At 40.4% G+C, this 72089-nt stretch overlaps 3 protein-coding genes across 6 annotated transcripts in view; 2 read left to right on the top strand and 1 right to left on the bottom strand.

Annotated features, from left to right (window-relative positions):
* gpd1l (glycerol-3-phosphate dehydrogenase 1 like) overlaps window positions 1-8404 on the bottom strand; it is a 12186-nt gene extending 3782 nt beyond the window's left edge. The window contains exons 1-4 of one of the 3 annotated variants that reach the window (XM_026373130.1): window positions 8279-8404; window positions 7384-7481; window positions 6879-7019; window positions 1385-1523 (exon numbers count right to left, since the gene is read on the bottom strand). In XM_026373130.1, the coding sequence (XP_026228915.1) occupies window positions 1385-1523; window positions 6879-7019; window positions 7384-7401 (298 nt within the window). In that variant the 5' untranslated portion in view covers window positions 7402-7481; window positions 8279-8404. Of the gene's footprint in view, window positions 1-1384; window positions 1524-6878; window positions 7020-7303; window positions 7516-8278 lie in introns of all 3 variants that reach the window. The other 2 variants (XM_026373127.1, XM_026373129.1) reach the window with 2 other exon arrangements.
* Window positions 8405-26474: 18070 nt separating this feature from the next.
* Window positions 26475-62096, top strand: osbpl10b (oxysterol binding protein-like 10b; the record flags this gene model as incomplete). The annotated part of the gene is made up of 8 exons (XM_026370868.1): window positions 26475-26676; window positions 28061-28188; window positions 41032-41199; window positions 45741-46257; window positions 59335-59521; window positions 60329-60511; window positions 61108-61261; window positions 61967-62096. Coding segments are annotated over 8 exons (1584 nt in total), but the record flags the coding sequence as incomplete, so codon positions are not given.
* Window positions 62097-63023: 927 nt separating this feature from the next.
* Window positions 63024-70524, top strand: ggctb (gamma-glutamylcyclotransferase b). 2 transcript variants are annotated; one of them, XM_026372316.1, is made up of 6 exons: window positions 63024-63040; window positions 65572-65646; window positions 66084-66208; window positions 66287-66432; window positions 66546-66678; window positions 69712-70524. In XM_026372316.1, the coding sequence occupies exons 3-6, from the start codon at window positions 66098-66100 to the stop codon at window positions 69874-69876; spliced, it is 555 nt and encodes a 184-aa protein (XP_026228101.1). In that variant the 5' UTR covers window positions 63024-63040; window positions 65572-65646; window positions 66084-66097; the 3' UTR covers window positions 69877-70524. The 2 variants fall into 2 exon arrangements, with proteins under 2 accessions (XP_026228101.1, XP_026228100.1); XM_026372315.1 differs by having other exon boundaries at window positions 66081-66208.
* Window positions 70525-72089: the final 1565 nt, after the last annotated feature.

The following is a 72089-nucleotide window of genomic DNA, read 5'->3' as shown; positions in this document are numbered from 1 at the left end:
ACGATGCCACAGTGAATGCGTGTTGTAATCAAAGCTAAAGGCAACAAAATATTAGAGTGTGTGACTTTCTTCTTGGACAGGCAGTGTATATGGAAAGAGCTGAAACATGCAGTCTGGAGAAGGCACCTGAAACAGCTGGAGCAGTTTGCTTATGAGGATAGGGCCAAAATACCTGTTGACGGGTAGAGAAATATCATTGAGAGTTACAGAAATCGTTTCATTGCAGTCATTGCCTCAAAATGTTGTACAACAATACATTAAGGATTCCATCATTTTTGTCCAGGCCAGTTTAGTTTGTTTTTGTTTTTTTTTCTAAAACTTAAGGTAAACCACAAATCAAAGGAATGTCTGATTTTCATTAGATAATTTTTAGTCTATTTTAATTTATTATTACTTTTGTCAGTATCAAGTTACTTCAGAGACCTTTGTGGGTTTTTGTCCACCGTGTAATTTTACAAAAGTAAAGGCTTCACACTGTATATCAGCACAAAAAGCATAAAGTTAAAGAAACTCTAACTAGACCTGTGACTAAAACTGTGAAATAAAAGAATTTTAAGACCACCAGGTCTTGTATCAATGAATGGATGACAATAAATCAACCTTGCAAAAAATCTGAAAAAACTTACGCAGTCTCATTGTAATATTTATGAATTAACAACCTTTTAGTCTTTTCAACCTTCATCAGTCATCTTGGGAAGTCATTATATTGTTTCAGCTGCACTTCCCTCCAAAAGTCTTGGGACACTGAGGCCAATTCCTTTATTTTCGCTTTAGACTGAAAGCATTTTTTTGACATCAAAAGATGAATATGAGACAAAAAAATCAACATTTCAGTTTTCATTTCCAGGTATTTACGTCTGGATCCAATACACAACTTAAAAGATAGCACCTTTTGTTTGAACCCACCCATTTCTCATAAACTTAAACTAGATTAAAGTGAATAAGACTTAATATTTTGTTGCAAATCCTTTACTCGCGATAACTGCATCAAGCCTGCAACCCATTGCCATCACCAAACTTTTGCATTCTTCTTTTGTGATGCTTTTCCAGGCTTTCACTGCAGCCTCTTTCCGTTGTTGTTTGTTTTGGGTGGTTACTCCCTTCAGTCTTCTCTTTAGCTGATAAATGCATGCACTGTTGGGTTTAGGCCTGGAGACTGACTTGGCCAGTCTAAACTTCTTTGTTGTTATGGCAGTGTATTTGGGTCATTTTGGACTATTATTTTTCTGGTTATAAAAGCTGAAATTATTTGTCTCTTTTGTCTCATATTTATCAACCAAACGTTTTCAGTCTACAGGAAAAATAAAGGAACTGGTCTCACTGTTCCAATACTTTTCAAGAGGAGTGTTTGCCAATGTGTACTGGTATACTAACTCCATCTTACCAATAGTGGTTTCACAAAACTTCTCAGCTGCCACTTCGTTGGCAATGTTTGCTCCCATGAGGACGCTGACATCAATTCCCATCTTCTCTCGTATGATGTGAGAGATGAGCTTCAGGCCATCAGGACCCACATCTATTCCCTGACGGAAACAAAAAAAGTAGGAAATGTGGGACACAAACAGGAATAATGGAGATGGTAGATGTGTGAAGTACATAAAGGACCAACAGACCAACAGAACTCAGCTGGCTATAAGTGCAGGAATGAGAAGGACATGAAGTGTATCGATATCAGTGTACAAGTGGTTGGCTTATGTTAAAGCTTCACTTTCCTGAGTAGGATATATAAGTACATACTGGCGCAAAACTGCTCACAAGTGAAGAGGAAATTTCAAAATGTAAATGAAATAAAAAGGATAGCCTTTTAACTAACAATGCAGAAGATGAGAATGTGTGGTATAAGTCAGAAAATGTACTGTATTTTGCTGTAACATAACTAAAATTTTTAAAAAGTACATAGTAAATAAAAGTAAACGAAATTCAATTCAATTCAGTTTTATTTGTATAGCGCCAATTCACAACAGAAGTCATCTCAAGGCACTTTACAGTGTAAGGTTCAAGACCTTAAAGAGTAAAATTATACAAAAAATATGTGGAGAGGAAAAACTCCCTTTAGAGGAAGAAACCTCCAGCAGAACCAGGCTCATAGTGGGCGGTTATCTGCCTCGACCGGTTGGGGTGACTGGAAAGAGGAGAGAAAAAAGAACGGCAGGCAACAAAAACAACAACAAGCAACAAGAACTTTGGGCAGGTTAACTGGATTCTGGAGATATACAGCTCAAGGCCGAGGATAACTGCAGAAAAGTACAGAGAGAAGACAATGTTTTGCATATCACCTTATACGTCATATTAATCTGTGAAGTTTGATGCTGGCAACATGGAGAACCAATTTCACAACTAATTAGTTTAAATGCAAATATGTCAGTATGATTGGATATCACTACAATTACTGCACCACGGTTATACTGTATGTTTTAGCCATCAGTCAAATTGCAGTTTACATGCTATCTGTCGAGCCTTGTGTTCTAATCAATTCATTCATGAGTTCAAGTGGATGAAGCGTTTAAAAAAACCCAGGTGGTTCTGATATATTGTGCTTATGAGGATGGGACATACATGAGGTCACTGACTTTTGCCTTATTTGTAAATTCCTGGGAAATCTGTCCCAGATATGCAGGGGTTTCCAGAAGCTGGAAAAACACAGTAACCAACACACAAGTCACTCCTATCATGAAGGTATGTTGCAGACTTTTATTTTACATAAAATAAGTAAAGGAGTCTGCTGTGGGGTACCCTGTTAAAAAACTTTTTGTGAATGTTAGATTATTTTTAGAGGGCTACAGCTCTATATATAAATGAAAATAAAAAAATGGAAAGATTGAAGCTTATAAACATGGTGATATAAATCTGGTTGTAATATAACTGCATTTAGATGCTAGTCATTTTACTAGATGTTCTATTTATTCTGACTATTTTTTATTATTACCTAAAATTCAATTGTTTCAGACTTTTTTATCCCCAATTAAAATTCCATTTTATTTGGATAGCACCAAATCACAACAGAAGTCATCTCAAGACACTTTACAGCAGGGGTCACTAACAGGCGGACCGCGGTCCGGATCCGGACCCAGAAACTGTCCCATACGGACCCGGAGCTACAGACGATACCGAACGGTTTGATTCCAAATCTAGAGGGACACCTTAATTATAACCGCCGCAGCTATTGTGATCGTTACGGTAGTTATTAAGTGGACGCGAGAACGCATTGGCCAATTGAATGCGAGTTAAGCCATCCCACGTGACTTCACTTAGCCAATCGATTCTGTGGATCGTAGGCAGTAAAATTAGAGACTCAACAGTAGATGAGAGAAAGTTGGAGGTTGGAAAGAATTAATAAACAGAGATGATGATAACAGAGAGACAGAGGAGAGGGACAGACGACAGAGAGGGAGAGATACAGACGACAGAGAGGAGAGAGATACAGAGACAGAGAGGAGAGATACAGACGACAGAGAGGGAGAGAGACAGACGACAGAGAGGAGAGAGAGACAGACGACAGAGAGGAGAGATACAGACGACAGAGAGGAGAGAGACAGACGACAGAGAGGGAGAGATACAGACGACAGAGAGGAGAGATACAGACGACAGAGAGGGAGAGATACAGACGACAGAGAGGGAGAGATACAGACGACAGAGAGGAGAGATACAGACGACAGAGAGGAGAGAGATACAGACGACAGAGAGGAGAGATACAGACGACAGAGAGGAGAGAGATACAGAGGAGAAAGTTGATAAAAGGACGGTGAGACTGAAAAAGGAAGAGATAAATATAAAAATGTCCAAAAAGAAAAAAGTGCACAGTAAAGAGTTTTTAATCCACAATAAACAGACTCCTTTCTATTCATATTACCACTGGGAGCACTAAACCAGTGTGTCTGATATGTTCAGAAACTGCAGTTCTTATTAAAAGTGCCAATGTCAAACTGCATTATGAGACAAAACACAAAGGTTTTGAACACACATGCCCACTAAAATCTGAAGTGTGATCACAGAGAGTTGCTAGTCTCAGAGCCCAGTATGAGCAGTCCACCAGGATCTTGAGCCACATGCTCAGTTTGATGTTACATATAAATTTCTACTGAATTAATTTGATTTGTCAGTCAAGTATTGATTACATGCAGGCTACTTAATAATATATCACAGTATATAGTTAAACATTATAATCTTCTGGACCTTTGCTTCCAAAAATATTGCGTAACCGGACCTCTTTAAATTTTAGTTGAATACCCCTGCTTTACAGTGTAAGGTTTAAGACCTTACAAAATTTTATTTTACAATTACTGTATACAGAATTATATAGAAAATCCAACAACCCCACTTGAGCAAGCACTAGGCGACAGTGGAGAGGGAAGAAACCTCCAGCAGAACCAGGCTCAGGGTGGGCGGCCATCTGCCTCGACCGGTTGGAGTAAGTAGAAAGAGAAGAGAGAAAAAAACAGTCGGCAACAAAACAAGCAGCAAAAACACTGGGCTGGTCGGTAGGACCAGTAACAGCATCTGGACATATACAGCTCGCATACCTGCAGAGGAGTACACAGAGAGGGAGACAGAGAGGAGGAAGTACAACTACAGGAGAAAACCGACAACGTGAACATGCAATGGTGGCATATAAGTGAAGAGAGGATCAAGGGAAGTCCCCCATTAGACTAATCTATAGCAGCATAATTAAGAAGGTTCAGAGTCACCTGAACTGGCTCTATAGTTAGAGCCACCTTCATCAAAAAAAAGAGTAAGTTTTAAGTTGTAGTTTTAAGCTTGGCCTAAATTTAGAGAGGATGTCTGCCTCCTGGACCTTAGCTGGGAGCTGGTTCCACAGGAGAGGAGCTTGATAGCGAAAGTCCCTGCCTCCCATTCTAAATTTGGAAACTTTAGGAACCACAAGTAGACCTTCATGCACTATGAAAACAAAGTGTTCTTCGTCTTTAAGATAAGATTTTGCTTGAATATTAAGTGCTTTATATGTGAGAAGTATTTTACTCTATTCTGGATTTTACATCAAGCCAATGGAGAGAAGCTAATGTAGGAGAAATATGATCTTTCATGCTACTTCCAGTTAGAACTCTGGCTGCAGCATTTTGGATTAACTGGAGGCAATTTAAGAAGTTATTGGGACATCCTATTATTACTATAATTAATAACTATAGTTACAATAGTTCAGTTTAGAAATAATAAATGCATGGACTAGTTTTTCAGCATGACTTTGAGACAGGATGCTCCTAATTTTACCAATATTCCTTATATGGAAGTAAGCAGTTCTAGAGATTTTGTTTATGTTTGATGTAAAAAAAAGATATTCTGGTCAAAGATAACTCCAAGATTCCTCATAGTAATACTTGTCACTTAAGGTAAGAATATGATTAGACATCATGTCTCTGAGGTTTTTAGGACCAAACAAAATAACCTCTATCTTGTCTGAATTTAGGAGGACATCCAGGCCGTTATGTCTTTTAAGAATGCTTGAAGTTTAATTAATCGATTAGTTTCTTCTGGTTTTATAGATAAATATAGATGTGTATCTTATGCATAACAATGACAATTTAAAAAGACTAATTTATGAAACAGGTTTGAGACAGACTGTTTTGAATAGTGGTACCTACAGTACATTTATGTTGGTGCACCCTTTACTGCACTTACAAGCATGTAAGTTATGATTGAGTTTCTTTATTTATTGACAAGACATAAACAAAAACCTAATCTGGCTGCTGAATGAGATGTAGATCATCCAAATTCAAATTCCATTCTAAGTTTTATATTGATAGAGAGTGCTTTTATTCTGAAGGATTTGTTTCATTCACAACTGTGAGTCTGATGACAGCTGTGGCCTAGTCTGCTGCTGATTTTCCATTCAGCGTTGGTGTCTCAGTACCAGTGCTGCAAAACTGAAAGCCTAATATCATATAAATCCTGCCTCCATAATGACCCTATGCACAGCTTTTCATCAGCTTTTTTACATGGCTAGAGCTGAGGATTTATTTCCTCCAACATGAACACACATTGTACAAACACACAGTATCTCTTGAGCTTGTGTGTGGTTGGATGAGTATCACAACAGCTTTCATCTGGGCTGCAGTGGTAATGCAGATAACAGCCTAACAAGCCCTGGAGTGGAGCACACACAGCCTGTTTAGCTAGAGAGGAATTATATGTTATATAAATATCAGATATCAGCAGATTTACAGACACAACCATAAACCACAGTGTGATAAAAACCAGCACAATAGTTAAATACACAAGATGATGTCAAATGTTCTTTTTATGGCTGTAAAAGAGGGGCAGCAATATTAATATCAATTGTTGCAGAAACTTCAAGATCCTGAAAAAGGTACCTGCTTGTTTTCCAACTATCTCTGCATTTCCTGCTTCTGATTGGCTGAACACACCTGATCCATGTAATCAGCAGAGGGTAGGGCAGAAATAGTTGGAAAACAAGCAGGGCTGAGGCTCTTGAGGACCAGGGTTGGCCACCCCTGACTTAGAAGATAGCACCTTTTGTTCATGTTATTAAAGTTATTGGAACATATGACTGACAAGTGTGTTTTGTTGCCCAGGCGTGTCAGAAGGTGTGAAAGACACACGGCCACAGAGAGGATTTACACATTCAAACGGATCCGTGCAAAAGCTTGTTTAAAAAACAATGCTTAGGCCTTTCAAATGGAGACTGATCGAGATTGTCTAACAAAAATAAGAAACTCTTTTCGTCTCTTCTTTATTCGTCTTGCTGTGCTGAACGTAGAACTCGTCATAGTTTTCCTTATAACATTTTCTTAATCATCGTTACAATTTAGTTAATAAATAAACATTCATAAACAAATATTTATAGTCAGAATTTTTGTTGGCATAATGAACACTGTTTAGTGAGTGGGAAAAGGCCTTTTCACCTTAATGAGTGTGATTCCTCGAGCGTTGGTGGAGACACAGCCCAACATCTCATCACAGAGTTTCCTGATGAACTGGTGAGGGACCACAAACACTAGCAGGTCAGCTCCCTCTGCAGCATCACATAGCTGCGAGACAGCCACCTGTGAAGAAAACTAAAGTTAAATAACTAGAGTAATGTGGACTTTTAGTACCCAAGTGAGAGCTAATAGACACCAATTTATGCATTGGCTATATGTAGTGAAAAAGTGACTTTTTAACTAAAGTCACTTTATGGAACAGTCAAAAAATGTTTCAATATAATTTTGTTAACTATATTAAATGTAGTTTGATATCTTCATGTGGACTCACCAAAACAGTTATCTAGCACAATTTCATAGCTCTGCAGAATACAAAAGACGAGAACTGTATGCCTCCCATCTCTTACCACATTCTCTGGAAGTTTGTATCCAGGCAGGTATTTGATGTTTTCATGCTCTGTGTTGATGATGTCAGTGAGCTTCCTACCATTAATGTTTTCTTCATACACCCACATCTTCACTGTGGTGGCAAAGCGCTGCAGTGACCGGGCATTATTTCCAATAATCTTTGCAATGGCTGAACCCCTGCAACCAAAGCAAAGGTCAGGAGGTCAGCTGGCTTCAATCAGACACACAATGAGTACACTGAAAACTTACAGCACTCAACACACTGCACTACAGAGCAGCATGTCATATCAGGAACGAATTAGCAACAGATTGGTGTATTATTGATATGAAATAAAGATGGATGACAGGGACAGTAAGTTTAAACCAACCATCCACAGTGTAAATGTGTATTTCATAAAATGTGCCATTATATTTTAGTTAGGTGGATCTGTTGGATTAGGCTGAGTCGGCCTAATCCAACAGTCCTCTAAGGATATGTAAATCCTTTTTTTATGCAGACGTTCACTTTTGCTCAGTTGATGTCACACACATGTTGATGTCAACTGTTTAATTATTGTAGAAGCTATTGTGTAAATTTGGGCTGCTGCTGCTAAACACCACCACAATATGCAAAAATGGTTCTTCCCAAAAACGTTGCACCTTCCAGTTTTTCTTCAAGGCTCATGGCACAGGGTTAAGCCCCTGTTGTAAATTAATCCTGGAGACTCCCTTGGCTCAAACCCACCCTCTGCTGGCACGCAATAAGGGAAGGTACATAATTAATTGCTGGTCTTTTCCTGTAGCTACAGTTACAGTCTAAGTGTAGTTACGTAACACTTCGTTATCATCCCACCAGAGAATAGACCACATCATGTTTGTAACTGTAAAGCAATGAAACACAGTCCGTGTATTCACCCATGTAACACACGAAACATGTTGCTGCAGGGGATCATGTCCTCCATCATCATCATCATCATTCCAGTCTGTGAGCTTACCAGTTTCCGGAGCCGACTATGCACACTTTGAGTGGAGCGGCCATCGATAGTGTGCTGTCGGACTCTTCTCTATAGAGACCGCAGGGACGCTTCACCGAGCAAAACCTATAGCTGGGTGTCTTCTTCTGATGACGTCACACAATGTGTCGCGCAGACTCGATGAGGGAATTGTATTGTTTGAACATATTGACGCAACCGCAGCTTCCAGGTTATATAATTGGGTGACTTGATGAATTATTCGTTATACTAAGCAATTATATTCAATATGTAATGTGTAAAGATATGTGGAACACTTTGGAACACACCTTGAACAGGCATTATACTTAAACGCAATAGATTTGATTGGTTTGTTATATTTTAAACGCGCGCGCGCACACACACACACACACACGAGAAGAAAAATAAATAAATAAATAGTTGAGTTACGGACCTGATGACTGATCCACCTTACGAACCCGTGTGGCCATTCAGTCCATTAACTTGTGTCTGTTTCTAAGAACTTCATTATGCAGTTCAACATTTAATCTACAACTTTACAGACCATGTTATGAGACAGCACCAGTGTTCCAATATTTTAAAGCCAGCAAGTCTGGGAACTGGGAAAAGATAAAGCTAAAATAAACTATATAAAAATATATTTTTTTGGTTTATTTTTGGTTTAAATGTTGGCAGATGATTTGCTGTGGTGGCTCCTGAAAGTGAACAGCCGAATGGAAAAGAAGAAGGTGTGTTTATTTTTAGCAAATCTGTGATGTCTCGATTATACTGGAATTACAATCGGCGTGCGTCCCGGATTTAGGCCTGTAATGTTTTCTCGGGTTTAACGATATAATTGATTCCCTGACTGATGGGGAGTATCCCCGGCCGGTGCGTGACCAAACCGGGATTCCAAAATAAAACACGCAATAACGTCAGCGAGAGAGAGAGAGAGAGAGAGAGAGAGAGAGAGATGCAGTAAAACAGTTGGAATATCCCTCCAGTCGGTCATCAGAGTCAGAGCAGGCTGGAGTAAAGCTCCGCTTGTTTCCTGTAGCCTACCTCTCACCGCTGCATCAGTTTCCCGACGAACCTATATTTAATCTTCACCAGTCTCTGTCCTCTTGGTCCCTGTGCTGCTTTTTTATTTTACAGCTGAAAGGCGTCCTCACTGTATCGAGCACAAGCATGAATCGGCCATCCCGCCAGGAGAGCCCTGCTCGGAGCCCCTGCGGGAGGCAGGATCAGCGAGGCGGACAGTCGCACAACCTGGATGCAACGGAACCCCGAGTGGGGTCCTGGACCAGGAACAGCGTTGCAGGGACGCAATACACAACAGATCGCAGCAAGAGGCACCTGGAAGGAGTCCTGAAGAAATACACCAACATGCTCCAGGGCTGGCAGAGCAGGTAGGTCACTGGACTATTGAACACAGTTTTAGTATGTGTTATTCATTATGCCACAGTTCAAGTTAAATAACAGTTTCTTCTATTTGTGTATGGGAGGAGTAGTGTGGTATCCAGTACAGTATTTTGTCAGTTAGTATTTGATGGCAACATCCCACAAAAACCAAAGAGCTGTGATCTATTTGCTGTACAACCAGTCATCCATCTTCCCATTCACCCTACCACTCATTCAGCTTTAACCTGTAATGATGCCTCAGTGAGAGGAGATGTGGGGGTGGGAGTCCCAATAACACTGAATGAGTCATTTGGAATCAGGAAAGCCCTGCACTTTTTTTTTACAGCATCTCAATCCTCTCTTTGCCTGCCCATACGCTAGTTAACTCTTCAGATTCTCTCAATCTCCCTCTCTCTGCCCCAGTGGATCGATAGAAAAGCACCGAAACATGTAATGAGCTCCATGATCACGCTAGTAGAATGTGATAGATGTTGTAATAACAGTGTGACTACTATACCTACACTGTAGGCTTCTTTATTTTAATTGTAATTGTTTCTGTTGGTGCAAATGGTATATAGTCTGTATTCAAAGAGCTTTGCATTGTATTTAACATAAATATCCATAGAATTTAGATACTACAAATCAGTCTGTAAACAAAGAAGTCTTGAGTAGTCAATTTAGTTTTAGTTTTAGTTTAGTTTAGTTTTAATTTATCTGTGGAATGTAGGGTGGAGCTGGCTCGCAAATCTTTTAGTACCAATGGGTGTCCGGTCAGGACACAGAGGCTGGACCTAGTTTCAATCAACTTTACTGACAGTATTTTGTGATACATGGAGGCAATGACAAGGCTTAACACTCTTAAGCCATTGTTTTTGCTGTTGCTGAAGTGATTCATGAACCTACTGGTGCCTCTGCTAGAGGCTAGCTACTGGCACTACAGCTCTTTAAAGTTGAACAGCAAGATAGTGAGGGCTAGAAAGAAGGAATATCTGACCATACCAGTATTGTAACTGTAGTATGCAATTACCTATTCTACTGGGACAGCATATAAAGGCCCAAAATGCTGTCTGCTCAGATCGGATGCTCTGCCCAGGTGGTCCTGTGAAGAAGATACAGTAAGTGCAGGTACCGCAAGCACATTGAGAACCAGGACAGCTCCAATGGTGTCAGCAAAATGGACTTCTCCTGCAACTGTGGCTGGTGAGAAGAACCCTCATGTCTACCCTGGAACTGCATGACAGCAACATTAACACCTTTGATCAGCTGCTCCATCAGGTCTAAAGAAAAGACCATGTTGTTTGGATCCAAGGCTGGCAAGGGGTAGATCAGCATCTGCTCTGGACCCGAGACTAGGGTGGTCTCCTATATCAGTGTTGAATTAATAAATGAATATTAAGGTCAAACACTGGGCTAGGAGCTAGAAAATGAACGGCTGGAGAGCAGTGTAGAAAACCGACAATCTGGCAAAGTAAAGGTGAACAGGGTGGTGCTTATAAATGGAGATAATGAGAGGTAAAAATAATCTAGGTGATAAGTGAAGTGGGATACAAAAATGTGGCAGGGAAAAAGAAGTTAACCAAAATAAGAGCAGGACAGGAAGTGGGGCCAGGCTCATGACACAAAAACCTTTTTTTGAGTGCAAATCATTTTTTAAAATATGCAATTAGCAAATGCACATTAATTTTCATTTACAGGTAATGTGTTGGAAGTGATATATATCCTAAGTGCATGCCGGTTACCTATGAGAAATGCAGACTGTTGGCTTTTACAGCAGCATTTTAAAGTGCAGGGTACATAGACAAATGCATCTTAGAATGTCAGTTTATTATCACTGTATGTTGTGGTAGCCTGTGGAACGTAGCTAGTTTATATTTACATTTAGTCATTTGGCAGATGCTTTTATCCAAAGTGACCTACAAGTGAGGTACAAGGCATTTAGAAAATCTAAGTCAAGGAGAAGACATTAAAGCAAAGTGCTATAAAAAGAAATATTTCAGTTTCATGACGTGCAAGTGCAAGATTTGAGACCACCAGGTGCCATTTATTGGCAGAGCACAGTGGGCAGGAGGGGTTGTAGACCTGGATGAGGGAGTTCAGATAGACAGGTGCTGTTAAGTTGACCAAACTGTAGGCAAGAGTCAGAGCTTTGAATCTGATGCTGAAGCTACAGGAAACCAGTGCAGAGATTGGCAGAGTTGAGTGATGTATCATTTTAGGCTGAAGGACACTTTGGCATGTGACATGGCAGCCAGGAATCGAACCTATCCTATGATTGGCAGACAACTGCACTACCTATTGAGCCACAGCCACCCTCAATCAATGGAGTTTAATAGTAAAATAAATGTAATGTTGTGTAAGTTATTGTCAACATCTACATGAATATTAAAGTCACCCACTATAATAACTTTATCTGTACTAAGAACCAAATCAGGTAGTAAGTCTGGAAATCCAGTTCCAGAAGAGGGACAGGGGGGACTTTTAAATCTTTTGTTTTGAATTTTCCAGTTTCAGAGAGGCTGCTACTCCTTCACCCTGACCTGTGCTTTCAGGAACATGTAATTAATATGACTTGAGAGGTTTGACTCATTCAGACATATTCATCCAGCTGCAGCCAGGTTTCAGTAAGACAAAATAAATCTATTTGATGGTCACTTATCAAATAATTTACTAACACGGATTTAGACAATAGATTTGATTGGTTTGTTTAATCTCTTATGCCCCAAAAACATCTTATATACTACAGATCACCTTATAAAAGCTTATCCTTGTGGTGCAATTTGGACAACAGAGGTTAACAACAACATGAATAACCCGACCAACAGTCTTTCTCTGCCCTCTAATATTCATTCATGTCAACTGCATAGATGTATAAATGAATATCCAGCATAGGTGTGAGCATCCCAACTTAATATCCAGTGCAACGGGCTTTCAAAAAAATAAAAAAATGAAACTGAACTGAACTGTGAATGCATCACAGGTGTCATTAATTAAATGACAAATAAAATCAGTGATGCAGCCTTTGTGTTTGCTGTCAGAACACTTTTAGCTCACTGTTATTCTTGCTCTCCCTCTTTTTCTCTGTTTCATACACTATGTACACTATGTACCAAATATAGCATCAGCACTGTGGCTCTGTCTGTAAATGTGCTGGCATTTCTGATTTAAAATTAATATTAACATTAAAGTAAACTATGGTGTGGCTGACAAAAAGTACCACTTCATTACTACTTTTTGCAAGAATAAAGAAATAATTAATCCCACTACTGAATGTAGTTCTTTCGAAGCTATCAAAAGTTCAGCACTTATACATTTCTTTGACCCCTGTCATGCCAGATGTCCTTGTCACTTTCCTTTACCCTGGTGTTCACACCTGCCCGAAGATTATGTGACCCCACCCCCCAGCCCAAGTAGTGTAGGAGGCATTACAAAAATAACATAGCGATGTACAACAGCTATTATTATTTATTTTTTATTATTATCCTCATCAGTTAGTTCAGTGTGTTAGTGTCTACTCTGATGCTGCTGCCCCAGCAAAGAAGCAACAACAACAACTGCAGCAAAGAATATTGCACTGACATCAACAGAAAAGTAAAAGAATTACAACATCTTGTTGCAAGGTCATAAGTTCCCCCAAGAAGTAGAGTTTGCAACAGATTATTTTTCTACCTGGTGCCAAAGTGTCAATTTACCTATCACTGTATGTTGATCTTGATACAGTGCTGTATAGAAGAATCAATTATGAGTGATTTTGGATGTTCCATATTCCACATTTTCTTGCTATTGTGGTTACTTTTACTTAAGAATAAACTAACCCTAAAAGTATTAAAATGACCTCTTTACTATTAAGAGTAAGAGCTACTAATAGAAATGGTGCACAGCACTGTGGTGATCTAGTTAGATAAATCAGGTTTATATGAATTCATGAGTGGTGGGTTTTAACTGATTTTAAAGATTTATTTCAGAATAAACCCTATTATCTGTGTGGATACAGAGAGAATGTCGAGGTATTCATCTGTGAACTTAAGTTCAAGAGAAAGCAGATGAAATAGCAAGACAATAACCCTCAACACCTAGGTCATTTACCAAAAGATAGTAAAATAGCAGAAGAAATTTAATGTTTTGGAATGGCTGACCTTAATCCTAAAAATGCTGTGGAAGACCCTGAAGGAGACACCTACCTGAAATGATTAGTTAAAGTTATTGCTGCAAAAGTGTGTCACCACAATATAGTGTAAAATTTAAATCTTATTTGTATAATTGAACTCTCTTAATCTAATAAGAAAAAAAGAACATTCGAAAAGTGGCAACAAGACTATTGCTAAAAAAGCAAAAACCACAGGACTGAACGACTACAGACCCGTTGCCCTGACTTCTGTGGTCATGAAGTCTTTTGAGCGTCTTGTCTTGTCCCACCTCAAGGACAGCCCCCCTGCTGGACCCCTTGCAGTTCGCCTACAGGGCCAATAGATCTGTAGACGATGCTGTAAACATGGCTCTCCACTTCCTCCTCCAGCACCTGGACTCCCCAGGATCCTATGCCAGCATACTGTTTGTGGACTTCAGCTCTGCCTTCAACACTATTGTTCCATCTCTGCTCCAAGACAAGCTCTCTCAGCTGAACGTGCCGGACTCACTGTGCAGGTGGATTACAGACTTCCTGACAGACAGACGGCAGTATGTGAGGCTGGGGAAGCATGTCTCGGACTCCGTAACACCCCGGTCACCTCTGTTAAGTCCTTCCGTTTCCTGGGCACCACGATCACCCAGGAGCTCAAGTGGGAGCAGAACATCAGCTCCCTCACCAAGAAGGCTCAGCAGAGGCTATACTTCTTGCGGCAGCTGTACAACCTCCCAAAGCAGATGTTGACCAACTTCTACACTGCCATCATCGAATCCATCCTCACTGTCATGGTTTCGGCCTGGCCCCGGCCAGCCTTGGTTTCACTCACCTCCTCCATCACAGTCTGGTTTGCTGCAGCCACTGCCAGGGACAAGGCCAGGCTGCAGAGAATCATATGCTCTGCCGAGAAGGAGATTGGCTGCAGCCTTCCATCACTCCGGGACCTGTACGTCTCCAGGACCCAGAGACGTGCATCCAGGATTGCAGCTGATCCCTCTCACCCCAGCCATGCACTATTTCAACCTCTCCCCTCTGGCAAGAGGCTCCGGTCCATCAGGACCAGGACCTCACGCCACAAGAACAGTTTCTTCCCTGCTGCTTTCAGCCTGCTGAACAGTTCCCCAATTCCCCCCAGATAACCTCTGCACAAATCCCCCCCTCCCAACCGACTGTGAATATGCGTATTTACGTTTGTTTGTTTTTCCTGCTATTTTATTCTATGTCTGCACCTAACATCAGGACAAATTCCTAGTGCTGTAAAATGCCCTTTATCGCACCTGGCAATAAAATGTTTCTGATTCTGATTCTGATTCTGATTTTAAGAGGCCTGGAGTCCAGTTTTCACTTCTCCAGCTGTGGGAATACATGTGTGCGCAATTGTTTTATCTGGGTCCAGTTTAAGGTTTTGCACAGTGTTGGCAAAAGTCAGTCAGAACGGAAGCTATCTGGATAGAAGGTGAAACATTAAAAGTTGCCACTGAACAGCTATTTTGGGATAACCATGACCTGGATGAGTGAGAATCTTCACAGACAACATTCTGAAAGGTTAATACACTTCTAAGCTCAAGGGTGAGTCAGTGCCTTAACACGTTGTGCGCTTACTTGTTAACATCACAACACAGGTCACATACACAAGACTCTAAAAGCTGGTGTATTTGCTGTGTGTTGTAATTTTGAAGGCTAATCAGGCAGTAGGGCTGTGCTTCCTCCTTAGAGGGGCTTACTGCATAAGGTTTGTTGCATTGGTTCAATCACTAACGCATCATGTCTTTAATACACTCTCTCTCTCTCTTCATCCATCCCTGCCTGAGTGGTTCTTGTTTATGCTTAGACATACTGTTCCATGACCATGATATTAAAAATTCCAAACAAGACATCACTTAGCCCTCAGGAGCTGCTATAACAGGTCCAGTGTGAGTGAAAAAGATTTGTCCGTAGTCTTATTGTGACGGAAAAAAAAGCTGACTAAGCAGTAAACTGTTTTTGTTTTTTGTACAAGCCCATAAGAAAAAGCATTGAGTATTGAATTCAAAAGGCACTGCAGTGATGAAATATCAACGGTCATCACAATCATTAGGAAGTAATCATGGGTGGTATTTTGTGGTATTAGAAAGTGTGTCAAATATCATGTGCCCTTACACTTGAGATGATGCCAGTACATGCTCAGCTTGATCACATGACACTTCAAATCAGATTTACTTTTTCTGTAATACTTAAAGTTTCTTTTATTCACTACAACCACTAACTACTGTTATAACTAGCAATTCATTCACAAATGTGAATAATATGTGTGTACTTACTTTAAAAGACAACTGTTTCTGTTGACAGATATAGAACCTTAGTTCAAATTCAGACTTTTCAAGCACACTCAAATTCCTTGTGTACAGTGAAGTGACTACCTTCAAAGCGACAAGACATGAAGGTGCACAATTATAAGAAAAGAGCCACAATAATTTTATCTTGTCGTTTTATCAGTTCTAATCTTTTCTCTATATTTCTCTCTTTTTTTACAGATACTTTGTGCTGGATCCAGAAGTTGGTCAGCTCAGGTATTATTTAAACGAACTCAGTAAAAGCCAGCGACCTCCCAGGGGCTCTCTGCCTCTCCTTGGGGCAGTGGTGGCTTCAGGTGATGAATTTCCCTACTTGTTTACTATTCGATCCAGTAGTGGAGAATCCTACAGACTCAGAGGTGAGATAAGAAAAAAGGATGTGCAATAAGAAACAGTGAATGTTTTGTTAGAGTCACAGTATTTAGAGTTTTTGAAATAGTTTAACCATTTCCTTAATGAAATACAGATAACATACTGTACATCGTAAGCAGCATAATGTAAATGTGGTATTTTCCTATACCACTCTAGACTTTTTTAAAAAGGGTTAGTCTTTGGATGTTGTAGTTTGCATAAATGAAGCTTTAAAATACTCCCTTCTAGCATAGTGTCATGTAAAAGCTAAAACTGATTTGATTTAGTCTCCATGCCCACATAAGGAACATAGTGGGGTTTTAATAGCAGCACTTTGAATTTTGCATAGTCAAACTACATTCAGTTCAGTTCAGTCGCAGTTTGGTCCGTTTAGTCAGTTTCTGTCTTTCGTTCATGGGTGAGAAGGACAACAGAAAGGTGCAGCGGAGAAAATCCTATTTATTTGTATAGCACCAAAACACAACAGATCATCTCAAGGCACAGTGTAAGGTTTAAGACCTTGCAGAGTATAATTGTATAGAAAAACCTGTAGAGAGGAAAAACTCCCTTTAGAGGAAGAAACCTCCAGCAGAACCAGGCTCATGGTGAGCGGCTATCTGCCTCGACCGGTTGGGGTGAGTCGAAAGAGAAGAGAGAAAAGAACAGCAGGCAACAAAAAAAAAAAAAAAAAAAAACAAGCAGTCCCATTCTACATTTGGAAACTCTAGGAACCACAAGTAGACCTGCATGCTGAGAACAAAATGTTTTGCTGGGAAAATATGGTTCTATGGAAGTCTTTAGGATATGGAGCTTGATGTGCTTTGTGAGGAGCAGTATTTTAAATTCTACTCTACTTTATTTTATAGGGAGCCAATGGAGAGAAGCTAACAGTCAGCTAGCAGTCAGAACTCTGACTGCAGCATTTTGGATTAACTTTTTAAGGAGCTATTGGGACATCCTATTAATAGTGATTTACAGTAGCCCAGTCTAGAAGTAACAAATTGGTTTGTCAGCATCACTTTGAGACAGGAAGCTCCCAATTTTAGCAATATTCCTCAGGTGGAAGAAGGCAGATCTTTTTACATGTCATCTAATATGAATGTAAAATGAAGGTTTTTAAGACTAGAAAGAATGATCCTTTGTCTTATAAGCAGGCTTGATCCTATTTATATATGGCGGCTTCTTTGCATGATTAAGCTCCATCATAACTTTCATATATTTTGAGATGGCACGATAACTGGAAATGTACTTTGTACCACTGATTACTTATGCTAACTGCCCCTATTCACAAGTTGGATTTATTAATCTGTTAACTTGGTTCACTGGCTGGGTTTTAACTTAGTTTAAAATAAACCTTAGAATCCTTTTGTGAACATCTAAACATTTACAGCTGCTTAACCTATCTAAACTCCTGGAGTTTTTGCACACTTTACTATATTTTACAGCTAATATGAATCAAGCTACAATAATTAGCCCATTGACAAAGTAAAAAAAGTATTTTTAGAAAGACTGTCCTGCTGTTCGCCTGTCACTACTCAAATGATGAAAGGATGAATGCATCCAAATATAGAGAGGGCTTTGAAGAAAACATGCATCACAGTCCATGCAAATTGCACATCCATATTAAACTAAAATGTATCTAGCAGTCTGCAAAAACCAGTGAGACCCGAGTACATTTTGAAGTGACAGAACGTGTGTAAGGATTCAGTTTTTAAGGACACAATTATAATGCCAATGTGAGATTGAGTGAAAAGAATGTCATGAGTGAAGACAGTAAGCTAACTAGGGAGCAGGGAAGTTCTGCCAATGTTGTCAAGATGGCACACAGTGGCAGGAAGCAGGGTATTAGAACATGTGGCAAGGTACAAGAAAGGTACAAGAAAACAAAGTAATAACAAAATCCGGGAGGGTACTAGAAATTCCATGAAGTAATGTGCAGTGAAAACTTGTAAAGTATTTACACAAAATTACTACCAAGAAAGAACAGGTAAAACCCTTACGGGCAGAGGTACAAAGTCCACAATCCAAGGGCTGCTCTAGGGAGACAGCAAATGTCCAGATACACAGGGTGGGCAAAACAACAATGATCAGGGGCAAGACAAGGACAAGGTCCAGGATAACATTACTTACAGAAAGTAACTGTTACATACATGGTTTCTGGTATCAACCTAACATCTGCATGTTTCTGAAATATAGCTGAAATTAACTTCTGAAAAAGAGGTATTTTGGGGAAGAATGCTGTTTGCATAATCAGGAACTACAGTGTCAAGAAGAATCAAAAATCAAGAAGCTATTTTATCATTCTACACTGTGCACAGACATACAGTGGACTGTGGACATATAATCATATTGTTTATTATGATTCATACACATGTTCATGTGTACATTTACTGTTCATGTAAACTTCCATAGTTTCTTTGCTTGTGTAAAGCTGCTTTGTGACAATGTCAATTGTAAAAAGCGCTATACAAATAAAATTGAATTGAATTGAATTGAATTGAATATAAATACAGTTGACTTACAGTGTATGATTCTATAGACACAGAATCTCTAAAAACAATTTCTATTTTTCACATTTACTGTTTAGTTTGACTTTAATGACACACAAGATAATTAATTTCTTTATTAGTTCTGTATGTTTAGTCTTAATGAAAGTATATAGTTTTCACCTGCATTGGATACTTTAAATATTTCCATCTGAATGGGACAGATCAAAATACTTTAGTCGATGAATGGTGTTCATTGTTCCTGCTCATTTGTGTTCATGGGAGCTGGACCCACAGTATTGAAGGTCAATTTTCACACGTGTTCACTTATAGAAGGGAAAGCAAAGTGTAACACACAACCCTGTTTGTGCTTGGAATTTCTCTTAAGTGTCAACAACAAAGAGGGGAACTGTGAGTGTTTAGGAGTGGGAATGTTGTTGTCAGCTACTCTGTAGCTCTGTAACTCTGCTCACAGTGTACAGAGACAGACCCCCAGGGTCTAAGTGTATTTTGGAGGAGCAAGATTGATGGCTTTAGAAAAAACTTCCATCATCTTTCAATCCTGTTACGCTCCACCCCAGAATGAACTAAGGTATGTGGAGACAGTAGCACATGACAACCACAATGAAGGAGAAAGTAAAGGCAGGTATAAAAGGCATGCAGTTTATACTTGCAGTCAATAAACAAAGAACAACTGAACAGAAAGGGATGGGGGAGGACAGGGCCAAGCAGTTGTGCCAAAACAAATAAACAAATAAACAAATAAAACTAAACACATCTGCTGTTCTCTTTGGCATAAAGCCAAACAAAACTAAACCAAAAAGCCTATCTGTCTACTCTACAACAGTCTGTCAAAACGATACAGGTGTGGCATCAACCGCGTAACCTAGTGAATATAACATTTCTTATCTATGTGATGCCCATGTAGAGGGTACCCCCAACTTACCTAAATCCTGCCTCCCACCACATACCACTTCAAAACAGGTTCAGAGCAAGAACTGGCCAGGGAACTGGCCCTTTTGTAGAGGTCCTTTGCCCCTTTTGTAGAATTATTCAAGCTTATATAAATAAATATATAAGTTTATATAAATAAACTTTAATTTAATTGAACTGATTGGTCGGCAACATTTAAAGACAGTCAATGGGTGTGGGTCAATCAGGTTCAAATAAGCCAATAAATGGGAGCTACACCTGGCAGTGAGGTCTAGAATCCCTCCTGCCCACTACGCTACCAACAAACGAGATCTAGAGGTCACCTCACCTCAAAATATCCTAGGCTAAGCTTTTCAGTTCAGTGGTTGCACAATGGTGGAACAAGCTTACAACCTTGCTTCTAATAAATCTAATCTCTGGAGATGTAGATTTTTGATTCTAAGAAATCAAAAATCTCTCATCTCATCTTCTAATGTGTTATACAGATATAGCACTCCCAAAACAAACAACCGAAAGAGGCTCCAGTGAAAGCTGGAAATAAAAGCTGAAATGTTCATCTTTTATATTTATCTTTTGATGTCAAACCTAAATGTTTTCAGTCTAAAGCAAAAAGAAAGGAATTGGCCTCACTGTTCCAAAACTTTTTAATATACAGTCAATGTATATTGTATGTGTCTAGTAAACTATATGATATTGCCAATTTTCTCATAAAAAACTTGGAAGAATGTGTGTCACAGCTCAGGACAGGCAGGGACTCAAGCGCATGTCTCAGCACTTAGACAAGACAAAACATGGTGACATGAGGACAGCATCATCCACACCAATGGGTTCCCTGTAAGCAAACAGCAGGGGATCCATTGGTTTTTTAACCTCAGGTCTTAGTAGACGCAGAATCATCCTCTCCAGTGCCTTCATAATGTGGGACGTGAGAGCCACTGGCTGGGAGCTGGGAGCCTCCCCAATTGTAGACTGAGGTTGAAGATCCTCCGTAGAGGCTCAAATAACTGAGCAGCACAGTCCTTAAGCAGCCTAGGACATACATCATCTGGGCCCACTGCCTTACCACAGCACAGCCTTTGTAACTGCAACCTGACCCCTGTTACTGTGACAGATGGTGGAGTGTACTAAGGTGATGGAGAGGGCATAGCTGCAGGGGTTGAGATGCACCCAGGAGTAGGAAGAGGAGTTGGAGTAGATGGAGGAGGAGACACTGAGGAGGAATAAGGGGTTGTAGGGGGACAGACTGCATTTGTAGCAGTATCGAACCTGTTGAAGAACTTGTTAAGTCTATTGACTCTGTCCACATCCCCCACTAGTGCCTGGTTGTTCCTTTTTTTGTAGGCAGTGAAGTTGTTAATTCCCCTCCACATGAGGGATAGGAGTTTTAATGGAATCAATTATAATGCCAGACACTAGTAATGCAAAAGGAAGGAATTTATTATAAAACGAGCGATGCAAGAAAAAACAGGCAACAACGACAATGGACACAGCGGGACACAAGATAGAAAATACAAGAACAAAGGCTTGGTAAAAAAAAAAAAACTGGGAAAGTAGCAACACAAAATCACAAAAAAGGCAAAAAGTCAAAAGTCAGCAAGACAAGAAATCAAAAACAGAACACTCACACAAAAATAACAAGTGACAAAAGAACACAGGGGACAGAGGCTGGGAGCAAGGCCAGATACTGGCTGGAGAACAGCATAAAAACTGACAATCTGGTGTAGTGTGAGGGAAGCTTATGAAGGGAGAGTGGAGAGCAGGTGAAACAGGTCTAGTGATTAGAGTGTGTAAGTTGAGGGAGGACACAGGGGAAGCCGATCTAGTGATTGGGAGATAAACAGAAGGCAGGAAAACTGGTTCAGAGCCAGGAAGGGATCATGACACTCCACACTTCTCTGATTGGATTCTGTTGTAAGTTTCTCTATTTTATTTTGTAGTGCTCCATAGCCAGCTTCAACTTCCTCGTTGGATCATGTTGGACATGTTGGACATGTTTAAGTCTTTCTTTGTCTCTTTTTTTTTAAATGCCTCCTTTTTCAAGTATGGAATATTGGATGACATTGGAAAAACATGATCACAATGATGTCAGTTTGCATTAATTCATTGCATGTTTGTGTCATTTGGTGAAATATGTTGAGAATTAGGAAAAATAGAACAGCAGCCTTCTTTTACAACAGTAAACAGAGTGACAGTAACTGGTATATAGATGTGAAGGTTATTTCCTGACTCAATTGCAGTTGTCTCGCAGCAGAAAAAACTTTACATTCATACTGTGCATGTTCTGTTCGTGTTAGCTCTGGATGCCAAAGAGCAGGAGTTATGGATGACTCAGCTCCAGCTATGTACCCGACGCCACTCTGACAGCAGCACCAAGGTACACACACACACACACACACGTACAATAAAGGTCAGCACCTCATGATTGTTTAAATTTGACAATGACTTGTGAGTTTCCATATCGATCCTCATAGAAATGTCTAGCCCAGCTGCTCATTACATAAAAATGTATCTTATTCTGTTTTTTAGCTTTGATCCTCTCACATAGCTGAACAAACAGCCAATCACTAGTGAAACCAGCCATATGTTGTGATGCTGTTTGTCATCTAACTACACCAAATTACCCAATTTCATCTTACTACTCAGTCCACACACACACACACGTAATGGCACACTTGATTATTAGAGTACACATTAAAGACTATATGTATATATGCGCATTGAGTGTTTGACCAGTGAAGCCCACACTATAAATACCAAATGTAATTCACAATTACAGTTTTTTTCTTTTTTATTGCTAACAAGCATTGGTCAAAACCGAAGTCACACTGTCAAACAGAAGTCCACATAGAGCAAACTGTGAATCACTTTTTATTGCTTATGGACAAAATGCATTTAGTGACCTCAGTTACCAAAATTCATTAACTTGTTTCTCAGTCAATATGTATTGCAAATGCCACCGCATGCCCTTTGGATGGCTGCTCATGAGAACATTTTGAATGGTATTGCCAACAACTTGGTCCTTTTTAGGATTTAGTTTTATTCATGGTAAGTGTTGGAGTTTAGCATGTTTCTGTCAGAACACCCTGGATAAATACAGATACAAACACTGTTCTACAAAGTCACAGATGAGATGCGAAGAAAACAAGGGGGTCTGGAAAAGCTGATGGGACTACATATGGAATAGACTTGATGAAACTTGATGATAAAACTCTGAAGAGATCTGAGTTGGTGACCTATTTATAGCTTATTAAACAGAGGCTTTGATGAATAAATCTTCTTCCTATTGGATGCAGAGATAACCAACAAAAACTGTCTTTTTAATGTAGAGAGATCATCAGGAAGCAGAGGCAGGAGCTTCATCATCTTAAGGGGGAAAATGGCAGGACTAATAATACACTTCCTGCATCACTGCTGAAAGTTTAGCAGTGGCTCACATATGATTTGTCAGCCTGACCATGGGCTCAGGGAGCAGTTCACCAGCCTGTCTGCTACTCCTGCTCCTGAAGATTTTAAAGTTTGTCTATTCCCAAAGCTGACTGAGCAACAACTTAGAAATGCAAAGAGAAAGAAAGAGGGGCCATGGCATTTTCATCTGCTGTTTAATAATAATAACAACAACAACAACAACAACAACAACAACAATAATAACAAATAACAAAATAAGATTTCTCTGAAATATGTTGCTAGAATAAAATTATTAAGCAGGGATATACAGGCTTATATGGCTTCTTTATTCAAAATGAAATGTTGTCCTGTAAAAGCTTAATGTTAACAAGCCCAACACAATAAAGAAAAAAAAACCTATCTTAGTAAGTTGGTAGTCCATCATGTGTTGCCAGAACAACTTCAAAGCAAGTCTCTGCAACTGTACTCTGAAAGGATGGAACACCATTCTCTCAAAAGATATTCTCTTAATTTGTGTTTTGATGATGGTGGTGCAGAGTGCTTTAGTGACTGCAAATGCAGTATTGTGTATTGTTCTCTTGTTGTATGCCACACTTGCCCACCTGTTGAGAATATGGTAAAGGATGATTCATCTATATCTCTGAAGATCAGTGCCCCATTTTTGTACCACTGAACTCTCAAATGTGCAAACATCTTTGTAATGAGGGGTGTATGCATTGCAGCCATATTGTAACATCCCTCTCTATGTAATTGTCCACATAAAGTACTGTTGTTACTGAAACATCCTGCACTTATTCCCTTACACCTAAGGAAGTGTTGCTCTTTGTTTTGCCTTATATGTCACAGTAATGCATTGGCATCACAGTCATTAAATGAACACAAATGTGTTAAGCACAATATCCAAGACATTGTTTCTATTCAAACACCAGCCAGTTAAACAGTGTCTGTGGCTGAAGTTCCCGCTGTCCATGATTTTTTTCAGAATCAGAATCAACTGGGCTTGCTCAACCTGCGTAAAATCCACCATAAAAGAGATTAACACATTATCTTAAGCTGCAAAGAAGGTCAATTACTGCTTTTTGTTTTTAAAATAATCACCAACATCAAATACGATTCAGACATAGACAGCTATCAACTATTTTCTCTTTTGCAAGCTGCTGGGAAATTCTAGAGGTGTCAGCTGTAGACCCACACTTACATCATCATTTTACATAGTAGTCTGAGCACTTGCATAGATTTCATTGGCAATCACAGCTCATGTTTGAAGGTGAAAGCGTCCAAATTACAATCTGAATATTTGATTCTAGCTGGACATTTATTCAGATATGAAACACCATGATAAGTGCCATATTCAATGATCTGCCCCTCTTTTCTCTTCACTAGTTTTTCCAAGGACTAGTCCTAGTCCCAAAGTAGCAAAAGCAAAAGTTTGCATACATATTGTATCTTTTGCTGTGTAAGTGTTTGCATCCATAATTGTGTCTTGTATTGTGTCCATCTGATTTTTTCCTTCAATTTTTGGTCCTCTATCAGAGGCCTGGGAGCTTGAGGTTCCCGTCCAGTATCTTAGCTGTTCTTAGGATTGTGCTTTTCTGTACAGAGCTCCCAGATATTGCTCCTGGAATTGCTTTCACAGTTTTGGGGTCACTGCACCACGATTCTGATTACTCTTTCTCTTCCTCTACTACTGTGTCTAGTTGGTTAGCCATTACCAGTTTGTTGGTCTGTATCTGGAAATCATTCAGAATCTTAGCTTGATCATTCTCAACCAACTGAAGGGGTAGATGCCCTTTTGACCATATATATATATATATATATATATATATATATATATATATATATATATATATATATATATATATATATATATATATATATATATATATATATATATACTGTATATATATATCTATATCTATCTATCTATCTATCTATCTATCTATCTATCTATCTGTCTGTCTATCTGTCTGTCTATCTATCTATCTATCTATCTATCTATCTATCTATCTATCTATCTATCTATCTATCTATCTATCTATCTATCTATCTATCTATCTATCTATCTATCTATCTATCTATCTATCTATATATATCTATATATATATATATCTATATATATATCTATCTATCTATATATATATCTATATATCTATCTATCTATCTATCTATCTATCTATCTATCTATCTATATATATATCTATATATATATCTATATATATATCTATATATATATCTATATATATATATATATATCTTCCAAGCACAGATGTTCCTGTATTCTATGCCAGCCATGGGGTTTCATGTTAGCAGTCTTTCTGCCTGCTAATGTCTTGCACCCTACTGGTATGTGCTGGATTGTCTCAGGGGCATCTTTGCACATTCCACAACTGGTGTCCTGCCTGGTGTAGAAGACTCCATCCTCTTGCACTTGGAGCTCTTTTATCTTAAAACTCTACCTCAGTAAGCAGATGTAGAGGTTTATATCACCTCTGCAGAATGTTTTTGCTTAAACCAGAAAGCAAAAACATTCTGCAAAAACATTCTGGAAGAGATTACAAACCGTTTACTCCCTTCTTCCAAAAGAGCATTTAACATTAAACTGTGAGCAGTAATATGATTGACATGACGTCGTTATTGTCTATTGGAGGTGGTGAGCCGGGCTGAAGGGCAGCACAAGAATCCAGTCAATTCTGTTGAGTCTCTATCCCCCCAAGGTGGACCCCTCTCTTCTCTGGATGAGGTAAAATGCCATTTATTTTTGATTAAGTTAACGCTAAGTTGACGAGTTTGGCTTTTTAATTTGAAAATCACACAGGGATCAGCAAGGCAGTGCAATTGCAAAAATAAAGGCAGCGTCTTATTTAAGTGGTAGTTTTTAAACATATAATGCTTTGCATCTCATTTAAAAAGACAATCTGATGCTGCTGTGAGCTGAGATTGTGCCACATTTCCTGCTTTTCAGCTTCACCTCTTTTTTACTTCTTCTTCTTTATCTCTTTCTTCTTGCCCTAAAGGACCTACTCTTTATGAAGGCCACTTCTGCAGCCACCTTGAGCTGCCTGGGGGAGTGCCTCAGTATGCTGCAGCATAATGTCATTCAGGCCCTCAACCAGAATCAAAATCAGAACCACATCCATAGTCCTAGCCTAAGTCACAGTTCATTTGGTTTGAATCAGGCTGCCTCAAGAGAAAGAGGCAAGCCGTGGAGTCAGTGCTACAGCTCTACTGTGAACCAGACAGAGCCTGGTGGCCTCAGGTCCAGCAGTCACAGCCCAACTCAGAGCATTAGTGAGAGCTGTGAGAGTCCCAAACAACGCTGCTACAGGGGAACACAAGAAAGTGGTCACAACCATATTCAAAGCCAGAACCAGAGTCAAAGTAATGCATATATAGGTAAGTTGAGTGATGATTGTTCATATTTGATGAAATAATATATAATTTCGCCTCTTTGAACCTTGTATTTCTGCTTCTTTCGACATATATGTGTTCTGAATAATGAAAAATGCATAGTAATATGTGTGCAGAAGACATTGCAAAGGCAAGAAAATGCACACCACATCTGAACTCTAGTCAACACACTAAAGTTAGTCTTCACATTGACGAAATATAATGGGACACCGAGAGGTTCATTCCAGGAGAGAAGTTCTCAAGAGTTGCTGGATACTTGAATCTTCTTTTGCCTTACAAATGTTTTCTTGAAGTTCATCTCAAAGCTCCAGTGTTTGCTAATGTTTTTACTTAAAATATTTGGCACAGTAGTGCAGTGGTTAGTACTACCACCTGACAGCATGGAGACTGAAGGTTTGATCCTGCTGACCAGCTCAGGCCTATCTGTTTTCTTCTCATGCCTCTGTAGGTTTCCTCCAGGTACTCCAGTTTCATCCTACTGTCCAAAGACAATTAACAGTCTCTATGCGGCAGCCCTATTCAAGGTTCAATGTGGACAGGTGCTGTCATGAGGAATATTCATTGAACAACAAAGTTGTTCTCTGACCCTTATTCTTTTAACCAATCTTCTGACATCATTAGACTTCACGGATGTCAGTCAAAACATGTGTTAATAGGATGAATACTAAAAATATTTGGTGGACCAACGGCATGAAAGACAAGACAAGTATACATGTTTGTGATGTAAATTTGAGTGATGCTGCTTAAAGCCCAAGGTCATATGATCTGTGTTTTAGGCAGCTCAAAGATGTACTAATTGTCAAAGATTTGCCTGACCTGCTGCTGTGTGCTGTGATCAGTTGGTTTGTCTGTTCAATGGCCAGCTCTAGTTACTAGTTGACAGAATGCAATCCTCAGTGTATGACTCCTAGTCCTATTATGAACCTCATTCTTTTATCACAGCACCTCTATGAACTTGACCAGTTCTTTGGCCCATGACAATCTCTAAATATGTGGTCCATCAAATTTATCATGGTTGTTTGTTACATTTTGTGCTAGAGAACCTCTCCTCTAGCCCTGATACCAGGCAAAAAGCTGCAACACAGGGATATCTGAATGCAATCAACACTGGACAATTGTAAAATATACTGTTCATATTTCTGCCCCCGAGGAAACCATATCCAAACATCAAATTGCCAAATTAATTCAAACTATGGCCCTATATTTGTGCGTGATGTGTCATGTGTCAGCAGCTTGTCCTTTTCTTATGAATACAACAAATGTAATGTCTTCTAATGCAGGATGCAGTCCCTGCACTCTTGTCAACACAGATTTTAGCAACTAAGTTGACTGTTTAATGGTGATCCTATTCATGTCCTGCTTTCTGCAGATAGTCCTGCTGGATGGTTCAGAGCTCTTTCAGAGAAGCAGATAAAAATAGGAGCACAGACACCTGTCCCTTTCACTACATGGCCTTCTTCCACTCAAATACCCAAGGACCTGGACCTTCTTTCAGAGGTAATCAAAACCACATTACGTTATATATTTACTTTATTTTTCAGGTCCACCTCATGAGTTTAAGAAAATAATAATGAATAAAAGCTGAACGTTTAAACAGTTGGTGTTGGTTTTAGGGTTGCAAATACAAGCACAGAAACATTTTTGGGACATGATTTATTTATGTAATGCGATGTTTTATGGGTGCTGCTATCACCATAAGAGGCATACATCAGTCCTAAGGATTTTTATTGGGACAGATAGATCTGGATACACTCCCCTCTAACAGTATTGGAACAGTGAGGCCAATTCTTTTATTTTTGCTGTAGACTGAAAACATTTGGGTTTGACACCAACAGATGAATATAAGACAGAAGATCAAGGTGATGCTACTGGTTACAAATAGTCAGGCTCACCTCCATGTATGACTTGGGCTCAACCCAACTCCATTAGAGAGGTTGGACCCTCTTCTACTCTGGAGTCCCGGGCAGGGTTTTGTTATTGGACTTTGGCAGTAGTCATAGCTTGTCCACCATAAACACAATGTTCAAACATAAGGGTGTCCATCAACACCAGCGACACCAAGACGAGGAGGTCAATGATCGACAGTCATTGGACACTTGGGTGAAGAGAGAGGCTGAGCTGTCAACTGGTCAACACCTGGTGGTGAGCTGGATACGGTGGTAGAAGCCGGAAAGACTTGACTGGACAGACTTGGCAGACTCAAACATATTTTCAGGGTCTGTTGGGAACGTCTGATGGAACCCTCTGTCAGAGTGGTCTTCAACTCCCAGAGCTTCAAGGCAGGTTAAAGCTCTCCTGAAGGTTCAAGCTCTCCCCGAGGGAAGTTGGGGACCACCTCAGGAGAGCTTGAGTCAGAGAGGATAATGTTTTCTGCTTTCATCATTGATGTTGCTGTTTGGAGCTGTGGCCGTAAAGTCTCACCCCCGAACCCAGTGGTGGACACCAGAAGTAAGGGATTCCATTAAGCTGAAGGAGTGTTATCAGGCCTGGATGGTTTGTGGGACTCTTGAGGCAGCTGATGGTTATTGGCAGGCCAAGTGTGCTGCAGTCCAGGCGGTCTATGGGCCGGAAGGAGTCTGGTTTAGGAACCACAGGATTTCATTCCTGCTTTTGCAGATGATGTTGTCCTGTTGGCGTCATCAAGCCAAGACCTTCAGTGTGTACTGGAGAAGTCTGCAGCCAAGTGGAGGGTGAGGACCTCAGTCATCTGGGAGAAGAGTAAAGTTGCTGCTCCTCCACATCGACAAGAGCCCAATGTAGTTTTTTGAACATGTCCCACCAAGAGGAGGCCCCGGGGAAGATCCAGGACACAATGAAGGGACTATGTTTCTCAACTGGCCTGGGAATGCCTTTGTATTCAGCAAAAACAACCTTCAGAGGGCAGGAATGAAGGTATCATAATCTACTGTGATACTTCACAGTAGACTTCATGAATGGAGCATGCATTTATGGAGCATGCATTTTACCTGCTAAAGAAGATACTGGAAAGAGTAACCTCCCAAAATAAACATCAACTGAAAGAGGCTGCAGAGAAAGTCTTTGCTGGTGTGTCACCTGTCTACCTTGTTTGTTTGCCTCGCTTCCTCCCCTTACCTTTCGCTGACCTTTAGCTTTGTCTTTCTTCATTTTACTTTTACTCAAATAAATGGGTGAGTTTAACAGACCTTATCACAGAATAAAAGCTGAAATGCTTTTCTAATCATATTTTGATGTCAAACCCAAATGTTTTCCGTCTACCTCAAAATAAAGGAACTGACCTCACTGTTCCAAGCCTTTTAGAGTGGAATGTATTTTGAAGCACAGAAAATATTAACTTTTACATAGTTTTTGTTATATTTTATATTACTCATAAAACTTCCAACCCCTCAACTAGACTAAGAACACACAACATCAAAAAAAGTGTGTTGTTAAAGTGACCTGAACTAAACAGAGAAACAGGAGTAGTAAAGCAATAGTTCAGGATTCACAGGAAATTTCAGTTTGAAATACCAAATTCTTTCATTTCCATGCAAAAGCTCCTGGAGAAGTAAACATGAAAGCATATGACTGAAAGATGAACACTGTATAGTCCAACTTTTCCACCAGCTTACAGACTAGAGCTACACTCTGTTTAGCTCTAGTCTGGCCAAGCGTGACAAAGGACTCATTTCATTTTAGGTGTAATTTTATAATTATTTAAATGGACTATAAAAGTTCAGTAATCAGTTTAAGCCAAAAATCTGTACCTCCAGTGCAGGGCAGATAAGATAAAAAAACACAAACTTTTAATTGAAGCGCATCAACAGGACAATGTTGATGCATGTTTAAAATCACTGCTTCTTTGGATTATGATACACATGGTAAACTTAGTCTCGCTATGTGGAACACTCATGCACAGCAAACTGCAAAGAGAATATTATCACAGGAGAGGAAAGCAGCAGGCTTATGTCTGTCTCAGTAGGGAAATCAAAGACCAACATCTTTAATGGTATGTACTGTACAGTAGGTGTTAGTTCACGAGACGTGTGTGTCAGGACACAATGAAATGTGACAAGAAAATCTTGTTTTGTTGATAGTCTGAACAACTGTGGGGCCTGATAAGTTTTACATTTACATTTAGCAGATGTTTTTATCCAAAGCAACTTACAATTAGGGTACAAGGGTAGGCAGGGTAAGTGTGAGGATGTCTTGTCTAAGGACCCCTACTGGTTGTAGGCCATGGCTGGGATTTGAACCCCAGTCTCCCACATGGGAGGCGGTGATGTTACCACTATACATAACCAGTATGTTGCAGTCTGTCTGTCTAGTGTTGTACTTATTCTATGTGCAGTTCAGTTGTTGTGTTTAGTGTTATAGTTCAAATACAACTGCAACTTGTAAATTCTTTTTTGTGTCAGTTATTACATTTTATCCAAAGTGACTTAAGTGAGGCACAAAGCAAGTTATGTATTATCTTTCATTTTTCTCCTCCCTCATCTTAGAGGGATGTTTTATACTTTTTGATAGGTGTTTCTATGCTGATTAAGACTCTTTGTATAAAAAAACAAGTTTGTTTAAATTACATTTTACAAGACTACACTACTGTACCAGTACTAGTAGCAGTATCTCACAAGCTACTACACTTAAAGCTACTAAGCTACCTACTGAATGTGTTGCCCACTGGTGCAGTAATCCACACATCCATAGTGTTTCTATCAAAAACACAAAAATGTGCCACTTCCTAAAGTTACTTTCTTTCCAAGAAAGAAAAACATCAAACACTGCCAACAACTTTGCAAAATTCACTGGAAGAAAAATAGATGTTGTCAGTTGTTGCAGATCCTGTATCTTGGTGACTGCTTAACACGTTGAAAACTGTATCTGTATCTATTGTCTATACTACAAATCTATAATTTTCATGTTGAGGGTCTCTGGGAGTCTGGAGCTGATCTCAGCTGTAACTGGGTGACAGCTGGGATACACTCTAACTAAACTGCATGTCTTGGATTGAGGAGAGAAACCTGTAGGCATGGGGAGAACATGCAAAGGTCACAGTGACTTCATAAGACAGAATGTCATGGTCTCCTGTCTGACTTCTTGTCATGCCCATATCTGGTCTAAGTGATTCTCTCTGGGCTGACTCCTTAACCGAACTTCGCACCTTGCTTTCTGCCGAACCCCTTGTGAACTCAGCCTTTGTTATTCTGTTCTATTGCCTGTTTAGAACATTGATTGTGGACTTAAGATCAGACACAGGACTGTTTTTTGAACTTGGATTGTGGATTTTGTTGCCTGCTCCCTGCTCAGTTTCCTTCTCACGGATGTTGAGAAAAGCCCTGGAAAGCTTGTTAAGGAAGAGGGTAAGATGAATGCAGCAAAATCTAGGACAATCCTGGAGCAAAATCTTAATTAGTTTGTGAGACAGCTACGGCTTGGGGGAAGATTTGTATTTTCAGCAAGGCAATGACCCGAAGCATACAGCAAAAGCTACACAGAAATGGTTTACCAACAACAGTGTGAATGTTCTAGAGTGGCCGAGTCAAAGCCCATATATGATCCCATAGAGAATTTGTAAATAGACTTGAAAAGGGCTGTTCACACCTGATCCCCCAGCAACCTGAGAGAGCTACACAGACTCCATGCTGTGATTGCAACCAAAGGTGCATCTACTAAATACTGAGCTGAAGGGGGTGAAAATTAATGCAAACTCATGTTTCACCTATTTTCACCTACTGCATCTGAAACTCTAAACCAAACAAACATTGTGTAACTTAGGTAGATTGTTTTGGTTGGTTGCACTGACAGAATCAGCCCGCTAGCATTAGCCACATGCTGCACTTAAAACAGACTAAAACTGACCTTTCAGATAATGATGATGATAGAAAGGTTTGTACATCTGCATAGACCTCTGCTGAAAACTGTCTATATGAAACCAGTGAGCTTCTAGGTCTGATTTCAGCCCAACCAGTCGCTCACATTTTATGTAATAATGCAACCACATAACCTGTGTTTGAAAACCTGGTTGCATCTTCTGTCCTTATAGTTCTTGTTAGCCCTGATCTTGCTAATATTCATTAAAAGTAAAAACAAATGCTTGTGCTTGTGCTTGTGTGTTGTCTTCTGAGAATGAACATCACATTATGAGAATGATTAGGAGGAGGCAGGATGTTCATATACACAAGATGCACCATGCACATTACATTAAGAAAACATTGCTAAATGAAATTTGCTTGCTTGCTTACACAATTGTTTATTCAGCAACTTTTGCACTATTCTGAATGGATTACAGGTGATAGAAAGCTGATGATGAGAACAAATGTGGGACAATCAAGAATTAAAGAAAGAACCATGAATGTATAATGATAAAAACCAATCACCAACTAATTACAAAAACACTAAACAAAGTACAGGGAGCATATTAAAAAGTGTATTTATATTTATACAGTATTTACATTTAGTCAGTTTGACAGATGCTTTAATCCAAAGCAATTTACGAGTGAGGTACAAGGCAAGGAACCCAAGGACAAAACAGGGCTATAGGTTAAGATTTTAGTTTTAAGTGCAGAGAAATTTAGATGTGGTGCTGTTGAGCATGCAGCTCGTTCCACAATCGTGGAATTATGCACAAAACAGGATGAAAACACAAAGCTATAAGCTCCAATGCAGACACCTGGGCCTGGTAGATCTAACCTGCAGATTAATGTCATTAAAAACTTCACTTATTATGCACATGATGCTTGTCTTAAGCCACGTGTGAACACCTACTGACAACTCCACAGTCATGGTAAATCTTTCTCATGATTTTAATCCTGAAATGTGTCAGTGTGTCAAAGATGGTAATCCTGATATTCCTAATAATATAGACAATTATACAGTACAGTTACTTTGGAAAGTGTTTAGACCTTTTCACTTTATGCACACTTTACCTAAATGTAAATGTATAGTGAAATTGATAAACACAAGTTGTACATTTTTTGCAAATGTATAAAAATAAAAATACTGAAATCTCTTATTAATTAATATTAAGTATTCAGACTTCAATCTAGCCATAGGGGTTGCAAGCCAGTGACTTCTGTGCCGGTCCCAAGCCCGGATAAATAGAGAGGGTTGCGTCAGGAAGGGCATCCGGCGTAAAAATTGCCAAAATAACCATGCGAATCATTCACAAGACTTTCATACCGGATCGGTAGAGGCCCGGGTTAACAACGACCTCCACCGATGCTGTTAACCTACAGGGTGCCGGTGGAAATTTGACTACTGTTGGTCGAAGAAAGAGGGGAGGCAGAAGAGTTCGTGGTCAGAGAGAGAAGGGAACATAGATTTGAGAATAGGGACTCTTAACGTTGGTACGATGACAGGGAAAGGCAGAGAGCTGGCAGACATGATGGAGAGAAGAAAGGTAGATGTTCTGTGTGTGCAGGAGACAAGGTGGAAGGGCAGCAAGGCACGTAGTATCAGAGGAGGATACAAACTGTTCTACCATGGTGTTGATAGGAAGAGAAACGGGGTAGGAGTGATCTTGAAGGGGGAGTTTGTGAACAATGTTCTAGAGGTGAAAAGAGTCTCAGACAGAGTGATGAGCCTAAAGCTAGAAATTGAAGGGGTGATGATGAATGTAGTCAGTGGGTATGCGCCACAGGTTGGCTGTGAGTTAGAAGAGAAGGAGAGATTCTGGAGTGAGTTTGATGAGGTCATAGAGAGTATCCCCAGAGGAGAGAGAGTTGTTGTTGGAGCAGACTTCAATGGGCATGTTGGTGAGGGCAACAGAGGTGATGAGGAGGTGATGGGCAGGTTTGGTGTGAAGGAAAGGAATCTGGAAGGACAGATGGTGGTGGACTTTGCTAAGAGGATGGAAATGGCTGTAGTCAACACTTACTTCCAGAAGCGAGAGGAACATAGAGTGACATACAGAAGTGGAGGTAGGAGTACGCAGGTGGACTACATCCTATGTAGACGAGGTTATTTGAGAGAGGTTAGTGACTGCAAAGTGGTGTTAGGAGAGAGTGTAGCCAGACAGCACCGCATGGTGGTGTGTAAGATGACTATGGAGGTCAGCAAGAAGAAGAGAGGGAAGACAGAGAAGAAGACCAAGTGGTGGAAGCTAAAGAATGAAGAAACTTGTGAGGAATTCAGGCAGAAGTTGAGACAGGTTCTGGGTGGTCAGGATGAGCTTCAAGATGACTGGGAAACCACAGCAGAAGTTATCAGGGAAACAGGTAGGAAGGTGCTAGGTGTGTCATCTGGAAAGAGGAAAGAAGGTAAAGACACTTGGTGGTGGAATGAGGAAGTACAGGAATGCATCCAGAGGAAGAGGTTAGCTAGAAGGAAGTGGGATGTAGAAAGGACTGAGGAAAATAGACAGGAGTACAAGGAAGCGCAGCGTAGAGTGAAGAGGGAGGTGGCAAAGGCCAAACAGAAAGCTTACGATGAGCTGTATGACAGGTTAGACACAAAGGAAGGAGAGAAGGACTTGTACAGGCTAGCCAGACAGAGAGATAGAGATGGGAAGGATGTGCAACAGGTAAGGGTGATTAAGGACAGAGATGGAAAGGTGCTAACAACCCAGGAGAGTGTACAGAAAAGATGGAAGGAGTATTTTGAGGATCTGATGAATGAGGAAAATGACAGGGAAAGAAGGGAGGAAGATGTGGATGTTGTGGAGCAGGAAATAGAAGAGATTGGAAAGGATGAGGTTAAGAAGGCTTTGAAAAGGATGAAGAGTGGAAAGGCTGTTGGTCCTGATGACGTACCTGTGGAGGAGTGCTTAGGAGAGGCAGCAGTGGAGTTTCTAACCAGTTTGTTCAATAGGATTCTAGAGAGTGAGAAGATGCCTGAGGAATGGAGGAGAAGTGTTCTGGTTCCGATCTTTAAGAACAAGGGTGACACGCAGAACTGCAGCAACTATAGAGGAATAAAGTTGATGAGCCACACAATGAAGCTGTGGGAAAGAGTAGTGGAAGCCAGGCTTAGGAAGAAGGTGGAGATTTGTGAGCAGCAGTATGGTTTCATGCCCCGTAAGAGCACCACTGATGCCATTTTTGCTTTGAGAATGTTGATGGAAAAGTACAGAGATGGTCAGAAGGAGCTGCATTGTGTCTTTGTAGATTTAGAGAAGGCGTATGACAGGGTGCCGAGGGAGGAGCTGTGGTACTGTATGAGGTCGTCGGGAGTGGCAGAGAAGTACGTCAGAGTAGTTCAGGACATGTATGAGAGAAGTATGACGGTGGTGAGATGTGCTGTAGGTCAGACAGAGGAGTTCAAGGTGGAGGTGGGACTACACCAAGGATCAGCTTTGAGTCCTTTCTTGTTTGCTATGCTGATGGACAGGCTGACAGATGAGGTCAGACAGGAATCTCCCTGGACAATGATGTTTGCGGATGACATTGTAATTTGCAGTGAGAGTAGAGAGCAGGTAGAGGAACAGCTGGAGAGGTGGAGGTTTGCTCTGGAAAGAAGAGGCCTGAAGGTCAGTCGTAGTAAGACAGAATACATGTGTCTGAACGAGAGGGATCAGGGTAGAAGCGTTAGGTTACAGGGGGCTGAGGTGAAGAAGGTACAGGAGTTTAAGTACTTGGGGTCAACAGTTCAGTGTGATGGAGAGTGTGGAAAAGAGGTGAAGAGGAGAGTGCAGGCAGGTTGGAGCGGGTGGAGGAAAGTGTCAGGAGTGTTGTGTGACAGAAGAGTGTCAGCAAGACTCAAAGGAAAGGTGTACAAGACAGTGGTGAGACCAGCTCTGCTCTATGGGTTAGAGACGGTAGCAGTGAGAAAGAGACAAGAGGCTGAGATGGAGGTAGCAGAGATGAAGATGTTGAGGTTCTCCTTAGGAGTGACCAGGTTAGACAGAATAAGAAACAAGTACATCAGAGGGACGGCTCACGTTGCCTGTGTTAGCGACAAAGTCAGAGAGGCCAGACTGAGATGGTTCGGACATGTTCAGAGGAGGGATAGTGAGTATATTGGTAGAAGGATGTTGGAGATGGAGCTGCCAGGCAGGAGGACAAGAGGACGACCAAAGAGGAGATATATGGATGTCTTAACAGAGGACATGAGGTTGGCTAGTGTTAGGGTAGAAGATGTTCATGATAGAGTGAGGTGGAGAAGGATGATTCGCTGTGGCGACCCCTGATGGGAAAAGCCGAAAGAGAAGAAGAAGAAGTATTCAGACTTCAGTGTTTGGTGTTAGGGTTAGGGTTAGACTGATTGGTGTTGTTCAATTGGCAGTAAATTAAATTATTGCCATTTGTCATTTGGATGACAAGATACAAGGTACAAGGGTGGGCAGGGTAAGCAATTTAGAAACAAGATACATGGATGCAAGGTACAATGCAGGGCAAGCGTAAGGACCCCTACTGTAGGTAGGCCACGGCTGGCCTCCCGCATGGAGGGCGACAAAAATTACATTTTATATGAGGCCAAGGTGTACACTTGAAGCACTGACGATGAACTATGTAAAATGACTAAAGAAAAAAAATGAAGCACAAGTTGTTAGAAACTACATCTTAGCGTTCCAAAACATTTTTTAATGAGGAGCTGCACAACTGAGCTGCTTATTAAAGCTAGTATATCATGCAGAGTTGACAATAAGGACACAGGGAGCAGCTGCACACAGCTCTGACTTCATAGTTACCTTTTATAGTGGTTAATCACAGAGACTGTACCATAGTATCTTGTACCCAGGTTGGAGCTATAAAGCCAGCCTGGTTGGGGCTATAAAGGAGGGGTATAGGATAGCAAAAGTAAATGTAAAACTGGCTTAAAGGACTGAGGGAGGGAACAAAGTGAGGAAGAGAGAGCGAGTGAAATGGTGAGAGAGGAGGAGGATTAGAATAGGATGGGTTTATATGTAGTGCAGTGAGTATGTGCAGGGGGCAGGACTTATGTAAAGAGGGAGATATCAGAACAAGGACATCAGTTGAGGGCTTCCCCCTCAGGATCTGTCTGTCTTTCTCTGGTTGGCGGACATGAAATCCAGCGGAACTTCTAGCAAGTCAGCAGCGGTTGCATACCAGTCCAGCAATGTGAGCGTGAGATGACTACTGTGTGAGTGTGTATGTTTGATATTAGTTGTTCATATTCTGTAACCATGGTGCTGTGCTAGATGATGAATGTTTATATACTTAAAATTGATGGGACCGTATTGTAGATTTCTGCACAGTTTTAGAGCATCTATGGTTAAGATAGATAGATAGATAGATACTTTATTGATCCCCAAGGGGAAATTTTGGTGTTGCAGCAGCCATTACACACAAAAACATTTGAACATTGAGTAACATAATCTAGACAACAACAATATATGAGACACAGTACAAGAATAACACACAGAATAGACAGTAATAACAACTAAACACACTATGTGTGACTTAGTTACACATTGTTAAACCATCAGCGTGGACACTGACTCTCTGTCAGGGAGTCATTGTACAGGCTGATGGTTGTTGGCACAAATGACTTCCTGTACCTTTCCTTGTCACAGCGGAGCTGGAGAAGTCTCTGACTAAAACTGCTCCGCTGTTTGACAAGTGTGCTGTGGAGAGGATGTGAGCTGTTCTCCATGATGCTCAGCAGTTTGTGCAGCATCCTCCTCTCCACCACCTGCTCTAAAGGTTCCAGAGAAGCCCCCAGCACAGAGCCAGCTTATTCAATTTCTTAGTGTCGCTGGCTCTGATGCTGCTGCCCCAGCAGACGACAGCAAAGAATATTGCACTGGCTACAACAGACTGGTAGAAGATCTGTCCCAATCTAAAATACAATACAAAATTCATAAAGTAAACTTATAAAAAATAACCCCAAAAATAAAAATGACCACAGAAATGGTTAAGTACGATAAATAAGATCTTGTTGCACACATTAAAGGACCTGAGCTTCCTCAGGAAGTAGAGTCTACTCTGTCCCTTCCTGTATACAGCCTCTGTGTTGAACTTCCAGTCCAGTCTGTTGTCCAGGTGACCTCCCAGGTATTTGTACCTCTCCACCACCTCCACCTTCTCACCCAGAATGGACACAGTGTCAAAGCCAGTTTTCTTCCTCCTGAAGTCCACAACCATCTCCTTGGTCTTGCTTACATTCAAGGTCAGATGGTTGTTCCCACACCACTTCACAAAGCTGTCCACCAGACCTCTGTACTCGGTCTCCTCCCCACCGCTGATACACCCAACCCCTGCAGAGTCATCTGAGAACTTCTGCAGATGGCAGGACTCAGTGTTGTACTGAAAGTTTGAGGTGTACAGGGTGAAGAGGAAAGGTGAGGGGACAGTCCCCTGAGGTGCTCCTGTGCTGCTGATCACCCGCTCTGACTCACATCCCTGCAGTCGTACAAACTGTGGTCTGTCTGTCAGGTAGTCAGTGATCCAGGAGGCTGTGGAGGAGTCTAATTGCATCTTCAGGAGCTTCTCTCTCAGCAGGACAGGCTGGATGGTGTTAAAGGCACTGGAGAAATCAAAGAATATGATCCTCACAGTGCTGTTTGCCTTGTCCAGGTGTGAAAGAGGTCATTGAAGCAGGTAGACAATAACATCATCTACTCCAACCCAGGGGCGATAGGCAAACTTAAGTGTGTGTAACTGTGTGTGTGTGTGTGTGTGTGTGTGTGTGTGTGTGTGTGTGTGTGTGTCTGTGTCTGTGTGTGTGAGTGTGAGTGAAGGGATTGTTGAATGTGTTTCTATTAACCAAGCCCATAGCCCATAAACTGTAATAATGTCACATATCTGGATGTTGAGCTGCAACAGGGTGTTAAAGATTGGAAATTTTGGCAGACAAAAATGTGTTGTAAAAAATGTGTCATGTTTTTTTTTTTTTCAGTTTGATATCAGCAATATTGTGATGCTTAAGGAGATGGAGCTGACCTTTGGCCTTGGTTTCCACCTATTAAAAGGACTTGAGCTCATTCAAAGTTTTGTTATTTCTGGAAAGCTTCTTTGATCACCCCCAGCCACCACCACCACTTCAAACTTTTCTTCACCTGGCCTCAGAAAACAAACCTCTCTCTGTTTGGCTTAATCAGGAACCATTTAATTTGAAAGCCAGGATTCACACAAACATGTGCATATGATCAGTGTTGCAGACCAGATGTAGAGCCAAAGGCAATGTGAGCTTGAATATGAAGCTGTATCAACATGTTATTGATAAATAAGTAGTATTAATTGTTGATAATAATTATGATAAGGATGATGATGCTATTCCCAGTTCCTTTAATGATGACCACAGTTCTGCAAGACTGTGTGGTTAAGATTTATTTAGGAGCATGCACAAAAATCCTTCATTGTCATGATTAAGAGGAAATGTTATTCAAACATCCAACATTTTATGTTTGCAAACATGATGCCAACAGTTCCTGACTTCATGTATGAAAGGTTTTGCAATTCTATATTTTCACACTACGTGCACTTTTGTTTCTGAGATATCTTGATCATATTTAAATGGCTGCTACCTTTGCAGCAGGAGTGGACTGCACTGTGAGGTAAAATTACACAGTGGGTACCTAGGAGAAACCAGGAATCTAATCGCTGTCTGAAACTGCACTCTGCTTACACACTGTACAGTGTTCACATAGAGAAGGAGAAACCCATCGAAAGAGTAATAAATAATGGGAGAGTAAATAAAGAGTATATGTCATCTATGCTGTGGGGCCTGACTGCTTCTTTCATTCTGTATCAGGAGAAATAGGAGTTATGGCTTTATTTTGCTTCAGTTGCTGCAGATGGAGGACTTAAGCAGTTGCACAGTGCTCGAAGGTTGGACAGGGAAATCTATGAAGTGTTTTTATGACCAAAACTATACCTTGAACTACAGATCAGTTAAATACTGACGGTAGTAGTAGATTAATTTGAGCCAAAGGTGACTGTGACTATTACTATTTAAAAATTGTGGGAAATAATCTGCTACTGGAACAGCTTTCTTTCTCCTGTTGACTTTCCACCAGGCTTTGGAACCTGGCTGCAGGTATTTGCTCCTGTTCAGCCACTCACATTTATCTCAGAGTTGTTGCATGGGGTTGAAGTCAGGGCTTTTGTGCAGTCAGCTTCCTCCACCAGAAACTGGAAAAACAGTCTTTATGGATCACACTATGTGAATGAGGACCTCAAAACCAGATGCACATCACTGTTTAAGTTATCATTATTTGCTTTAGACTCAGTTTACATTTACATTTACATTTACATTTAGTCATTTAGCAGACGCTTTTATCCAAAGCGACTTACAAGTGAGTTGGCACAAAGGGGCTTATAGCTACCAAACTAAACTACAACTAAATGTTAGGTGCTGCTTGACATCATAACATCCAGCTTTCTGTTGTTTCTTAATGTAAACAAATAAATGGCACACTGGTAAAACAGGAGAATCACATTTTTTCCACCAACTTCACCACTGCTTATTTGTCTATTTTAGCAGCCACCCCAGCAGGGTCAGAACAGCAGGCCAGACACCCTGGATCCCAATGACGAGACCACAGACACAGAGGACAATGAAGAGGAGGACCTGGGAGTTCTGGATGACCAGCGAAACATGATCCTTCACCTCTTGTCCCAGCTCAAACTTGGCATGGACCTCACAAAGGTAAGAATCTGGTTCCGTCTTCATCATTCATCAAGTTGTAAGTGGAAAAGAGACTCACATCCAGCTTTCTGACAGCAGGAATTTGCTCTGAATTAGTGTCTGTGAGCAAGGAAATGAGCAGCAGCTGTAAGAGGCACTACGCTGTACCTGTACCCTGACCGAAATCATTGGTCTTGTCATACAACTAGGTGTGGACCCAAAAGAACACTGGATGCAGGCTGGAGTAACGAATGTTCTTTAATAGGAAGGCCAACAAAAAGTTACACAAGATCATAAAGCGGCTGTACAGACAGGCAGGGAGTAACCATAAGAACTACTAATGGAAAAAAAATTGAGGAGGTTGTCTTCTGAGGACAGGAGGTAAATCGGTAACCCAGCAGAAGGTAAAGTGAATCCCTCAGGAGAGGCGAAAGACTGACAGGGGAGTAGTGAGATGGCGAATGAGGGAAGCAAGTTGAGGGCGTACTCCACCCAAAGGGAGGGACTTGGACCAGATGGCAGGCTCATTGAGGCGAAAGCAGTGGAGGGACTTCTCTAGCTTATGGTTTACTTGCCCAATTTGACTGTTAGACTGGGGATGGAAGCCCGAACTCAGCCTAACCGCCGCACCCAGAAGATGACAGAAGTCCAAAACCTTGCCACGAACTTAGGCCCCCTGTTAGACAGAGAACAGTCCTTTGCAACAGTCCAGCAGGAGCTTGGTGAGAGGACTTGTTGTGGGCACGGACAGAGCAGGCAGCAACAAAGTCTCTGATGTCAGCCCTCATGGTTGGCCACCAGAAATGCATTGCATTATCATAGCCGAGACGCAGCTTGCCCCAGGATGACAAGCAAAACAAGAAGAATTTCCCCACTGCAAGACCAAGGGTGTCTAGGACGAACAAACAGTGAGAGGGTCAGGTGGAAGTAATGGGAAATTAGTGTTGGCGTCTGCTACCTGTTTCTCAATGGGCCACTAAGCTGCCCTACAATGCAGCGAAGAGGGATATTGGTGGTGACATACTTTAAGTTTTTGTGATCGGTCCAGATGATTATGGGTCGTTCACTGCCTTCCAGCCAATGGCTCCATTGCTCTAGAGCTACTTTGATGGCCAATAGCTCCTTGCTGCCAACTTCATAATTCCATTCAGTGGCAAGCAGTCTTCTGGAAAAGAAGGCACAGGGGTGAAGTTTATCATCAATGACTGGCCTTTGTGATAGGATGGCTTCCATGCCTGAGCTCGAGACATCCACTTTTACCATGTACTGATTCTTGGGGTCTGTGATGGTCAAGATTGAAAGGCCTGCTCTGCTCCAGGAATCCTGGTGAAGGTGATTAGGCTCAATGTAAGCCGGTGTAGAGGGGTAGAGCTGGAGCTATAGCTACGGATGAACCTTCTGTAAAAGTTGGTAAAACCCAATAAGCATTGAAGTTGTTTCCTGGAGGTGGCGTGGAGGTGGGAGTGGGCCACTCGGCCACTGCCTTGCTATTTTTCAGGTTCATTTGGATGCAGCCAGGTAAAATGACGCAACCTAAAAAAGTAGTGGATGAGACGTGGAAGGTGCAATTTTCTGCTTTAACAAAAAGGCTGTTCTCCAGGTGTCTCTGGAGGACGGCATGGACATGCCCTGGGGGGTGTCATTCTCTGTGACTCCACTAGGAGTCAACGCCAAGCACATGGACACACATTGGGTGTGGCCACCCCAAGATGGTGCCAAAGGACCAGTCAATGTGGGGTTGGTGCTTGCATAACCACGGATGGCCTAAGATTACAGGTAATTGCGGATATTTGGTTACAAGAAACATGGTATTGTCTTTATGGTTACCTGAAATGATAATGGCAATCGGCTGGATGTGGTGTGTAATTGTAAGCAGGCAGGCTGTCAATAGCTTCGGCTCGGACAGGTTCTGGAAGGCATACCAGCTTGACTCCTAGTTGGTTTTAACACCCTTGTCTAAGAGATCTGTGTCAGCCCCTGATTTAATGAACACTGGGAGACAGAGAGACTGGGAACCAGGGCATGCATTGATGGTCGCGAGGGAGAAGACGGCTTGAAAGCCGATTCTGCAGTTCTTGAGGAAGTGTCTGTGAGAGCCTCAATACAAACAGAGGTTTCCTCTTAGTCTGCGTTGTCGTTCCTCTGGAGACAGATGGGAACAGCCAATTGCATTGGCTCGGTGGAGTCAGTCAGGAACGGGTCCGCTGAGCTGAAGAGGCTGCACGGCTTAGACCAGGGAAGGAAAGGTCCTGCGCTGCACCACACCCTACTGATGTTGCTCCTTCTTCCTCTCCCAGAGAATGGCGTGAAGCGTCTTTGGATGGAACCGCACAATCCAACTAGGTGTGGGCCCAAAAGCATGCTGAAAGCAGGCTGGAATAACAAATGTTCTTTAATAGGAAGGCTCAAAAAAGGCAAAGTCCAACCAAAAGTTACACAAGAACATAAAGCGGCTGTCGAAAGTGAGGGACGGGCCGAGGCAGGGATTAATAGAAAACCAGATTTATTTATAGAAAAGTACACAAAAACGGGGAACTAAGGGGGGTGTCAGCAGACACGACACAAAAACAAGCAAAAACACAAAGACAAAGTGGTTAGCGTAATAGCAGGCTCAAACAGCTGTATTTCCTCAGTGTCATTCGGTAAATTCATTAATTTAATGACACCCTTAAGGCCAATCTAGGGTTCAGTACTTGCCCTACAAATGTTCACATGCTTCTACCCAAACTACAGGTGTGGATGTGTACACGGACACATTCACGTAAAAGGAATTGATACCAGCAGCCCAGCAGTGCCGACTAGTGCACATAATATACACTGTAGCATTATCACCTGTTACAAGTGCCATTGTAAAACTAGAGGTAGAAATAATCCACAGGGTGTTTATTGTCTGCTTTGATGGTGTTCCTTCTGCCTCTGGATTACCACTTCCTGTTCAGTTTTTTTTTCCCTCCACCCTCAGTGCTTTTTGGCTGCAGTCAGCAGTCAGATGTTTTGTGCTCACATGATTATGGTGACTCTTTCAGACCAGTGAGCTCATTCTGATTACTGATGGACCAGTGCTCTGCATCACAGGGATAATGTGCTGATAGTCAGCATGCAACAGAAAGGGTGAGACCCTGCTGTTTCACCACATGTGAAGGGGTTATGGCAGATTATAGAAGGACGTAGGGAATCCTCATGATTTAACAATGCCTACCTTTAGTAGGGGTCTTACGCTTACCCTGCCTTTGCCTTGTACTTCACTTGTAAGTCGCTTTGAATAAAAATGTCTTCCAAATGACCAAATGTAAATGGAACTTGTTTGGTTGAGGAGGCAGCTACATGTTTAGACATACAGTATATACTGTAGTCAGCTGTCTTTCCCTGCACTCATCCATCCATCAACCATTTGCTGTTTCTATGTTCCCATTGACTAATGAGATTGGAGTGTGATAGAGATCAATGTTTTGACTTTGATATGTCTCTAACACTAAACTCTGTATTTTGTATCTGACAGGATATCCATTTCTCTTTTTCTCTATTGTCCTGTTTTCTGATTCATCCTCTCAGACTCCTGTATGTCTCTACTGTGTCTCTCTTTGTTAAAACTAACATACAACAAGACTGAAGGCACATTTAAATTTATAATTTATAAATGCCTTAGAGTCATCATTTAATAATCCAACTTAATATGTTATATTTATGTTTTAGGCTTAGACAAAATAAAATGTTTTTAATACTGAAAGACATCAGGCTCTCCCACCCTCTCAATATAATATTTATACTGTTGTTGGAAGTCCTTCAACTTTTTAGGAGACAAATTAAATAATGGGTGTTTGTTTTTTTATTGTGACTTGATATATGCTTCTGTCCAGTGTCTCTATATGCTGGACTTAAAACCATGAAGTCATCATTTTGTATTTTATGCTAAAGTAGGTTGTCCTTCTCTTAAGTCTTCTTTCTGAAGCTATTTTAGACAAACTTCCCACATCTCTTTACAAACTTGGAATGGCGGAGCAAGCTACCTCCCTTTGCTTCACATATACAGTACATTACATGTACAATAATATACAGAGTTACAAATCCAGTTACAATGTTAGATCACAGGACACATACCAAATGTCCTGGCACAGACAGAAATGTGAAGAAAGCTCTTCACTTCATGTAATAGCTCCATGGGTAAAAACTCTTTGTATACACTGCTGCAATTCTCTGGAACAGTTCATAGTATTGCTGAGAGTTTTTAATCTGTTTTAATGTTTTAGTGTCAGCATAAGAACATATACCACAGCAGCCTCTCTTCTGAATTTGGAGCCTGATAGTGTTGTGGTCTATCCCCAGTAGAGGTCCTTAGGCAACATCTTCTTATACTTATCCTGCCTACTTGTCACTTTGAATATAAGCGTCTACTAAAAGTAAACATTTAGTTTTTATTTATTGTATACAAATACATTGCTGGACAAATCTGGCTATTTATTATAATAACCTGCTGGAAAATTGTGACAAATACAGTTTAACCATTCTGTGTGAGCCACTGTCAGTGTGTGTACACTGATCATCTCTGCCGCTGCTTTTGCCAGGTCGTGCTCCCTACCTTCATCCTGGAGAAGCGCTCCCTACTGGAGATGTATGCTAACTTCATGGCTCACCCCGACATGTTCCTCTCCATCACTTCTGGCTCCACGCCAGAGGAGCGAATCATTCGCTTTGTTGAGTATTACTTGACTGCCTTCCACGAGGGCCGGAAGGGTGCTGTGGCCAAGAAACCATACAACCCTATCTTGGGTGAGCACTTTCACTGTTCTTGGTATGTGCCTCAGGACCATGTTCGACATCTCAGGACTACTAACTGTGCTGGTCATTCAGCGCCCACAGCCACTGCTGCCACTCCTAGGTCATCACAGAGGGATACTGATGACAGCAAAAGAAACTCAGACTGCTATTGTGTTCGCTTTGTGGCAGAGCAGGTGTCCCACCACCCACCTGTATCAGGCTTCTACTGTGAGTGCAAAGAAAAGAGGATGTGTGTCAATGCTCATATCTGGACAAAGAGCAAGTTCATGGGCATGTCTGTTGGTGTCTCCATGGTTGGGGAAGGTAAGAAATACTATTATTGTGTGCTTGATCACATGTAGGTATTTTACTAACCTTACTTAACTCACTAACATGTTATGGTATTGTCATATTATGGAAGATGGCACAAAAAGTGTGAGCATAGACCAACAAGTGAGCTGAATAAAAATTTAAATACTGAAAGTGAATAATGATGTAGATCTAATATTTTACACAAAATTGTTTAAATAAAGCTGACAGTCTGCACTTCAAGCCTCTCTTAGTTCAACTCAAATCCATCGAGCATCGATCCAGGAGATCAGGTTGGGACTGGATATTGGTAAATATTGGTGATTTGCTTTCTTCTGTAAAGTGTCTAAGAATGTTGAAAAGCAATTCACAAGTTATAAAAAATCTTATTAAATTAAATTATGTTATTGTGTCTCAGCTTTCGCTGGTGGCTTTTGGATAGGTTATGTTCCAATTGGGTAGATAAGGCGTTTGTTGCAAACAGACTGACGGGGACTAAACGGGTATGAACAAAAGGATATTTATTAACAAAAAGGACAGGGGACACAGGGAACTAACAAACTAACAAAGTATCAACTTTGGAGAGGAGAGGAGCTCAGTTTATCAGTAGAGGTCGCCCAGCAGACTAAACTATATCAGCATAACTAAGGGATTGTTCAGACTCACCTGATCCATCTCTAACTATAAGCTTTATAAAAAAGGAAAGTTTTAAGTCTAGTCTTAAATGTAGAGAGGGTGTCTGCCTCCCGAACCTGAACTGGGAGCTGGTTCCACAGGAGAGGGGCTTGGTAGCTAAAGGCTCTGCCTCCCATTCTACATTTGGAAACTCTAGGAACCACAAGTAAACCTGCAGTCTGAGAACGTAGAGTTCTGCTTGGAAGATATGGAACTATGAGTTCTGGTGACTAGACTAGACGAAGTATCAACCAAAAGGACACTGCAACGGCAGGAAAAAACAAATAAACTCACAAATGAAAACAAGGTCCAACAAACTGAAGTGCAGTCCAGTGTAACACAAACAGGTTATCCTAAAAGACTGGGTGACAAAGACCAACTGACGAACAAACAAACGCGTGGGGAGGATCCATGTGAAGTGCAGTGAAGAGTAGTGTGAACAAACCAGCAACCAACGAAAGACTGAGGGGAGCTTATAAAGGGATGGGGACAAACAGTTGAAATTAATCAGTCAATTAGTCTGGAGAATGGAGGAAGAGGAAGTCCATATATGGTGTGGCAGGAGAGTGAGCCATGAACAAAAACAAAAACCAAACCCACAGACAGGGGCAAAGGGAGGAATCGTAACAGCGTTAACCCAAAACTAAGGATGTGTGTGGTACCTCTCAGGCATTATGATGCTTACACTATTTCTCCAGCACTTGACCAGTCTTTACAGATTGACAAGTGCAAATAGCTGGCTATTTTCTTGTGTCTGTTCATTAACTTAGGTAAAGCTAGCACCACACATCTGACAACAATATGCTGTTGATTGTCTGCTTTACAGTTTTTTCAGTTGCTTCAAAACTTTATCCAAAAAACTGTCAGCAAAACAGATGTTTATGCGTCAGTGACCACAGTTACCAAAATTCATGAACTCCTTTCTCAGTCAGAGCAAAATACTATACTTTTAAAGCACATTTTTCAAAAGCTAACATAATTCATTCAAAATAGTTAACAACACAATCTTTAAACACATTCTCAGTCACTAAACACATTTCACAATGCGATATTGTTGTGTTGCAAAGATTCAAGATTCAAAAAACTTTATTAATCCCAGAGGGAAATTATTTTTCCTCATTACCATTGTTCTCGAAACAGATAGAAAGAAAAGGAACCACAACCAGGAAAGATCCAACACCAACATAAATACACCATAACATCAATACAGAAAAACTCAATATATATACATACAGGATATGTAAAATAGATAAATGAAATTGGGTCAAAATACAGTGTACATAGATTCACAGCAAGTATATGACTCTTTCACTTCCCCCACCCCTTACAGAGGGGGGAGGGATTGTACAGATTGATTGCCACACGAAGAAAGGATCTCCTGTGGCGCTCTGTGGAGCATTTAATGTTAATAAACCTTTGGCTGAACGTGCTCCTCTGTCCAGCCTACACACTGTGCAGTGGGTGGGAGGGATTGTCCAGGATTGAGAGGAGTTTGGACAGCATCCTCCGTTCAGCAACAACATGTAGAGGGTCCAGCTCCACCCCAGAACAGAGCCAGCTCTCCTGATCAGTTTGTTTAGTCTGTTAGTGTCTGCCACCTTCATGTTGCTGTCCCAGCAGACCACAGCATAAAAGATGACACTGGAACCACAGACTCATAAAACATCCGCAGCATGGTGCTGCAGACGTTGAAGGACCTGAGTCTCCTCAGGAAGTACATCTGGCTCTGAGCTTTTCTGTACAATGCTGATGAGTTTTTGGTCCAGTCCAGTTTGTTATCCAAGTACACTCCCAGGTATTTGTACTCGGACACAACCTCTACCTCCTCCCCCTGTATAGAGAGAGGGATGAGAGAGAGGGGCCAGCCCCTTTGTTTTATTGATGTTGAGTTGCAGATGGTTGAGTCCACACCAGTCAACAAAACTGTCCACCACTCCACAGTACTCTGTGACATCTCCACACTTAATACATCCTACAACTGCAGAGTCATCAGAGAACCTCTAAAGAGGATAGGACTCTCAGTTGTACCTGAAGTCTGAGGTGTACAGGGTGAAGAGGAATGGAGACAGAACTGTCCCCTGTGGAGCACCTGTGCTACAGACCACAGTGTCAGACACACAGTTCTGCAGGCAGACGTACTGTGGCTTGTCCAGGTGGGTGTAGGTGCGATGGAGCAGATGTATGATGGCATCATCCACTCCAAGTTGAGGTTGATAGGTAAACTGGAGGGGGCCAAGTGAGGGTTTGACCAGAGGTCGGAGGGACTCCAGGATTAGCCTCTCAAAAGCCTTCATATGAGGTCAGAGCCACTCGTCTGAAGTCATTGAGGACTCTGGGACGTGGCGTCTTATTCAATTCAATTCAATTTTATTTGTATAGCGCCAATTTATAACAGAAGTTATCTCAAGGCACTTTACAGTGTAAGGTTTAAGGCCTTACAGAAAATATTTATACAAAAAATTATAGAGAAAACCCAACAATCCCATTTGAGCAAGCTTTAAGCAACAGTGGAGAGGAAAAACTCCCTTTAGAGGAAGAAACCTCCACCAGAACCAGGCTCATAGTGGGTGGCCATCTGCCTCGACCGGTTGGGGTGAGTGGAAAGAGAAGAGAGAAAAGAACAGCAGGCTATAAAGACAACAACAAGCATCAAGAACATTGGGCAGATGAACTGGATTCTGGAGAAGTGGAGCTCCAGGCCGAGGATACCTGCAGAAAAGTACAGAGAGAGGGAGACAGAGAGGAGGAAACACAACTACAGGAGAGAGAAGACACAAAGTTAATGACATGCAATGGTGGCATTTGCATTGATACAGGAGAAAGGAGAGAGGAGAGGAGCTCAGTTTATCAGTAGAGGTCCCCCAGCAGAATAAGCTATATAAGCATAACTAAGAGATGGTTCAGAGTCACCTGATCCATCTCTAACTATAAGCTTTATAAAAAAGGAAAGTTTTAAGTCTAGTCTTAAATGTAGAGACGGGTGTCTGCCTCCCGAACCTGAACTGGGAGCTGGTTCCACAGAAGAGGGGCTTGGTAGCTAAAGGCTCTGCCTCCCATTCTACATTTGGAAACTCTAGGAACCACAAGTAAAGCTGCAGTCTGAGAGCAGAGAGTTCTGCTTGGAAGATATGGAACTATGAGGTCTTTAAGATACGATGGAGCCTGATTATTAAGGGATTTATAAGTGAGGAGAAGAATTTTAAATTCAATTTTGGATTTAACAGGGAGCCAATGGAGAGAAGCTAACGTTGGAGAAAAATGATCTCTCTTGCTAATTCCAGTCAGAACTCTGGCTGCAGCATTTTGGATTAACTGGAGGCTCTTTAATGATTAATTGGGACATCCCATTAATAAGGAATTACAATAGTCCAGTCTGGAAGTAACAAATGTATGGACTAGTTTTTCAGCATCACTTTGGGACAGGATGCTCCTAATTTTAACAATGTTTCTCAGGTGAAAAAAGGCAGTTCTAGAGATTCCTTTGATGTATGAAGTGAAGGAGATATCCTGATCAAAGATAACTCCGAGGTTTCTTACAGTATTACTTGAGGCCAGAACTAAGTCATCAATGGTGAGAATGTGTTTAGACATAGTGTCTCTGAGATTTTTAGGCCCAAACAGTATAACCTCTGTCTTGTCTGGATTTAGGAGAAGGAAATTGGAGGACATCAAGGTCGTTATGTCTTTTAAGCATTCTTGAAGTTTGACTAATTGATTAGTTTCTCCTGGTTTCATAGAAAAATATAGCTGGGTATCATCTGCATAACAATGGAAATTTATAGAGTGTTTCCTAATAATATTCCCTAAAGGGGACATATTTAAAGTGAAAAGAATCGGTCCAAGCACAGATCCCTGTGGAACTCCATAGCTGCCTTTGCTGTGCATGGAAGACTCATCATTAACGTGTACAAACTGAAATCTATCCGATAGATACGATTTAAACCACTCTAGTGCTGTTCCTTTGATTCCAATGACATGTTCCAGTCTGTGTAATAAAATGTTGTGATCTATAGTGTCGAATGTAGCACTAAGATCTAACATGACGAGTATAGAGAGAAGTACCATTGTCTGATGCCAATAGAAGATCATTAGTAACCTTTACCAGTTCTGTTTCTGTACTATGATGTACTCTAAATCTGAAAATGTACTGAAAATCTTCATACAAGTTATTGCTACGCAGGTGGTCGTACAATTGCTTAGAAACTATCTTTTCAAGGATTTTAGAGATAAAGGGCAGATTGGATATTGGTCTATAATTCGCTAAGACCCCTGAGTCCAGAGTAGGCTTTTTGAGTAGGGGCTTGAGTACAGCAACCTTAAAAGCCTGTGGTACGTAGCCTATTTGTAAAGACAGATTGATCTGATCTAATATGGACGTGCTGATCAAAGGTAAGACATCCTTGAGGAGTCTAGTCGGGATGGGGTCTAAGAGACATGTTGATGGTTTAGAGGAATTAATTACTGAAATTAATTCAGAATGATCTACGGGGAGGAAGCAGTCTAAGTACGAGCGTGGATCTAGAGTTGTTGTACAATCCATGCTATATGCAGGGAGGATCTGATCAATTTCTTCTCTAATAGTTATGATTTTATTTGTAAAAAAATTCATAAAATCATTGCTGCTGAGAGTTGACGGAAAACTAGGCTAAACCGAGCTATGACTCTTTGTCAGCCTGACTACAGTGCTGAAAAGAAACCTAGGGTTGTTCTTATTTGCCTCTATTATTGAGGAGTAATATGAAGTTCTAGCTTTATGCAGGGCTTTTTTATATATTATAAAACTATCTTTCCAGGCTAGGCAAGATTCATCTAAATTGGTGGAACGCCACCTCCTTTCCAACTTACGTGATTTCTGCTTTAAGCTACGGATTTGTGAATTGTACCATGGAGCTAACTTCCTCTGACTCACTAGTTTCTTTTTCAGAGGAGCAACAGTATCAAGTATTGTTCCAAGTGAAACACCAGTACTATTAACAAGATAGTCCACAGAAACATCAATAGTAATATTGAAATAACTGCCTTCCTCTGTGTTGGTACGTGGCTCTGAAATAAAAGATGGAATCAGTTCCTTAAATTTGTCAACAGCATTTTCACATAAACATCTACTGTAGAGAATCTTATCTGTAGGTTTAGTAAAGTCTGGTACTGTAAATTCAAATGTAAATAAGAAATGGTCAGATAAAAGAGGGTTTTGGGGAAAAACTATTAACTGATCAACTTCCACAACATATGTCAGAATAAGATCAAGGGTATGATTAAAACAGTGAGTGGGTTTATTTCCATTTTAGGTAAAACCAATGGAGTCTAATAGTGAATTAATGCAGTGTTGAGGCAGTTATCATCAACATCTACATGGATATTAAAGTCACCCACTATAATGACGTTATCTGCACTAAGAACTAAATCAGATAGAAACTCTGAGAATTCAATTAAAAACTCAGAGTAAGGGACAGGAGGACGGTACACAATAACAAACAGGACTGGTTTTTGATTTTTCCAGTTAGGATCAGAGATGCTAAGAGTAAGGTTCTCAAATGAATTAAAACTATGTTTAGGTCTGGGGTTGATTAGTAAACTTGAGTGGAATATTGCTGCTACTCCTCCACCCCGACCTGTGCTTCTAGGAACTTGATAATTAACATGACTTGAGGGGGTCGACTCATTCAGAGAGACATATTCATCCTGCTGCAGCCAGGTTTCAGTAAGACAGAATAAATCTATTTGATGGTCAATTATCAAATCATTTACTAACAGGGATTTAGACAAGAGAGATCTGATATTTAAAAGTCCACATTTGATTGTTGTCTTGTTATTTTGTTCTGAGAGAGGAGTCGTCTTTAACGTCTTATTCACTGGAACCAGGCACGACTTTCTCCACCCAAGAGGAACTCTCTCTAGTTGCAGGCTGAGGTTGAAGATGTGTTGGAGAACAACACATAGCTGAGGAGCACAGGCTTTCAGCACCCTTGGGCTGACTCCATCAGGACCCGCTGCTTTTGCACTTCTCTTCTCACCTGCTCAGCTGAGATTGTTAGGGTGGTGGCTGAGTTGTGTGGGGAAGGGACTGAGGAGCAGTTAGTGAACTGAAGTGGGCTCTGTGGATCACCTGGAATCGATTGAAGAAATTATTCAATTCATTGGCTCGGTCCACAGTCTCCTGGCTACTGGACTTGGCCAGTGATGGTCCTCATGCCCCTCCAAACCTCCCTGGTGTTGTTCTGCTGAAGGCTATGTTCTAGTTTTTTCCTGTACATCTCCTTCCCCTCCCTGATCCTGACAGACAGCAGTCTCTGGACCCTCCTCGCTGCCTCCCTGTCTCCTGATCTGAATGTCTTCTTTTTGTCATTCAGGATGGTTTTGATGTCCTGAGTGACCCAGGGCTTATTGTTTGGGAAGCAGCAAATGGTTTTTGTGGGTACGTGGGTGTCCACACAGAAATTGATATAGTCAGAGATGCAGTCTGTCAGTCCATCAATGTCCTCACCATGAGGTTCACAGAGAGTCTTCCAGTCTGTCTCTTCAAAGCAACCCCGCAGGGCAAGGTGTGCCCCCTCTGTCCACCTCTTTACTGTCTTAATGGTGCCAGGCTGCCTCTGAACCAAAGGTGTGTATTGTGGGAGGAGATGTACCAGGTTGTGATCTGACTTTTCCAGAGGGGGGAGGGCAGTGGAGCTGTAGGCATCTTTAACATTAGCATAGAACAGGTCCAATGTCCTCTCCCCCCTGGTGGGACAGCTTACAAACTGGGTAAAGGTAGGAAGTGTCTTATTGAGGGTGGCGTGATTAAAGTCTCCAGAGATCATAAAGAAGGCGTCAGGGTCTCTGGTCTGCAGGCTGGAGGTGACCCTCTGAATGACGTCACACGCAGCAGCGGCGTTAGCGGATGGAGGAACGTAAACAGTGATTAATATGGTGTGTGAAAACTCTCTGGGCAAATAATATGGACGAAGTCCCACAGCCAAAAGTTCAATATCAGGGCTGCATACACGCTCTTTCACAGTTGCATGACCAGGATGGCACCACCTGTTGTTAATGAGAACTGCAAGCCCCCCTCCTCTCCTCTTACCGCTCTCCTCTCGCCTCTTGTCCCAGCGCACGGTGCTAAAACCGTCTATATTAACACTGGAGTCAGGAATACGATCATGTAGCCATGTCTCTGTGAAACACTGTCAAACTACAATCTGCAAAGATTTTCTCCATCCTCACTAGAGCTGTCCATCTTATTGTCCAATGATCTCACATTACCCATAATCAGAGAGGGGAGATGAGGTTTGAATCTTCTCACCTTCTCTCTGAATTATCTTTGAGCAGGATATCTTCTTACATCATACATAAAAAAAAAAAGGTCTTTCTTCTTCCACCTGATGAATATTGCTACAATTAGGAGCATCCTGTCTCAAAGTGATGCTGTAAAAGTAGTCCAAGCATTTGTTACCTCTAAACTGAACTAATTCACTATTAATAAGATGTCCAATCCTATTAATAGGATAAAAAGCCTCCAGTTAATCCATTATCATATTTCTCCTACATTAGCTGCTCTCCATTGGGTCCTTGTAAAATCCAGAATAGAGTTTAAAATACTTCTCCTTACATATAAAGCACTTCATAATTAAGCTCTATAATATCTTAAAGACTTCAAGTTTTAAAACTATATTTTCAGTGCTGTCTTTTTTAAGTTTCACATTTTTCAGTTTTAAAACCAGATGTCCCCCTTTCAATATGTATTTTAAACACTCAACAAGTAGTTTCAGTGTTTTTACTTATGATACTGTTTTTGTCTCATATCAAGTGCCTTGAGATGACTTCTGTTGTGATTTGGCACTATATAAGAAAAATGAATTAAATTTATGTAGAAACAGTCCCTAACAATCTCACATTTCGGGGAGGAAAAACTTTGTTTAGAGGAAGAAACCTACAGCAAAACCTTGTTCCAGGCTGGGTGGCTTTCTGACTTGACCAATTAGGGTGAGTGGAAGACCAGCATGCAACAAAAGAACAACAAGAAGCAGCAAAAACACAGATTTGTAGGGCCGGTAAGTTAAAATTCTTGAAAAGGTAGCTTTTAAGCAATTGTATGACCACCTGCGTAGCAATAACTTGTATGAAGATTTCCAGTCAGGATTTAGAGTACATCATAGTACAGAAACAGAACTGGTAAAGGTTACTAATGATCTTCTATTGGCATCAGACAATGGTCTACTCTCTATCCTCGTCATGTTAGATCTTAGTGCTACATTCGACACTATTGATCACAACATTTTATTATACAGACTGGAACATGTCATTGGAATCAAAGGAACAGCACTAGAGTGGTTTAAATCGTATCTATCGGATAGATTTCAGTTTGTACACGTTAATGATGAATCTTCCATGCACAGCAAAGTCAGCTATGGAGTTCCACAGGGATCAGAGACACTATGTATAATCACGTTCTCACCCTTGATGACTTAGTATTGGCCTCAAGTAATACTGTAAAAAATCTCAGAGTTATCTTTGATCAGGATATCTCCTTCACTTCATACATCAAAGAAATCTCTAGAACTGCCTTTTTTCACCTGAGAAACATTGTTAAAATTAGGAGCATCCTGTCCCAAAGTGATGCTGAAAAACTAGTCCATGCATTTGTTACTTCCAGACTGGACTATTGTAATTCATTATTAATAGAATGCCTCAATAACTCCTTAAAAAGCCTCCAGTTAATCCAAAATGCTGCAGCCAGAGTTCTGACTGGAATTAGCAACAGAGATCATATTTCTCCTACGTTAGCTTCTCTCCATTGGCTCCCTGTTAAATCCAGAATTGAATTTAAAATTCTTCTCACGCATAAATCCCTTAATAATCAGGCTCCATCTTATCTTAAAGACCTCATAGTTCCATATCTTCCAAGCAGAACTCTCCGTTCTCAGACTGCAGGTTTACTTGTGGTTCCTAGAGTTTCCAAATATAGAATGGGAGGCAGAGCCTTTAGCTACCAAGCCCCTCTCCTGTGGAACCAGCTCCCAGTTCAGGTTCGGGAGGCAGACACCCTCTCTACATTTAAGACTAGACTTAAAACTTTCCTTTTTTATAAAGCTTATAGTTAGAGATGGATCAGGTGACTCTGAACCATCTCTTAGTTATGCTGATATAGCTTAGTCTGCTGGGGGAACTCTACTGACAAACTGAACTCCTCTCCTCTCTCCTTTCTCCTATGTCAATGCAAATGCCACCATTGCATGTCATTAACTTTGTGTCTTCTCTCTCCTGTAGTTGTGCTTCCTCCTCTCTGTCTCCCTCTCTCTGTACTTTTCTGCAGGTATCCTCGGCCTGGAGCTGTACATCTCCAGAATCCATATGACCTGCCCAATGTTCTTGATGCTTGTTGTTGTCTTGCCTGTTGTTCTTTTCTCTCTTCTCTTTCTACTCACCCCAACCGGTCGAGGCAGATGAGTCTGGTTCTGCTGGAGTTTTCTTCCTCTAAAGGGAGTTTTTCCTCTCCACTGTTGCCTAAAGCTTGCTCAAATGGGATTGTTGGGTTTTCTCTATAATCTTTTTTGTATAAATATTTTCTGTAAGGTCTTAAACCTTACACTATAGAGTACCTTGAGATAACTTCTGTTTTGAATTGGCGCTATACAAATAAAATTGAATTCAATTGAATTAACTGCCCACTAGTGGAGAGATAAGAGTGGCAGGAAGATGAATAGGAGGAAGGCAAGAAAGACCAAGACCTTTGATCTGATTATGAGATAAACACAATTACTGACCATGTGAAGAAACATGATGTCTCTTTGAAAGAGGCCAGTTGAAGGATGCAGCCAAACTTGCAGTGTACAATAGAATCTAGACTAAAAATTGTTGCATTGCTGAATCATTTTTGTTACAATATACGCATACAATACAACATAAATAAATAAAACAATTTAGAACACTAATAAAGTGGAAAGATCTTATTCTGTGATAAAATACTAATTTTATTCGAGAGAGAGGCTTTTGGAAGTTAGATGAACTGTTCAGCTAGTTTTTAGACCAGTGCTTGTTAGCAATTAAATAGAACAGTAAAGCGTGTCATTATTATCATTATCATCATTAGTGTTATTAGGACATACTCTACAAAACACAACGGAAATAATGACAATCCAGCATCAGTGATATAATTATTTATTTTTAGTTGAGAACTTTTCTCTGTAATATCAGCATTTACATTCTGTTTAGCAGGGATCGCAGGAGTGTCGTGTCATAAGTGAACTGCTACAGCCCCATATTTCTCTATCTCACGGACATTCAGTACTGCTAACTGGTGTGAATATCATTGTTTGGCATTGTGCAGATGTTCATTAGCTAAACTGAGTGTGTGTGTATGTGTCTGTGTGTGGGGGTGTGTTATCAGACAAATTCACAGACATAAATTGTATTGTATTTTTTTTCCCATTTATCCTGACTTTAGATTTGCAGGTGCAGTGTTGTTACATAGAGAAGACATTCTTGTGGACACACTGAGGATTAGCTGTTCCAGAAAAGACCTCGATGTACTAAACAAATGTGTTAAAATAAATTAGTTCGAAAAAAATTTATTATTAATTTATTTTTTTCAATGTATGCCACAGAAGATACAGTTAAAACTTTAAGCACTGGTTAAACAACTAGCAGTACTACCATTACATTATGAACAGTTAGCAACCATGCATGTGTTTTTTTACCAAGTATAATTCATGCATTGATAACAAGGAATAAGGTACTTTCACAACTGCAGGTCTTTCCATAACTTTATTGCAGTAATCAGCCTCAACATCTTCTGAAATAAGAGAAACACAATTCAGTTCAATTCAATTCAGTTTTATTTGTATAGCACCAATTCACAACAGATGTCATCTCAAGGCACTTTACAGTGCAATGTTTAAGACCTTACAGTATAATTATACAAAAAATGATATAGAAAACCCAACAATCCCATCTGAACAAGCTTTACACACAAGCACATTTATTACCAGTTGTAGTGTCTTGGAAAGTTATTTAAAAAGTTTGTCACCTTTGCTGAAATTAATTGGCTAAACCTGTCTTGACATGGGTTGACCTTTATTATGATCGAAAACTAAAACTTTACTAACACAACTACACATTAAGCAAGCACAACAACACAAACCATAACAAACCTGAAAATAGAATACCAGCTCAGTGGCTGTCTTATTTATTCTCCCTTTTCCTCACCTCTTTTTCCTCTAGGATGGCCCTTGTGACTTCAGACTAAGCATACTAAGTTAGATGACTATTGCAGTTGTGATTTAGTGCCACTGCAGCTCCTGCAAGAGGTCCCTGGGCCTCTCTGTGCACATGCTGTGAAAAACGCCTGCTCTTATATTTCATTCTTTGTTTTTGAAACTGCGATGCTTGTCTACTAACTCTATCCAAAAAGCAGATACTGAATTTGATGTTTCAGAAAGTGCTATTTTCTTTAGCATGTTAAAAAAAACATGTGACCTCAGGAGCCCTAACAGGTTTACACCACAGCCACATCTATACAAGCACTATTATTCTGTGAGCAGTACTGCAGTGCTGTTTTCCTTAATGTAAACATCATATTTATAAAAAATGAATTTTCAACCTTTGGAGTGAGAACATTTTTTGAAAGTGAGGACATTTTAGTCAGTCCTCACAATGAGAAGGGACTAGGTTTTAGGGTTAGAATTATGTTTTGGTTAGGGTGAAGTGTAGGGTGACGCAGATGGTTAGGGTTAGGGTAAGTCAGTACATGTGATAAATAAATGATACACAGTAGATTAAAATGGTCTACACAACAGTAGGGGGTTAGAGAATACATTTAACAATGAGTGTCCTCATAATGACTGTCATACAAAAATGTCTGTGTTTGTGTGTCTTGTGGGGTACAGATGTGGACATGTTAAATCTGGGAACATGGCAGCATGGCACAGGACAGCTGTTTGTTATATAAGCGGCAGTGAGGGGGGGAGGGAGCAGAGCTGAACAGGAGCTCGGAAGAGAGACAGTAGACAAATCAGATCCATAGCTGAAATCTCATCTGAAGCACAGCAACTTGGATTTCTTTTGATTTAGTACAGTATAGTAACCATTTATTTCCAATCCTAAACATATTAAACATACCCGTTATGCCTGTTGATTATTGCCCAATTGCCCCAGAATTTGTGTAATATCTAAAGCAGTAATTATCAAGGAGAGGTCTCTGCCCAGTGGTAGAAAGGAACTTGTTACATTTACTCACCATACACGTATTGTACTTCTAGTTTCACTTTATCCTTCTACTTGACTGCATTTCAGAGGAATATGTTTACTGCACTACACTTGTTGTTGTCTACATCTTTGTCTGTCTTGTTTGTTTTTCCAAAATTTGTGTTAATTGCCTGCCAGTAATTCTTTGATAAACACCCAGAGGTGCTGTCTCCCCTGTCCTGTTTCTCCCAGGTGTGCTGTATCTGTTGGAGCATGATGAGAAGTACGTGTTCACGCTGCCCTGTGCCTATGCCCGCTCCATCCTCACTGTGCCATGGGTAGAACTTGGGGGAAAGGTCACTATCGACTGTGCCAAGAGTGGATACTCTGCCACTGTCACTTTCCACACCAAACCCTTCTATGGTGGAAAGGTACACAGGTAGGCAGGGAGTCTCTTAGTTCTATTTTTCTGAAGTTGGAAATGTTCACCAGAATCACTCTGCCCTGCTACACCAGCATAAATATTCTACAGCCTCTGTTGCACCTCTCTTCCTACATCAGCAAGCATGTTATATATGGGAAATATAGGTAATAGGTGAAGACACAAAAATAGACAACCAGCTAAGGTATTTTCTAATCTTATCATTTAAAACTTCATGTAAATCTTACTTTAAAGCTAGTAACTGCAGCTGTAAGATAAATGTAGTGTAGTGGAGTAAATATAGCGGAGTGTAGTGGAGTAAATAATAAAATGTTTACCATTGAAATGTACTAGAGTACAAATATTAGCTATCATAAAATGGAAATAAAACTGCCTTAAATTTGTACATTAGAATAGCATTCCATGTTGTGCTTTTATGGAAAATGCAGACTGAACAAATGCATTTTTTCGTTGATGGAGTAACAAAGTTTCTTGAGCTTTATGACGAAGGCATGCACGTCTCAGATCACACATGGTCACCTTGTGAGTAGAGTTATACTGTACGTAGACTGTGAAGGCATCAGCTGATTGAGAGTTGGTTGCTGGAGTAAGTAATTTTAAATACTGTCAATCAGGAGTTTTTAGTAATGCATTGCTGGAGCACTCTTAAGGAATACAGACTGTGTTGTATAAATCTGTCAATATCTATCATTGGCAGTAAATTCTTTTGAATTTGCAAAGCAGAATGTATGTTACGGGTAGAAATATGTTGTGCAGCCTTGGGTTTGGTCTGTTAATAATCCTAACAATGTTGATATCTCACAGAGTAACAGCAGAGGTAAAGCACAACCAGACAGGAAACATTGTGTGTGAGGCCCAAGGGGAGTGGAACGGAATGCTTGAGTTCAGCTACAACAACAGGGAAAACAAGGTGATTGATACTTCCAAGCTGCCAGTCACCAAGAAGAAGATCCGACCTGTAGAGAAGCAGGGCCAGTACGAGTCACAGTGAGTGACACACATTATCATGTGCTGACTTTTTGTTTATTACAGCATCAACATGGTAATCTAGTGGTCTAGTTTTTAGAGAGGTCTGGTTGTTGTAGAGTGTCTGCTTGGACTGAATGTAAGTTTGGATGCAGAAAATGAAAAAAAGTGGTGAACTAAAACCAGGTTTTATAATGTTTCTTCTTACATTGTATTCTGTATCAAACCAATAACATAACCATAATGTGATAAGCATTGACATCAAATGTGTTTGTGCATGTCATTTTTCCACAAGCATCTCTATAAAAATACAGGCCAACCCAAATAGAACCTTCCATCTCTATGATTTATATTCATACATTGTCAAACCTTTATGTGGCTGGCCTGGGCTCATCACTACATGACCAAATCCTCACAGCTCAGAGCAGAGGATCAGACCATATTATGCTCCCACTCTGTCCCAATCAATTGGGCTGCATCACATCACTACCACTAGCTGTCTGTGACCTCATCCATGGACATCTTGGCACGTGGTCAGGAGACCTCTGTTTCTCTACCATCTTATCCACAATTATCCATTGTGACAATTATTCCTGTTCCGTGTTTTGTCTGTCTAGGCGTCTTTGGCAACATGTGACGGCATCACTGAAGGCAGGAAACATTGATGCTGCCACAGAACACAAACACTGCCTGGAAGAGAGGCAGCGCAGTGAGGGCAAAAGGAGAGCTGCCAACAAAACCCCCTGGAAACCCAGATATTTTGTCAAAGAGGTAATGCTGGCAGGATAAGGGTGAACTTTTCTAACTCAGTACTAAATGCAGCACAACAGGGGGACAACAGAGAAGATTTCACAATTTGGAAAGCTCATGTCTTTAAGGTATATCATCTGTTTAAAACACTACTGTAAAAGTAGTAGGACATTAGAACTTACTTGCTGAAAACCAAGACAAAAGTTGTTGGAACAGGAGCAAAATGAATTCTATTTTTACCAAGGTTAACCTGTCAATTCTGTTTGTAAATGTACATCTTAAAACTTGTTTCCAGTTTAGGACATCACTCTGATAAGTCTAGAAACAGGAGCAGTGGGACAGCCTGTATATACAGTCTATGGCTGTTACTGAGTTGAGATTGTTATTACTGACAGGACAGATGGACAAAACTCTCATACACTCCAGTAACGAAGTAATTTAGCGCTGTCCACTGCTGTTTAAGCCTTGATAATATGCTAAATAAACTGACTGAACTATTTGTTACTCTAGATAAGCAATCTCACCTCAATTTGCATTTAATAGCTTTTCTAGTGCTTTCAATCTTATCACATGATCGTCATCAATAGATAGATAGTGTTGCAGAAGTTCAAACTTTCAGATCATGTCATATGATTGAGATTCAGACAACAGACAAAAACAGACATTAAATGCACCTTGAGATAAAATTCTTCAACAGATACCGCTGACTTTTTTATGTGTGTGTAGGGTGAAGGCTGGGTATACCACAACCCTCTGTGGAAAGCTCACTGACCAGGAGCCACAAAAGCAGCTGTCCACTTCCAGGCAACAAGTGTGGCGTTCAGGGTCGAGGGCTGGCAGATAAAGGAATGAGAGAGATATGAGATGGAAAGCGTGGTGCAAGAGAGGCTCTAGGTGCCAGAACAAGATGTGCCAAAGACTACCACAGAACAACTTACAGTTGTGTTCTATAAGAGACATGTTTGTTCTCAAAAGTTGTGTCTGATCTAACAACCACTTTTGAGATTGCATTGTTCAGAAAGACGTACCTCACCAGGATCACACAATGGGACAAACAAGCCCCTGTAAACAGCTTCTACTGCTCTCACTTGTTACCTGTTTGCACAATGTACAACACAGGTTTTGCAAAATTAACTGTAAAAAATGTATTAACAATAGTGCATATGTGTGTTTTTTATGTTAACATATATGCATATAAGAATGAATAATGTACTTTACACTTTAATTTATCCCAGAGAGAGCAGAGTGGACCCAGACAGGTTCAGTTCTGAGCTTCAGCCCACTGATCTTCTCTCTAAAGGTGGGCAGACACTGTGTGGCTGTTATTATTTGTGTACTATCTCCTAAGTCACATGACATGTTTTAATCTACCTTTACACACAACCAGAAGCTGTGGCTCTTTCGATTGCACTATATAGGTTGCTAAGAGGAGCTCACATTTCACATTGGCACAAGATGTCTTTAAAATTGCAATCAAATATCAATTCAGTTTTATTTACATGGTTCCAAAAGGCACTTTACATAGTAAACTTTGGTTTAAAGAATTATATGTGAAACCTGACAAATGCCCCTTGAGCAACATTATGAAACAGTAAAGAGGAACAACTCCCTTTTACTGAAGAAACCTCTAGCAGAACCAACATTAGGGTGAGTGGGCATCTGTCTTGAGTGATGGAAAGTTGTTACAATTCCCTCCTCCGGCCACATAAGTCAGTGTCCCCGGAAGTCTCTGTGTTTTTTATTTTCCTGTTTGTGTTTTTTCCCTCACTTCCGGGGACGTGTCTCGGCTGGTTCGATCAGGTGTGTGTTTTTAGCAGGTGTTTTGTGTAACTCATTATGTGTCTTGTATTTAAGTCCATGTCTGTTTGTTTTGTTCATTTGCTAGTGTGTCAACTGTCAACCTCGTTTATTCCCTGCTTCCTCCATTTACCTTTTCCCTGACCTCTGGCTTTCGTCTCCACGGTTTGTTAGTCTTGTTAGTGTGGTCAGCCTGTGTGTTAGTAGTAGTTTAGCTTGGTAGTTTGTTCCAGCGTATAGCTGCGTTTTTGTTTCTCCTTAGTTCCAGCTTTGGCTGTGTTATTTTGTTTATTAGTCCCAGCTATTGCTGTGGTTTTGTTTAGTTTGTAGGTTTGTTGTACCACATTCGGCCGTGATTTTAATTTCCTTTTTGTTTCTCATTTACTGCGTTTGTTTCTAGTTTGACTGCCTTTTGCAGTGATCTTTAGTTTGTTCCTCCTTTTGAGTTTTTTTTTGTTTGTTTGTTTGTTTGTTTGCTTGTTTTTTTGCATTACATTACGTCTGTTCCGTATTTATCATTACGTATTCTGTTAATAAATCTTTTTTGGGAAATCTCGGTCTGCTTTTGCTGTAATTGTGCAACTGAGTCCACTAGTTAGCCCATTCGTAACAGAAAGCAGTCACTCCCATTTATATCTGTTTATGTCAACATTTTAGTTTGTAATTTTTTATTTTAATTTAATATAATTGTACTATTTTATTAGTTTATTACAGCACCAATGAAATGTAACTATACAGCAAAAGTGTTGCAACTTTAGCAGTTTAAGAACTTCAACATTTACTTCAGCATTTAACATGCTGCCAGACAACTGTGTACCCATTACTTTAACAACACACAGTTTTCATGGGAATTTCTACATACTACAGAAACAATCGTGAGGAAAAGCTATTCACAGAATGCTGAACCTCGCCTCAGAATTGTTCCACACAACAAATGCACAAGAAGTAGTTAGTGTACAGTTGTAATGTGCTGATCTGCATTGTGGAAATCCTCACTTTACTAAACGTATTTTATTTAGAGGTTGGGATTAGACTTATGAGCAGGGATACGCAGAAATCATAAGCACAGGTGTTTTGATCATAGTGCAGGGGGAACGCAATGCTTGAAAAAATAATCATTTGAGACTGTCCTCATGGAAAGATTCCCCACAGTCTGTGCATTTCAAAATAAGAGTAATTTGTATTAATCATTGAACAATAGTAATTATAATGACAAAACACAGAAGATACCATTAAAATGATGCATGGGTCACAAGAAAAAGGAATGTATTCTTGCTACTTGACTAGTAGTCGTCCCCCAAAAATGTTAAGCAGCTGCTAACCTCAGCCAAACAGTGCCAGTCTCATATCTACATTGTATCTGCTTAAATTAAACTGCTGTTGTTGGCAAAAATTACTGAATGCCACAACCACTCAATAGTCCAACCATTACTCCTCCTTATCTAGTATAGTACTCCTACCAATAGCTATCAGTTATACCAAACAGAGAGAATTAGCACTCTTTGCCCTAGTGACCTGTTATTGTAAAACAGTCTTGAATCCTGTTTTATGCTAAGCAGAAAGTGCATACTGTGGCTATAGTGGCTTGTCAAAGTATTCATACCCTTTGAACTTTTCCACATTTTCTCACATTATGACCACAAAAATAAATATATTTTATTGGAATGTTATGTGAAAGACCAACACAAAGTGGAATACTTTTGCACACTGCACTTTTCAGTTTTTTATTTGTAAAAAATAAATAAACTCATGTATAAATTTGTTTCTACTTCACAATTGTATGCCACTTTGTGATTGTTGCTTTGTTTGTGGTCATAATGTGAGAAAATGTGGAAAAGTTCAAGGGGTATGAATACTTTGACAAGCCACTGTAATGACAAGATCTGGCCTCTGCATCTGCATTGCATCTGCCCAGACTAAGTCACAGTAGCTCATAGGCAGTTTTATCAGAGAGCCAGGCCTGCTCTGTTGTCCAACCATCATCACTGTCTCACTAATCTCACCAACGGCTGCTTCAACACAACCCCTCTGAATGGAATACAGGTTTTACTAACAATGACAAGCTGGCAAGTTGACAAGTTAACTAGCAAATTAGGAGCATATCATGCTAGGTAGTATGCTGCCTGAGCTAGTAAACATTTAAATAAACCAGCCAAATCTTGTGTTGCACCATGTTAGGTAGCAGTTCAGTAAAAGTCCTAATAGGCAAAGTCTAGCTTCTCTATTAAAAAGACCAGATAGATGAAGTGTTACTGAGATGGCTGTCCATCTGCTCAGTTGTCTCATTTCTGCATGATCATCATCATATCTATCTTTTTGGTCACCTCAAAGACCAAGCTTTCCTCATGCAGTTACTTAGTTTAGCTACGGATAGGAAGAGTCCTTATGATTTTTTTATTCTGCTTCCATTTCAAATTTATTGAGACCACTGTGCTCTGGGACGGAATACATCAATATGTTACTGTGGAGGCCCACAGAAAGCTTCTTATATAGAAAGTTGCATGCCTTTTTTTAACTCTGTCCATTTGATCTAGCTTTAACACAGAAGGACTCCAGTCACAGCTCAATAAAGGTGGATGTAAACAGGACGCACCGGCCCACAGCAAAGGGTGAGAAAGCAGAGATTTCTGTTTTTAATGATTTTCATCAATTCTTAAAGCTTTTTTCACTTTGTGAATGTTGCTTGAGGACAAATGGGAACATTTGCAGATTTTACTAATTCAACTCAAATTTAAAGAAAAAAGTCATGTGAATACTTTCTGAAGCGATGTGCTGTTGGCTCACCACCAGACAAACCATGTATTGTCAGTGTGAATAGGGCTCAATGGCAGAGCAGGGGATTAGCATGAGAATGGTGTGTGAGTGCTGGAAGGCCAGTGCTTCATTTGTGTCCCTTTGCAACTCGTGTTATCTCACCTCAGCCCTCTGCTCCCCCAAACACTCAGCTGTGGCTCAGCTCAGCTCTCCACCTCTGTCATCCTCTATTCTGAATTGCTTATACTCGTCCTCAAAGCTCAAATTTCCTCCTGCATCTTCCTTCTAGCAGAAACTGGGCACAACATGGAAAATGACCACACTTTCCTGTACTTTGCATATGGTAGCAACCTACTGAAGGAGCGGCTCCAGCTCAAGAACCCCTCTGCAACAGTTCACTGTGTGGCCAGGCTCAAGGTACACCCTACTAGTCATCATTAGATCATCAACGTTCTGTTCTTAAACCAATACATGTAAATTCTCCCTTTTTGTCAGGACTATAAATTGGTATTTGGAAACCATAAGGGCCTTGCCAGTGACCGGTGGCATGGAGGTGTGGCCACCATAGAGCATAGTCCAGGTGACGAGGTGTGGGGTGTGGTGTGGAGGATGAACATGTCTGATCTGGAGTCACTCGACAGGTAAAATTTTAATGTATCAGTTTTAGTGATGGTGTCACTTGGATTTTATCAAATGTTTTCCTGTGAAACTGAAGTACATGTTATTATGGGCGTGCACATGTGCACACATTCAGGCAAGAGAATGTGACGTTAGGTGCATACAGTCCTGTGGAGCTGTCAGTGAAGACCAAAGGTCAGGAGCTCAACTGTCGCACCTACATAATGAACAGCTGTGTATATGCCCCACCATCACCACAGTATCTACAGGTAAGGTGCTTCTCCTGCATGATTGATTGTGTGTTCCAAGTACTGAAATGTTCTTCTGGATGGAAGAGAGATTACTTCCAGACAGATGCAAACACCAAGAGATTCTTCAGTACAATGAAAATGACCCAAGTACTGTGACAAACATTTACCTTTCCTGAGAAAACCAACACATTTACAAATAATGCACTGTACTTTTCCTTCAATATTATTATCGAAATGAAAATTACAAAATTAAGCACATTTGTAACCACCTAGAGTTGGCCATCCATCTGAATACTTAATGTAAATGATTTAAAAGAAGGACCTTGGTGAAAGAAGTGACCAAAAATATAATTATATGAATTTACTAGTATCGAGATACAATTTGGAACATTTTCTTAAATAATTAACACAAAATTAGCAAATTGTACCTAAAAAAATCACTACTCAAATCTAATTTTAATTATACAGTCCAATATAACAAATCATAAATTTAGATTTGTTATGAAAGCAATTATTGGAAATTTTTGTATTGATGTGTAATCGGTTTACTACTTTTTTAGTAGTACTTTTTTAGATTTTTAGTTTGTCTATTTGCATTTGTCCATTGGCTTCAAACCTTCAAACCTTAGGCTCTGCCACCTACCAGATATCACCAGATAATTAAGAGGCGAGGAAAAAAGAAAAAAACTAAGTTGTGATATATACATTTATTTATTTATTACTTTTTGTACATTATTGGATTATTGCTTTTTAGGCCTCAAACATGTAAAAAAAAACATTTGCAAAGTTTATGTTTGGTGGAACTAAAATGAATGTACTGACACAAAAAGTGCAATATTTCTCTCAAATAAAGTATTCAGATTTTACATACTCAGTACAAAATTGAGTAAATCTACTTTTCTTACCACATATTCAACAGTGGATAAACCCACATTATTTTTCTTTAGTGAGTATTTGCATTTGGAACAGCACAGTGCATGTCTGTGTGTGTGTGTGTGTGTGTGTGTGTGTGTGTGTGTGTGTGTGTGTGTGTGTGTGTGTGTGTGTGTGTGTGTGTGTGTGTGTGTGTCTGTGTGTGCGTGTGTGTAACTACAACCTTCAAACTGTACAGTTGAATCAACACCATTAGGTTTAGGATGCACCTAAAACTATAGTTTATAAATGACAATTGACAGTGACAATTTAGATATCATATGCACAACAATGAATTTTGTGTAACTTTAGGAGCAAGTTAAAAGGTCAAGAAGCAACATTCAGTCAGGAAATCTGTTGGAGTTGTGTTGTCCAATTCAAATAGTGATGGGCGGATGGATAGAGAGAGGCCGAGGATGAGGATAGGGCAGAACCCACTACCCAAATAAAGTGTCACTCTGTCAAGTTTAAATCAGTTCAGTTCAAATATAAGCAGTATTTTGTTTCTGATTAGAAATATGGCATCATCTTTATGTTTTAACATGTAAGTTACATTGGGAACCATAAGGGTAAGACATTAACTGTACAGTAAATACATTTCTCAGTTGGAAAACCTATTCATCCCAAACTATAGTATACTTTATAGTGGTTAGTGCCACTGGTCCTTACAAACTGTGGAGACATATATAATAACTAAAACAATAACCAACCTGCAACATAGTACTTAGTAACCATTATAAATGCAAAATTCCAGTGGTCAGGAATCAGTCGTTCACTATGGGTTAAAAGATGTAAAGTAGTTCTTTGTTGTCTCAACATCATCTTACATTTTGAATCTGTGACAGTGACTATCACAACTACAACATTTCCTTTGAATCATTCATAACATTATCAATGACCTTACACTGCGTGGTGTCAAAGATGACCCAGTAATGTTGCTTTGAATTGGGAAAACAAAAGAAATACAATCGTGAATCAGGTCAGGGACATCATCACCTATTCACTTTTCACCCATTTCTCCCTGTGAACCATCTGGAACATAGATCAGTCTATGCAGAGACAGACACAGTGGCTTTGTGGTGCTGTACAGTACATACAAGAGTTTGCTGTATTGTTGCCTCTGTTGTGCTCGGCTTTGTCTCTGTGTGAGCTGTGAGTAGCCGTTTTCAAATTGACTGTGATCTTTGAATCCTGTAGCAGTACATTCTACTATTACACTGCATCTGCATACAACTAATCTCAATATATGACGCTGTGATGTAGACAGATCCCTGTAGACACAGCACTGCCACACATTAGCAGCTGGTGCTAGTTCAAAATGATTAAATTACAAAACTGAACACTTTTGTAACCACCAGGATTCATCAATTTGGCCATCCGTGTGTCAGAATACTTCTGTAAATGATTTGATGAAGAAGGACCTTGGTCAAAGAGGTGACCAGAAACCCACTTGTCACTTTATGAGACCTTCAGAGGATTTCTGCAGAGATAGGAGAACCTGACAGAACCATCTCAGCAACATTTCATTATTTAGATCTTGTTTTGACACAAGAGGCAGCCTTAAGAACTCTGAGAGCTCTGCTAATTGTCTGGCAAATACCTACATACAGCTTCTCACTATGGGGGACTTCTTAGCAGCAGCAGGGACAGGACAATTGCAAGAAGGATGGAGGCAGCCAACTACAGAGATGTTTTTTCAAGAAAACCTGCTCAAATATGCATGAGACCTGAGAGTGGAATAATGGTTAATCTTTCAGTATGACAATGAGTCAAAGCAAATAGCCTTGTAGCTTCAGGACAACCTCAGACCACCCTTAGGTGGTCCAAACAATGTCCAGTTTTACTTCTTTTAAGTACTGAAGAAGTACTGTATTTTTTTATGTTTGATTCATTTGAAATTTTTAATAAATGCCAATGACTGGTGCTTACTCTAAGCTCTGATGACCTTTAGCTTTTTTAGACAATACTTTTACTGTGTTCATTTGCATAACCAGTTGTAATTTTGTTGAAAGGCACAGTATCAGTCTCTCATCCTCTCAACAGCTCCTCTCAGCTCACTCTCCAAGTACTAATGTTTGTGGCTATTATTATTTGTTATTTCAGAACAGTCAATTTATTCAGAATTATCAACTACTGCAGGTTATTGTGATGGGAGCTGAGCAGAATGGTTTACCAAAGGACTACCAGGAGAAACTGAGAGCAATCAAGACCAACATGTATGAGGGTCCTCTACCCATGATGGCTGAACTGGAGAGAGCCAGAAGAAAAGCTAAAGAGAGGGCTAACCTCGGTTCTGATGCCTGATAATCCAGCAGAATCCAGGTCCACTCTTATTCAAGGCTCAAAGACGTTCTAACACAGCCCCATGATACGACAGCCATGGTCTTCAACATACTGTTAGCCAATGTGACTTGTGCTAACAGTATGTTGTGTTTGATCTTTGTTGAGTATCATGGAACATTCAAGGCACCGAACATTTCTTATACTCTCTAAATGTTTTTTTCATATTTAAATTAGCCCCAAGGTTTAAAATAAGAAATATTTTGCAAGTGTACTTTAAGTGAATCATTGTCTTCTGTAATATGGCCCATATTTTTTCACCACATAAAGCAAAAACACAGAGATGACAGTAAATACAATGCAATCTTGCTACTATTTGTAATTCTTGAAGACTCCTAAGAAGAAATGTAGAGCAATAAATAATTAAATAAATATGAAATACCTTTACATGCTATATCTGTATCTGTGCTGCAGGGGGCAGTGCTATACTGCTAGATGAATACTTACTGTAGTGTGTCTGAACTACTTCCTTCTTATCAAATACTTTTAAATGTCTGCATTTGGCTGCTTTGCATGTTTTTCTTTGATAAACTCTGGGTGTTATATATATATGCTATATATCTAAAGCAATAATGCCTGGAAGAATTGGCTAGAAATTCCTTCTGAACAATGTGCAGGTCTGATCCACAGCTACAGGAACCACCTGGTTGAGGTTGTTGCTGCCAAGGGCAAGTCAACCAATTATTTAGTAACATTTTACAAATGTAAATAAACAATAGTAACTTTCTCGACTATCACTATGAGATTTTTATGGTTGTTCCTAATAAAGATCAGAATTTCTTTTGTGTTATTATTTTAGGCAAGTTATATTTGTTAATACTCTTGGCTTAGATGAAGATCAGATCACATTTTATGATAAATAAATGCAGAAAAACGTATGGTGTATGTGTAAGAGTCTCTTACACATACACACACTCTCTCAAGACATCTCTGAAGAGACTTGAAGGCAGATTATAGATCTGAAGAAAAGAACCTCTCCACATTCTCACTCCTGGAAGGTAACTGAAATACTTGGATACTTTATGTTTGTCAGTGTCACAGTTGGTGAAATTCCTCCCATCAACACCTATATTGTGTGAGTAAAAATTTAGACAATTTCACAATGGACTTCATACAGCATTTGACAACTAATAGGTAAATGAATTTGATTAAATGAGTGTTGTTTAATACATGGTGAGAGATAGGCCTGTGTACCTCCATTGAAGTCAGTCCATATCATGTTGTAGCATGACAACAGCGTCACAGCTCTGTGTGAATTATATGTTTTGTTTTGGACTAAAAACCTCATACTTAAACATTGACTGATGGTTCATGCAAAGGAGACCACACTTTTTGATAAGAATTGTTAAAGGGAGTCACAATGATGTAATTATGTTTGCTGCAACATTGCAGACAGTGAAGAAGGTGACAGGATGTCAGATGGTAGTTTGTTGCTTCCTGATGACTATACAGTGGAAAAACAAGTCCCAGTTGTTCCAGCTGAGTGTCTGAAAGGCCACTACAGTGCAGAGAAACTGTTCTGGTTCATGTAAATAATACACCATTTTGACCACCTAAAGAGTCGGGTCTTTTAAAATTCCATGTCTGTTGACAAAACTGGTCCCCTCTGCCCCCATCTGAGCTACTCTGTTCTGCAGAACCCCTGTCCACAAGTGCTTGCTACATCTTACATTTTTTTTCAGACCTCTTACCCACCCAAGCAAAGCTGTGGCAAAATCCCAAACAAACAAAGCATCTAAGATAGAGGGATGTATCTAGGACAGAGAGCTGTCCTGTCTGTGGGGAATAGAGGAAAACAGATATTTCTCTGGTGTGCAGCTGCAGCTCACATTCATAAACACTGGAGACTTCCATAAGGTTCCTGCCACCTAGGCCAACACCGTAATGCAGTCAAACATTAATTTCAAGTTAGATGTTATCTTTCTGTGATTTCAATTCAATTAAATTCAATTTTATTTGTATAGCACCAAATCACAACAGAAGTCATCTCAAGGCTCTTTACAGTGTCAGGTTTCCTTTCAAAAGGATACAGGAGAGGAGAGGAGAGGAGAGGAGAGGAGAGGAGAGGAGAGGAGAGGAGAGGAGAGGAGAGGAGAGGAGAGGAGAGGAGAGGAGAGGAGAGGAGAGGAGAGGAGAGGGGAGGAGAGGGGAGGAGAGGAGAGGAGAGGAGTGTACAA

Source organism: Anabas testudineus, chromosome 16 (genome assembly GCF_900324465.2).
Source record: "Anabas testudineus chromosome 16, fAnaTes1.2, whole genome shotgun sequence".
NCBI classification, from domain to species: Eukaryota; Metazoa; Chordata; class Actinopteri; order Anabantiformes; family Anabantidae; genus Anabas; species Anabas testudineus.
Note: the sequence above shows the minus strand (reverse complement) of the source record. Positions and strands in the feature narration are given on the sequence as shown.

Coding starts and splice junctions, on each gene's coding strand:
- ggctb (XM_026372316.1), top strand. CDS start 66,098: ATGGAAAATGACCACACTTTCCTGTACTTTGCATATGGTAGCAACCTA. Junction 66,433..66,545: donor GATCTGGAGTCACTCGACAG/GTAAAATTTTAA, acceptor GCACACATTCAG/GCAAGAGAATGTGACGTTAG. Junction 66,679..69,711: donor CATCACCACAGTATCTACAG/GTAAGGTGCTTC, acceptor CAACTACTGCAG/GTTATTGTGATGGGAGCTGA.